The sequence below is a fragment of the Giraffa tippelskirchi genome, chromosome 2 (genome assembly GCF_054371585.1).
Source record: "Giraffa tippelskirchi isolate mGirTip1 chromosome 2, T2T-mGirTip1v1.2.pri, whole genome shotgun sequence".
NCBI classification, from domain to species: Eukaryota; Metazoa; Chordata; class Mammalia; order Artiodactyla; family Giraffidae; genus Giraffa; species Giraffa tippelskirchi.
In genome coordinates this window covers 111,374,019-111,446,107 of record NC_137276.1, presented here as the reverse complement: position 1 = coordinate 111,446,107, position 72,089 = coordinate 111,374,019, and the positions used below count along the sequence as shown (strand labels likewise).

Here is a 72,089-nt window from a genome sequence, read left to right as displayed (position 1 = left end):
TACTAGGGAATTACAGATTAAAATCATGAGATATCACACCACACCAATTTGGACTGCTAAACTCCATATATATGACAATATCAACTGCCAGAGGGTGAAGAACAACAGGAACTTTTCCTCACTGCTGGTAGGATGCATGTACAGCCACTTTGTAAGACAGTTGGGCAGTTTTTTCAAAGCTAAAAAGTCTCACCTTGGGGTCCAACAATCATGCTTTCTGTATTTAGTCAACTGCTTTGAAAATCTATCTCCAAATTCAAGCAGAGATGCAATTATGCACAACAACACTATCCATAACAGCTAAAAACATGAAGAAATCATTATATCCTTCAAAAGATGAATGTATAAGCAAATTGGGTTACATTCATGTCAAGACAATTAGAATATGCTACCCCAAAATATGCCTCTCTGATATAAGAATTATTTCAGTCTGAGGATTATTTCACAAAAAAAGAAAAAGAATCTCAGAATTTCTGCTCAGAAAACTGAGCAGAGGTTGTCCTTTTGTGATGGACTTTTACAATAGAGAAATCACCATATTTAAGGGCTGTCCTTCTTTGCACCAGAAATAGAAGGATGATTAAATCTCACATAGAGATTTGATGGTGGAGGAATTCTGATTCAACCTGCAAACAATCATACACTTCTTTCCTGTGTTTTGCATGATGACCTGCCCAAACTGACTTCCCCCATTCCCCAAGGTCTTTCTTTTTTTTTTCCCCAAGGTCTTTCTTTTGTTTGTATCCTAAAATGGTATTTGAGGTGATGGCTTTGGACACTTCAGGGAGTGATTCAGTTTTTCTTCTATATATAGGAGGTATACATGTTATTAAACTGTTTTTTTTCTCCTGGTAATCTATTTTTTCTTTTGTTTTTCTTTGTTTTTTTGCAGGAGAAGTCTCAATTAATAACCTACAAGAGTAGAGGAAAAATTGTTTTTCCTCCCACACACATGCAATGGGATACTGCTCAGCAATAGAAAGGAATGAGCCATGAATCAATGGAAAGACAAAGATAAATCATATCTGACATATTTATTGTTCAGTCGCTCAGTCGTGTCCAACTCTTTGTGATCCCATGGACTGCAGCACACCAGGCTTCCCTGTCCATCATCATTTTCCAGAGGTTGCTCAAACTCATATCCATCGAGTCAGTGATGCCATCTAACCATCTCATCCTCTGTTGTCCCCTTCTTCTGCCTTCTATTTTCTCCAACATCAGGATCTTTTCCAATGAGTCAGTTATTCACATTAGGTGGCCAAAGTATTGGAGCTTCAGCTTCATCATCAGGCCTTCCAGTGGATATTCAGGGTTGACTTCCTTTAGGACTGACTGGTTTGATCTCCTTGCAGTCCAAGGGACTCTCAAGAGTCTTCTCCAACACCAAAAGCATCAATTCTTCAGTGCTCAGCTTTCTTTATAGTCCAACTCTCACATCCATACATAACTTCTGGAAAAACCATGGCTTTGGCTAGATGGATATTTGTCTGCAAAGTAATATCTCTGCTTTTTAATATATTGTCTAGGTTGGTCAAGCTTTTCTTCCAAGGAGCAATCATTTTTTTAATTTCATGGTTCCACTCACCTACCACAGCGATTTTGGAGCCCAAGAAAGTGAAGTCTGTCACTGTCTCCATTGTTTCCCCATCTATTTGCCATGAAGTGATGGGACTGGATGACATGATCTTAGTTTTTTAAATGTTGAGCTTTAGGCCATCTTTTTCACTCTCCTCTTTCACCTTCATCAAGAGGCTCTTTAGTTCCTCTTCACTTTCTGCCATAAGGTTGGTGTCATCTGCATATCTGAGGTTATTGACATTTCTCCCAGCAGTCTTGATTTCACTTTGTGCTTCATCCAGCCTGGCATTTTGCATGATGTTCTCTGCATATTAAGTTACATAAGCAGGGTGATGATATACAGGCTTGAGGTACTCCTTTCTCAATTTGGAGCCAGTCTGTTGTTCCATGTCCGGTTCTAACTGTTGCTTCTTGACCTGCATACAGGTTTCTCAGGAGGCAGGTAAGGTGGTCTGGTATTCCCATCTCTTTAACAATTTTCCACAGTTTGTTGTGATCCACAGAGTTAGCAAATTTAGCGTGGTCAATGAAGCAGAAGTAGATGTTTTTCTGGAGGTCTCTTGCTTCTTCTATGATTCAGTGGAAGTTGGCAATTTGATCTCTGGTCCCTCTGCTTTTTCTAAATCCACCTTGAACATCTGGAAGTTCTCAGTTCACATACTGTTGAAACCTAGCTTGGAGAATTTAGAGCCTTACTTTGCTAGCTTGTGAAATCAGTGCAATTGTGTGATAGTTTGAACATTCTTTGGCCTTGTCTTTCTTTGGGATTGAAAAGAAAACTCACCTTTTCCAGCCCTGTGGCCACTGCCACGTGAGTAGGGATGAATTATCTCTCTATGAGCTGAACAAAGGTGCTTTTGTTTACAGTCAAGCAGAAGAGCAGTGTCCATACTATTAAGCATGATTATAAAAACAAAAACCACAAATAACAAGTGAAAGAAACAGTTTCCAACATAGAGTCAGAATTGGCTTTCTCCCTGGAACAAACAGACTCTGTAGACTAAAGGCAAAATGGATCACACATTAACTATGGGCTTTATTTTGTGGAGGTCTTCCCAAGGTGCAGTAGCTAACAGTGCTGAAACCTCTGCACATGTTATCTGGAAAGGAGCAATAAATGGATAAATGGCAAGTGGTGGGAACCTGGTTCCTCACTGTGGGAGCATGAAGTTACAGATGAACAAGGGGGAGGGCCTCTGCCCTTGTAGTCCTGGATCTCAGCTTCCTGGGAGGATGATGTGTGGAGTTGACTGGCCTGGGGAACCACACAGATCTTTACACTGGGAAGGCCCTACTGACATAGGAACGGGGCCATCTTTCCACCCACACTTGCTACAAACACTCATTCCTCCATTATCTGCCATGTGCAGCTTTTAAGACATTCTCCCCCTAGGCAGATAAAGGACTGTGAGGGTCCAACTTACCCATAACTTGTCCCAGTGAGGTAGAAATTGTTAGGCAGTCAGTGTAGAAGTCAGAGCCTCAGTTCTTTTACTAATTTCAATTTTAATTCTCTCACATAAATGTTTTTGGCTCCACTAGCCTAAAGCTGCATTTGTTCCAGTTTCCAGACATTCAGAGGAATGCCTCCCTGGTCTGGAGGGTCATAAAACATTCAGACCCAGGACAAGACAATCATTACCTGTTGTTCACTTTATCAAGGAGAAAAACTCCAGGTAGACAATTAGCTCCTAAACATACATCTAACCCCTAAATAATGGTCTGAGGTCTTAAGAAATGGTTGAGGGATGCTGTTGCAATGTCTGGAAAAACTGAGAAACCGGAGGACCTGAAAAACCCATAAAAATGACAAACTGGACATAGCAACATTTAAACTGATTGGTCAGAAAATATATACAACTGGCCCAAGTCAGGATGGCATCACTGACTCAATGTACATGAGTTTGAGCAAACTCTGGTAGACAGTGAAGACCAGGGAAACCTGGAGTGCTGCAGTCCGTGGAGTCACAAAGAGTCAGACATGACTGAGTGACTGAACAACAACAAAGCAAAAATACTAGGAATGTTCAGGCCTGCTCACTGTTCTCTTTATCTTCTTTGTTCTCAGAAAAAGGAAAGAAAAAAAAAACCTCATTCTTCTTTTTTTTCCTTTTCACTGCAACACCCACACCCAGAAGCAGCCCCACATTCCCTGGCAGCTGAGCCCAGATACCCAGGGCCTCCCACTTCCCTTGTGCTCCAGTGACTGTCAGCTCCTCCCCCAGAGCCTTTGGCCAGTAATTCCCCTCTACAGACACAGCCCTGGCCCAAGCCTGATCCCTCCATCAGGACCTTCAAAACTCCCTGCCCCCATGGTGTATCTCACACCCCATCTCAATGTGTTCTGAAGTGTAAACCAGACCGTGACTCTCTCCCACCTGTAATGCCCCATAGGTTTTCTCCCTTTAGTTGGGGTGTCTTGCCCTGTCCTCATTATGCTGCTGGATCCTGGGTTCCCGAACACTGAGCACCTCAGCAGGACACAGCACAAAACCCCAGAATGGGGCTGGGACTGCTGCTGCCTGATCAAAGAGAGCAGAGAAGGGTTCGCCAGCTGGGACACAAACACTGCAAGAGTGGCCTCTCCCTCAGCCATTACATCACCCCCATGGGACTTGACGGAAGGAGGGACCAAGGCACGTGTTAGCTTACTCCTAAGCAGGACAGTATAGGCTCATATGTGTCCCCCAACATTCACATGCTGAACCTCTAGTCCCCAGGACCCCAGGATGTGGCTATATTTGGAGATGGAGTTTTCAAAGAGCTGAGCAAGGTAAAATGCTGTCACTATGGTGGATCCCAAAATCCTAAAAGATGATGCAATAAAGTGCTGCATTTAATATATCAGCAAGTTTGGAAAATTCAGTAGTGGCCACAGGAAAGAAAAAGGTGAGTTTTCTTTCCAATTCCAAAGAAGGGCAATGCCAGAGAATGTTCGAAGTGAAAGTGTTAGTCTTTCAGTTGTGTCCTAGTCTTTGCAGCCCCATAGACTGTAGCTTGCCAGGCTCGTCTGTCCATGAAATTCTACAGGCAAGAATGCTGGAGTGGGTAGCCATGCCCTTCTCCAGCAGATCTTCCTGTTCGAGGGATTAAACTCAGGTCTCCTGCATTGCAGGTGGATTTTTTACTGTCTGAGCCACCAGGGAAGCCATGTGAATGTTCAAACTACTATATGATTGTGCTCATTTCACATGCTAGTAAGGTTATGCTCAAAATCCTTCAAGCTAGGCTTCAGCAGTACGTGAACTGAGAAATTCCAGGTGTAGAAGCTGAGTTCAGGAAAGGCAGAGGAACCAGAGATCAAATTTCCAACATCCATTGGATCATAGAAAAAGTAAGAGTATTACAGAAAAACACCTATTTCTGTTTCATTGACTATGAGAAAGTCTTTGACCATGTGGATCATGACAAACAGTGGAAAATTCTTAAAGAAATGGGAATACCAGACCACATTTCCTGTCTCCTGAGAAACTTGTATGCAGGTCAGGAAGCAACAGTTAGAACAGGACATGGAAAAATAGACTGTTTCCAAATTGAGAAAGGAGTTCGTCAAGGCTGTATTTTGTCACCTAGCTTATTTAACTTATATGCAGCGTACGTCATTTGAAATGCTGGATTGGATGAATCACAAGCTGGAATCAAGATTTCCAGAAGAAATATCAACAGCCTCAGTCCACTGGGTTGCAAAAAGTTGAACATGACTTAGTGATTGAAACAACAACACTAACCCATACCTTAATCCTAACCTGCACCCATACCTTGACCCCTGCCATAACCTGTTAACTGAACACCTAATCCCTAACATCTAACACATGATCCCTAACACATGATCCCTAAAACCTAGTCATTAATCCCAAAAACCTAACCCCTAAACTATACCATAAAACCAAACCTATAATCTTAACCCAAACACACAAACATTTATCCATTAAAACCAAAAAAATAAACCAAACCCAAAACTATAAAGCCATAACCATAATTCACACTGGCTTCTTTGTTGGTCTCAAAAACACCTGGCAACTCCCACTTAAGGGTCTTGCATTTCTTAATCCCTCCTTCTGGATTACTCCTTCCATAACCCTTCACAGTTTATTCTTCACTCTCTTAGTGTAAATGTAAATGGCTTTCCTGGTGGCTCAGTTGGTAAAGAATCTGCCTGCAATGCAGGAGACCCAGGTTCAATCCCTGGGTTGGGAAGATCCCCTGGAGAAGGGAATGGTAACCTACTCCAGTATTCTTGCCTGGAGAATTCCATGGACAGAGGAGTCTGGTGGGCTACAGTCCATGGGATCTCAAAGAGTTGGACACAACTGAGCAAATAACTAGTGTAAATGTAGCTTTTCAACATGGACTAACACTGACACTCCTGCCCCTTCCTATCCTCTGCATTCCTATCTTCCACCTTACCACCTAGTATTTATGCATATTCTAGTGTAACTATAGACATCACCTGCTGTAGCTATGGTTTGCTGTCTGTCTCCCATTGTTTGAACGTTGGCTCTGATAGATTTAGCTTAATTCGGTCACTGATTCATCCCAATCACCTAAGGCAGTGCCTTGTGCATGAACACTCATTGATTACATCCCCTCTGACCACAGCCACCTCCCCTGCAGCACTCTCACCCAACCCTTTCCCCTCCATCAAGATCCTCAGGCCCCATAGGCCTTCCTCTTTCAGGGTGTGATGTATTGCTCAGATTCTGAAGTCCATCTGAAGCCCGACTCTACCAACCAGATACAGGAGTCAATGTTTGTGAGCCTCAGTTTCCTTATCTGAGAAAGATGGCTAATAACTGCACTTGAACAACTTCAGATGGCTGTGATGATTGAATCAGTCAAGCATGTAAACCACTTAGGAGAGTGTTGAGCACATGATAAGAGATCAGTAAAGGTCAGCATTATTAGTCTTCTTTTCACATCATCTGCTTCAATATACAGCAAGGAGCTCACTGCATCATTGGCCAGGATTTGCAGCTCTTCTTAGCCATTGTCTTTCCAGCCCTCTCGCCTAGTACATGATAAAACACTCAACAGACTAGGGAGAAGGAACTTCCTCAAACTGATCAAGGGTATCTACAAAAACCCACAGCTAACATCATACCTAATGGAAAATGAATGAATGTTGTCCCCCTGAGATCAGGGACAAGACAAGAATGTCCACTCTTGCCAGTTCTCTCAGTACTGCACTGAAGACCCTAATTGGAGCAATTATTAGTTAAGAAAGTTAAATAAAAGGACCACAGGTTGGAAAGGGAAACAGAAAATGTTTATTCACAGATGACATGATCTTATATATTGAAAATCCAAAGGAATCCACTAAAAAAACAATGGGACTAAGAAATGAGTTCAGCAAGGTGGCAGGATAAAAAATTTTATTGTTTTTTCTGTGCTCTGAAATGAATTGTGTTGCCCCAAAATCATATATCAGCTCCCTAACATCTAAATATACTATCAAGCAAATAGGATGCTTTGTGAAGTGACTGAGATTAATTGGAACTCTGACCCAATGTGAATAGAATTGCAGTCATTATAAAACAGAAAGAGATGCTAGAGACCCTGTCTCTCTCACTTCAAAATGTTCAGTACACAGTGAGAGAATGGCCATCTGCAAGCCAGGAAGAGAAATCTCACCAGGAACTGAACTCTGTCAGAACCTTAATCTTGGACTTTCCAACCTCCAGAATTGTGAGAAAACAAAAATTTCTGTTGTTTGCACTATTTGTTATGAGGGCCCAAGCAGACAAAGACAACTTGCAAAGAAAAATCAGAAAAATAAAATTTAAAAAAATTCCATTCATGATAACATCAAAAAAGAATTAAGTGCTTAGAAATAAATTTCAAAAAGGAGCAAAAACTATACTCTTAGAACTAGAAAACTGTGTTGAAAGAAATTAAGTATGTAAATATATGGAAAACATGTCCAGCGTTCACATATCAGAATGCTTAATATGCTAAGATGGCAATACTTCCCAAACATACTTCCAGATTTACATAATCCTATCAAAATCCCAAAATACTTCTTTGTAGAAATTGACAACCTGATTGTATAATTCGTGTGCAGATACAAAGGACTAGAATTGCCAAACATGAAAAGAGAAATGAAGTAGGAAGATTAGTGTTTTCCAATATGAAGATGTACTACAAAGGGACAGTAGTTGAAGACAGTGTGGCATGGCAGAAAATAGAAAACTTACTGATGGAATGGACTTGAGAGTACAAAAATACACACATATATCTATCTATGCAGAACACTTTTTCACAAAGCTGCCAAAACAATTCAATGAGAAAAGCAGAGAGTATTTAAACATGGATGCTGGTACAAAGGGATAGCAAGTCACCAACCAAGAAAAGAAGGAAGGAGGGAGGAAGGAAAGAGAGAAATAGGAGGAAGGGGAAAGGAAAGGGAAGGAATGAAAAGGAAAGAAAAACAAAAGAAGAGAAAAGAAAAAAGTTAGCATTTTACTTTGAATCACTTACAAAGAGTAATATATATAAAATATCTCACCAACTAAATATAGGAGCAAAAACAAGAAAGCTATACAAGAAAACAGGGGTAAATATTCACATTAACAATTTTGCAGAGAATTCTTATATGAAACCAAAAGCACAAGCAGTAAAGCTCTAACCACTATTATAGCCCCAACTGTACCTTAACCCCAACCTCAACCCAAATATAAGCCAGAGCCCTACCACAAACCTGATGCTTAATTTTAACCCTAATCCTAACTCTAAACCTAACTTGAACCCAAAGCCAGACTGCAAACTGAATCTTAACCCTAGCCCCAAGCCCAAACCCAAAGCTGAGCCCCTAACTCAAAACCCAAACCACCTACTGACGTGAACACTTCTGCTGTGCCGTCTGCTGAACGTGCAGCCCTTTAGAGCAAAGGTAACTGTGAGAAGCTCTCCCGTTTGTCTTTACCTTCAGGAGGTACCTAAATCTTGGGAACTTAATTTTGGACCCCTTTATTTTTTAATCTGCAAATCAGAGCCCATGTTCACTTGTATGCTCAACAGTCCTCAGGACCAAAACAAATCTCTTAGGTGTTGTGAGATGCTGTTTATCTCTCTATTCCTACTGTATCTTAAATGTAGGTAAGTAATTATTGTAAAATTTGAAGACATTTCTGAATTGATATGCAAATGTGAAGAATTTTATTTATTTTTATAACTAAATATGAAATGTTTCTAACATACAAAAGTATAAAGCACACATTATATCATAGCTTTTACTATATCATAACATATATTTCATACCTTAGTGTTGGGACTAGCTTACACTCAAAAGTAACCAGTGTTTCTTTGTGAAATTATCCATTTCTGTACTTTTATGATTTAATAGTGTTTCCTATGTTACAAAACGTTCTACACTCCATGTGTTACTGTTTTATAAAGTATTAAATCTTATATGCATTACTTCATAATCTAAACCTTCTTAGCTCAATTTAGTGGGAGCTAACCTGCTTTAACTCAAGTCACTGAAAAACAAGCTACTCTGTATTCTTGCACATTACTCCAGTGGTGAGAATACTACGGAGTGGTCATATGATCATTTAATTTAGAAAAAGAAAATTCTGATCCTTGTTTTGATGTAATTTATTCTGGAAATTCTATTTTCCTTTTTAATCAGTAAGAAAGGACAGATGCTCGGGTAACATGATGCAATATAGTTACCAAAGCTCTCAAGTTGCCAATTGTTCCCGCTCACAAAAAATAAACAAACAGTGAGAAACCTGTTGATCCAGTAAAAGAAAACAAAGCAGCTCACCAACATGAGAATGAGTTTGGTAACTTTAATTTCAGGAGAACCTTGTGAAGACCGGATGGTAATGCGAACATGCTGAGCTGTTTTGTGATGTCTGAAGAGAATATTCACCATGTAGATACTACTACATATAATGAGAGAGAGAAGGAACAAATCTCGAGTTAATATTGCACTTAGAAATGTTGCTACTATGTGGTGATGAGGTGCATCAGTTTTACAATAAACAGCATAATACCCAGATCTAGCATCAGTGATATTTCTGTTGGCCATGTTTCTTACGATGATCTCAGAATAAATGACCATGTTGATGATCCAGGAAAAAAAGTAAAGAGAGTGAATAAATGTAGAAATTTTTATTTTGAGCCACTTACTATTATTACTCAGAGTAATTGTCACAGCCTGAAAGGTACTCTGGAGAGAGGTTGTGTACAGGGAAATACTTCGAGTAACTCTCTGGATGTAAACCACTGCTTTACATCCAGTATCACCCATCTCAGGACTAATTCCAAAGGACGACAATATATTTGGAACCCCTCTGAATACAAGCGTCAGGGTGTTAGCAAAAGTAAGGTAGGCAAGAATAACATCTGTGGGCTTCTTCTTATGGGGGAGAATTAAAAAGATGTACATATAGAAAATAAATAACAAGGAATTCCCCATGAGCCCAATACAAATTTGAAAAAAGAAGTAGATCCCAAAAATCTTGTCACTGGAAATCATTGTATTTCAGTCTCTCTTAGATCTTCAAACCAAGGCCAGCATATCCTAAAGGTAAATAATTTGATTATGAACATAAAGATTCAAAATAATTGTGATTGTGAATGTATCAAGCTTCCAGAAGCCTTCCTACAAGGAGTAAGTGTTTAGCTACATCAGACCTCTTAAGGGACCATCAAGATTTGTAAAGAGCAGAATTTAATGTTTATGAAGACAGAAAGTATCATATGTATTCACCATTTATTCCAGTCAATTTCTCTTAGAAATGTTCTGCTGATTGTATACATCAAGAGACAGTTTAATTTAAAATTGTAACTCTTAACCTACATAATCTAATACTCATATCGTTCTATGCATATGAAAAACCAGTAGCATTTATACAATGATATTCTTCCCAAATGTTTATTGTATTATATAGCTCATTTTACAAATAATAGTTATTGAAGAATATATAAATGTCACACAAAAATTCTGCCAAATGAAACATATCTGACACTAGTTATATTATATCGCCATGTTTGTTATAAGTTCGACTAATACAAGAAAACTTAAAGTAGATATTATGATTGAACTCAAAATCAACAGCCACGTTAGAGATTACCACCATCATATTCTAAATCTCTTACCTGATGCAATGGGATCCACTGATTTGCTGAAACAGAAAAATTTAGAATCATCCATCTCACTGCACAGTAAGTGCTGTGTCCTGCAGTGTCTCACGACTCCCTTATTCTTCTACTTGACTATTTCCTTAAATCATAAGTCGAGACTGATGGCAGACCAAGGGATAGGAGATGACTTTTTATTCACAGAATGAGGCTCTGTCTGGGAAAAGCAAGACAAGCCTCCCAAGATGATATGAAAATGGATAGAAAAATGATATAAAGGAGATTAGGCTGGGCTTTTTTTTATCATGATGGAGTGTGGTCTGGGTGAGGTTGCACACCTGCCAGCAGGAGGTTGTGTGCTTTGAGTCTCTTACTGAGGGCAAAGACAAGAGCACTTGGAATTCCTTGTCAATTTGCACAGGTGTGAGTCATGGGGGAAGGGTGAGCAGGCAGCCTAAAAGTTGATAGCAAGAATCCAAAAGATACAGTCAGACTTATTACAACTATCCACCCATTGAAATAACTGATATTTTAAAAGTGACAAGCAAATGCCGGCAAGTGTGTGGGAAAACATACCACTCATACCACTCATGTATAACTAGTTGGAATATAAAATCACAGTCACTCTGGAAAAGAGTTTGGAAGATTCTTCCAAAAAAAAAAAGCTTACCACACAATTGCCATATAACTCAGCAACAGCACTCCTGGGAATTTATTTCTGAGAAATGAAAACTTATTTTCACATAAAACCTGTACTCTAGTGTTAATAGCTGCTGCTGCTGCTGCTAAGTCGCTTCAGTCGTGTCTGACTCTGTGCGACCCCATAGATGGCAGCCCACCAGGCTCCGCAGTTCCTGGGATTCTCCAGGCAAGAACACTGGAGTGAGTTGCCATTTCCTTCTCCAATAGCAGTGTCATTCATAATAGCCACAAATTGGAAACCTAGACATCTTTATTTCAACAGATGAATGGTTTAAACAAACTGCAATACATTCATACAATGGGGCACTTTTCAGAAAGTTAAGAAGCAAACTATTTATAAGTATAGTAACTTGTATGAATCCAGGGAAAAATTTTGGGTGAACAAAACAATCTGAAAGGCTACACACTCTATGATTATATTTATATATAACACTTTTGCATGACAATATACAGAAATAGAGAACAGATTGGTGGTTGCTAGGGGTTAAGTACAGGAAAGGGTGAAAAGAGAGATGGTGTGGCTATAGAGGACATGGGGCATCCTTGTTTAGACGGGATGTTCTGTATCTTGGCCTGATGGCTCCATTGGTAAAGAATCTGCCTGCGATGCAGGAGACCCCGGTTTGAGCCCTGGGTTGGGAAGATCCCCTGGAGAAGGAAATGGCAACCCACTCCAGTATTTCTGCCTGGAAAATCCTATGGAGAGTCAGACACGACTAAATCACCACATCTGTATATCTTGACTGTATTTATGTGAGCATCCTGCTTGTGATATTGCACTGTAGTTTTGTGAGGTGTTACTGAGGAAATTGAGTACAGGGTACATAGGATATGTCTAATTTCTAATACCTACATGGGAATATATAATTATCTCAAAATGAAAAGTTTAAGTCAGTATTTTAAAAATCATGGTAGTAGGAAAACTCCTATCACTCACCATTAAATATAATGTTAACTGTACACTTTTCTAGCTAAACTTTATTGAGTTAAGGGAGTTCCCTTCCATTCCTAGTTGACTAACAGCTTTTTAAGTGAATGGGCTTTGAATTTTGTCAAATATTTTCTGCATCTGGATAGTCATTTAATTTTCCTTATTTTGTATGTTAGTAAGTGATTTACCTTGACTGAAATTCAGACCAACCTTTCAGTTCTGGAGTGATTCCAACTTCATTATGATGTTTTTTCCACTTTTTATGTACTGCTGGATTCTATTTGCTAATATTAAGCTTGGGATTTTGTATCTGTATTCATGAGAGATAGCAATCTGTTCTTTTCTGGTCTAGTTTTGACATTAGAATAAAAGAAGTCTTAAAGTGATTTGGGAAGTGTTCCTTTCCCTTACATTCTGTGGAAAAGCTTGTATAGAATTGGTATTATTCTACAAACATTTGGTAGTATTTGCTACTGAAACCATCTGGATCTGGACTGCTTTAGTAGGTATAGGGCTATTCAGGCTATCTAGTTCTGTTGTTGTTGTTCTAGCATAGTTGCTAAGCCATGTCTGACTCCCTGCAACCCTATGGACTGCAGCACGTCAGGCTTCCCTGTCCTACACTATCACCTGAAGTTTGTTCACACTCATGTCCATTGAGTCAGTGATGCCATCCAACCATCTCATCCTCTGTCGCCCCCTTCTCCTCTGGAGTGACTACCGGTGGTTTGTCTTTAAAGAAATTAGTCCATTTCACACAAATTATCAAATTTACAGGCTTAGAGTCGATTGTAGAATTCCCTTATGTGTGCATGCTAAGTCACTTCAGTAGTGTCCAACACTGGGACATTATGGACGGCAGCACACCAGGCTCCTCTATCCATAGGATTCTCCAGGAAAACAAGAATACTGGAGTAGGTTGCCATGCCCTCCTCCAGGTTCTTCCTGACCCAGGGATCTAATTCATGTCTTCTTCAGCTCCTGCATTGCAGACAGATTCTTTACTGCTGAGCCATCAGGGAAGCTCGTGAAATTCCCTTACTAGTATTTAAGTGCTTTGGAATCATTAGTTATGTTCTCTTTCTCTCAATCTTCTTATATAATTTGTGTCTTCTCTTTTTTTCTTGGTCAAACTGCTTAGAAGAATATTAATTTTCTTGATTTTGATTTTTCTCTATTGTTTTCCTGTTTTAAATTCATTGATGTCTGCTCTAATTCTTATCATTTACTTGCTTATATTTGCTTTATGTTTAATTTCCTCTGCTCTTGGATTGTATTTGGTGGATGCTTAGGCATGGACACCACCACTTTCTGTAGTTGCTGCTTCACCACAAGTGTCTGAGGGGCCTGCAGCATGCATGTGATGCTGTCGTGGTGAGTGCGTGTCCCCACAGCTGTGTTCTATAGTTTGTAATTGTGTTGCGTCCCATTCCGTCCCAGCCCAGTTCAGTTGGTGCTGGCCAGCTGCCAGACTGTTCAGCCAGTTGAATGCACTTGTTTTCAGAAAAAGCACTACTCTAACCTAAATGTCTTTCAGTTCATATTGTGAAGAGTCTGTGCCCTAAAGGACACAATCAATAGAGTGAAAAAGGCAACCTAGGGAATCAGAACATTTTCAAGTCATTCAGCTGATAAGGGCTTAAGTGTCCAGGGCTGTAGTAGTTCCTTCTACATTCAACAACAAAACCACATACAACTCAATTAAAAGGCAGGCAAGTTCTTGAACAAGCACAGGAAAAGATGCTCAACATCACTCCACGACAGAGAAATGCAAATCAAAGCCACAGTGAAATACCACCTCCCACCCGTTTGGATGACTATCACACCAAAAACTCAACCCCACAACCTAACAAGTGTTGGCGAGGACAAGGATGGAGAGAAATGGAACTATTCCACACTATCAGAGGCAGCACCATCTTACATTCCCACCATGGAAAACAGTATGGTGGTTCTTCAAAATATTAAACATGTATTTACCACATGGTCCTGCAATTCCACTTGTGGGTATATCTCCAAAGAGAGATTTGTATAGCATATTCACAGCAGCTCAAAGTAGGGGAGCACCTCCACATCATCAGGTGATGAAGAAGCAGAATGTGGAGGACAGGTAAGCCCACAAGGGAGGGAAAGCCTAAGCCATGCTACAACGTGGATGAGACAGATACTAAAAGATACCAATTATACGGTGCGTCTTCAGCAGTCAGATGCAGGGAAACAAATTAAAACCACCAAGTGCAAAGCTTGTTAAGCTAACAAGTCAACACGTGACCACCTCTGTGGATACAGAAAGGGACTCAACAACACCCAACACCCTTTCATGTGAAATGCTCCCAACAACACGGGGCTGGAAGGGAGCACCTCAGCCTGAGGTGTCCAGCTCGCAGCACACACACAAATGAAACACAGACAGCCCCCAGGGACCGCCGTCCACACCCATGGAGGTCTGGCGGGAAAGCTGGCAAGGAAGGAAAAAAGGGTATCCCGCTGAAAGAATGTGATGAACCCCCTTCACGTGCAGACCTCACAATGTACATCCTCATCCCAGGGAGTCTACAAAATACCACTAGACCCATTTAGTGATTTCAGCAAAGTTAAAAGGACTTCCCTGGTGGCTCAAACTGTAAAGCGTCTGGCTACAGTGTGGGAGACCAGGGTTCAATCCCTGGGTCGGGAAGATCTCCTGGAGAAAGAAATGGCAACCCACGCAGTACTCTTGCCTGGAAAATCCCATGGAAAGAGGAGCCAGGTAAGCTACAGTCAGACACAACTGACTGACTTCACTTTTCTTCTTAGGCATGGACTCTGAGCTGAAACTAGGAGTTCTTACTGTATCTTAAATAGATTGGGTCTGAAGTTCATTATCTTAGAGGATTTTGTCTCTGTTTAGAACATCTGTGGCCGAATGTCAACAGAGGGTGTTGGTTATTTTCACACATGACATCTAGCAAGATGAAAACTTCAAAAAGTGACATAAGAATACCTCCATGTCACTGTTATCGATGCTATTTCCATCTCTGCCTTCAGCCCAGAAACCCCAGGGCCATATCTATGGTAGCACCAAGCTACCCCTATTACTGTTGTAGCCTATCTGGAATGGCATCTGGCAGGTCTGTCCATTCCTACTTCCACTCCAGGGTGGAAAGTACAGCATGAATCAGTTTGAACAGGTTCAGAGAAACTGAATCCAGTACCATTCTAAAAGAATAACACACTACTATCAGGTGGGATTTATCCTAGGAATGCTAGAGTAATTCAATGTATGAAAATAAGTCAATATAATATATCACATTAATGGAATGAGGGGAAAATCTACATCACAATTTCAATGATGCTTCAAATGCATTTGAAAAAAATTCATCATCCTCTCATGATGAAAAAACAATACTCAATAATCCAAGAAGAGGAAAACTTTCTCAACACAAGAAAGGGAACATATGAAAAACCCAAAGGTAGTTCAACCCCTGGATCAGGAAGATCTCCTGGAGAAGGGAATGGCAACCCACTCCAGTATTCTTGCCTGGAGAATTCCATGGACAGAGGAGTCTGGCAGGCTACAGTCCAAGGGGTTGCAAGAGTCAGACAAAGCTGAGTCATTAACACATGACACACAGCACCATACTAAATGGTCAAAGACTGAAAGATTTCGTTCTCCTCAGATCAGGCACAAGACAAGGATGCCTGTTTCACCACTTCCATTCGACGCTGAGCTATAATTTTTAGCCATAGCAATTAGTCAAGAAAAAAAATGTCATCAACATTAGGAAGAAAAAGTAAAGCTAGCTCTATTCATAGATGATATGAATATGTAGAAAATCTGAAAGGATCTACAAAAAGACTTTTAACCGATACATAAATTTACCAGAGTTGTAGGATACCAGATCAGCACACAAAATTCAACTGTATTTCTATATGCTAGCAATGAACAATGGCACCCCACTCCAGTACTCTTGCCTGGAAAATCCCATGGATGGAGGAGCCTGGTAGGCTGCAGTCCATGGGGTCGCAAAAAGTGGGACACGACTGAGCGACTTCAATTTCACTTTTCACTTTCATGCATTGGAGAAGGAAATGGCAACCCACTCCAGTATTCTTGCCTGGAGAATCCCAGGGACAGGGGAGCCTGGTGGGCTGCCATCTATGGGGTCGCATAGAATCAGACACGACTGAAAAGACTTAGCAGCAGCAGCAGCAGCAATGAACAATCCAAAAAAATTAAGAAAATGAAATTTACAATAGTGTTAGAAAGAATATAATACCTAGGAAAACATTTAATGAAAGAGGTAAAAAATTTATACACTAAATCTAAAAAATATAGTAGCAAGGTATTAAAGAAGACATAAACGAATGGAAACACATCCTATGTCTGTGAATTAGAAGACTTAATATTGTTAAAATGGCATTACTCCCAAAGTGATCTACAGGTTCAATGTTGTCCTTTTCAAATTCCCAGTGGCCATTTTGCAGAAATGAAAAAGCTAATCCTAGAATTCCTATGCAATTTCAAAGGACATCAAACCACCGAAGCAACCTTAATGAACAAAGTTGGAGGACTCACATTTCCTGATTTTCAAACTTTCTACAAAGCTACAGTAATCAAAACAGTGTGATACTGGCATGAAGACAGAGATATTAGTGAATGGAATAGAACAGAAAACCCAGAAATACCCATCCATCAATGACCAGATGATTTTTGACAAGGATGCCAAGGAAATTCAGTAGGAGAGAGAAAGTGTCCAGTGTTGGACAACAGACTATATGCATGCAAATGAGTATGCTGGCCCTTTATTTCACATCATATTCAAAAATTAACCCCAAATAAATCATATAATTAAAATTCAGAACTATAAATCTTAGAAGAAAAAAGGACAAACCTTCATGTCCTTGAATTTGGCAATGATATCTTAAATATGGCACTTAAAGCACAAAACAACAAAATATAAAATGGGACTTTATAAATTAAAAATTTCTGTACATCAAAGGACACGATCAAGCAATTGAAGGGACTACCCATGAGGTGGGAAAAAGTATTAGCAAAAAATACCTCTGATAAGGGTCTAGTAGCTGCAACATGTAAAAAAAAACCAAACTGTTACAACTCAATAACAAAAAGACAAATAACCCAATTAATATATGGGCAAAGAACTTGAACAGACACTTCTCCCAAAATGATATGCATAAGACCAAGAAGAACATGAAAATATGCTCAATATTATTATTTTTAGAGAAATGCAAATCAAAGCCCCAATGAGATGCCAATTCAAATCCATTAGGTTTATAATAATCCAAAAGAAGGAAAATAATGACAGTTGTGTGGAGAAGTTGGAAGTCTCCAAACATTGCTGGTGGAAATCTAAAGTGGTTCAGCCTTCACAAGAAATAATTTACTGTTTCTTCCATAAATGAAACAAAGAAGTACTACATGATTCAGCAATAGTACTCCTATGTGTATTCTCAAATAGATGGAAACAGATATTCAAACAAAAACCTGTACACAAATATTTGCAGTATATATAGTTGCAATGGCCAAAAGGCGGAAATAGTCTAAAGGCCCATCAATGGAGGAGTGAATAGCAAAATGCGTCTTTTAGCTATTGAAAGGAGTGAAACACTGATACATTCTGTAACATAGATGAACCTGGCAAACATGCTCATAAAAGAAGTCATATACAGAAAGCTCATATTTTATTGAGATGAAATACCCAGAATAGGCAAGTTCACCCTGAGAGCAGATTAGCATTTGCCAGAGGCTGTGAGGAAGAGGGAATGGGGAATGACTGCTTTGATGGGCATGAAGTTTTCATTTGGAACAATGGAAAAGTTCTGGAACTTAGTAGTCTGGTGACGATCATCTACCATTGTGAATGTATATATGGTCACCGAAGTGTAGACTTAAAAAAGGTCCAAAAGGTGAATTGTATGTTGTGTGTATTTTGCTTGCATGCATGCGTGCTCAGTCGAATCCAACTCTTTGCGATCCCACGGACTCTCACCCATCAGGCTTCTCTGTCCATGAAATTCTCCAGGCAAGAATACTGGAATAGGTTGCCATTTCCTACTCCAGGGGATCTTCCTGACAGGGATCAAATTTGTCTCTCCTAAATCTCCTGCATTGGCAGGAAGATTCTTTACCACTAAGCCACCTGGAAAGTTATGTGTATTTTGTGTATGTGGTGTGAAAAGTAGCTCAGTTGTGTCCTACTCTTTGTGACCCCATGGACTGCAGCCTGCCAGGCTCCTCTGTCCATGGAATCCCCCAGGCCAAAACACTGGAGTGGGTAGCTGTTCCCTTCTCCAGGGGATCTTCCCAACTTAGGGATTGAACCTAGGTCTCCCACATTGCAGGCAGATTCTGTACCATCCGAGCCACATTTACCACAGTTTAAAAAGAAAGTTAAGAAATGGAAGAATTTAGCTCTAGGTAGAGACAGACTATCATTTTTAAGAATGTTTTAACCATAAGATAAGTCACAGAGAACAGAATTATAGATTTGATGTGATAAAGGAAAACAACTGGTGTCCTAGAAACTGAATATAAATGAAAATATCACTATAAAGGTATAATAAGAATATTTTAAGACACACATCACATACATGCACATACACACATACACAGCCCAAAACCACCCCAGTCACTACAAAAAAATTCTAAAGAATGCTTTCAATCTTTAGATTGAAAGCTGACGGATCATGCCCTAAATTGAATTCTTAAGAAGCAGCCCTTACAAAGAGGTTGTCAGAAAACTTTCCACAAGTAACTTCTAGAACCAGAGACTGTCATAGTGAATTCTATCAAAACATCATGGTACAAGTAATTCCACAACTCATTTATTGCAGTGGTATAACATTGAAATAAAACACAAGTCTGACGATACATAAAAATAAAGACATATCAATATTAACCATGAAGATGGAATCCTGAAAAAATCAGTTAATCCAAAAATATATAAAAGATAGTTTCCAAAAATTAATTAGCTTTGTCTCAAGAAAACAAATTTACTTTAATATTAAAAAGAAATTACTCAATGAAATACCTATGTTCACAAGTTAAACTATGACCATCCCAATACTTGCATCAAAATTTCTTAGTAAAATCCAAAATGCATTCAAAAGCAAAACAACTTGTAGAAAAGTAAGGATAAGCATTGTGCCTGCTTAAGTTAGTAAAAGTAATTATAACTCTTGGTCCATAATCATCCTGTATAATGGTTAAACTTTGTGAACTTACTCTTTCTGAGCAGGAAGAAAACAGGGTAACTTTTCATCATCTTTGTACCAAAGGAGATGATCCACAAAACAGGGCAAGAAAAGGACTAGCATAAGTTTGGGAAAGGAAGAAACATATTTTCCCCATTCAGTTCTGTTCAGTTCAGTCACTCAGTTGTGTCCGACTCTTTGCGACCCCATGAACTCCAGCATGCCAGGCCTCTCTGTCCATCACCAACTCCCGGAGTCCACCCAAACCCATGACCATCGAGTCGATGCCATCCAGCCATCTCATCCTCTGTTGTGCCCTTCTCCTCCTGCCCTCAATCCTTCCCAGCATCAGGGTCCTTTCCGATGAGTCAGCTCTTCGCATCAGGTGGCCAAGGTATTAGAGTTTCAGCTTCAACATCAGTCCTTCCAATGAACACCCAGGACTGATCTCCTTTAGGATGGACTGGTTGGATCTCCTTGCAGTCCAAGGGACTCTCAAGAGTCTTCTCCTATATCACAGTTCAAAAGCATCAACTCTTCAGTGCTCAGCTTTCTTTATAGTCCAACTCTTACATCCATACATGACCACTGGAAAAACCATAGCCTTGACTAGACGGACCTTTGTTGGGAAAGTAATGTCTCTGCCTTTTAATATGCTGTCTCGGTTGGTCATAACTTTCCTTCCAAGGAGTAAGCGCCTTTTAATTTCATGGCTGAAGTCACCATCTGCAGTGATTTTGGAGCCCAGAAAAATAAAGTCAGCCACTGTCTCCACTGTTTCCCCACCTATTTGCCATGAAGTGATGGGACCGGGTTTTCTGAATGTTGAGCTTTAAGCCAACTTTTTCACTCTCCTCTTTCACTTTCATCAAGAGGCTTTTTAGTTCTTCTTCACCTTCTGCCATAAGGGTGGTGTCATCTGCGTATCTGAGGTTATTGATATTTCTCCCAGGAATCTTGATTCCAGCTTGTGCTTCCTCCAGCCCAGTGTTTCTCGTGATGTACTCTGCATATAAGTTAAATAAGCAGGGTGACAATATACAGCCTTGATGTACTCCTTGTCCTATTTTGAACCAGTCCGTTGTTCCATGTCCAGTTCTAACTGTTGCTTCCTGACCTGCATATAGATTTCTCAAGAGGTAGATCAGGTGGTCTGGTATTCCCATCTCTTTCAGAATTTTCCACAGTTTATTTTGTTCCACACAGTCAAAGGCTTTGGCATAGTCAATAAAGCAGAAATAGATGTTTTTCTGGAATTCTCTTGCTTTTTCTATGATCCAGCGGATATTGGCAATTTGATCTCTGGTTCCTCTGCCTTTTCTAAAACCAGCTTGAATATCTGGAAGTTCACAGTTCTTGTATTGCTGAAGCCTGGCTTGGAGAATTTTGAGCATTACTTTACTAGCGTGTGAGATGAGTGCAATTGAGCAGTAGTTTGAACATTCTTTAGCATTGCCTTTCTTTGGGATTGGAATGAAAACTGAGCTTTTCAGTCCTATGGCCACTGCTGAGTTTTCCATATTTGCTGGCATATCGAGTGCAGCACTTTCACAGAGTCATCTTTCAGGATTTGAAATAGCTCAACTGGAATTCCATCACCTCCACTAGCTTTGTTCGTAGTGATGTTTCCTAAGGCCCACTTGACTTCACATTCCAGGATGTCTGGCTCCAGGTGAGTGGTCACACCATCGTAATTATCTGGGTCGTGAAGATCTTTTTTGTACAGTTCTTCTGTGTATTCTTGCCACCTCTTCTTAATATCTTCTGCTTCTGTTAGGTCCATACCATTTCTGTCCTATTGAGCCCATCTTTGCATGAAATGTTCCCTTGGTATCTCTAACTTTCTTGAAGAGATCCCTAGTCTTTCCCATTCTATTTTTTCCCTCTATTTCTTTGCATTGATCTCTGAGGAAGGCTTTCTTATCTCTCCTTGCTATTCTTTGGAACTCTGAATTCAAATGGGTATATCTTTCCTTTTCTCCTTTGCTTTTCTCTTCCCATCTTTTCACAGCTATTTGTAAGGCTTCCCCAGACAGCCATTTTGCTTTTTTACATTTCTTTTTCTTGGGAATAGTCTTGATTCCTTAGATGTCATTAAAGTCCAAAGAACCTAGGGTTTAAAAAAATAGAAGCTTAAAAAAATAGAAGTAAGAGAGCCTCACAAGTGGATAAAAATATCACTATAAAATAAGCAGTAAATTTGTTTATGTCAGAAACAAACTCTATTTCTATAGGATAAAGTTTAATGTTGAGATACTCTCTAAATAGCATAGAAATATCAAGCAACTATATATACAAAGGCAAAAGACATGAGAGCACTAAGAGAAAAAGTATATGACTCTGTTAAGAAATATTAAAGCCCTAAATAAATGTTAATATACTTTATATTCAGAGACTCAAAGCTATAATATGTTAGTGATGACAAGTTTCAGAAATAATATATGAATATTACAGAATCCAAACTATTTCTGAAAAACGATTATTCCAACTACAGAATGATACGCACAATGTCAAGAATAGTCAAAGAAATTTGTAAGAAGGAGAATGTGTAAATAGTTGTTCTAGGAGATATCAAAATAAATCATTATAAAGCTAAATCATTAAATACAATGATTTTGGTCCAGGAGGTCCCTATGAAACACAGTAGAATTCCTGGAAATCAACCTACACCTTTTCCCAGTCCTGATATATGATGGAGGAAGTAAAGTGGGAAAAGAGTCTTTCACAAAAAAGATGTTCTTTTCCACAAATTATCTTAGATATTTCTGATATAATGCAATTATTTTATCAGAAAATGCACTGAACATCTGTTTTATACAAACAAATCTATTAAATATTTTGGAATTAATATAGAGAATATCTTCAAGAGTTTAGGCCAGATACATTTTTCTCAAATGTTTAAAAAAAGAAATACAAATAAAAATATTTTAAAACAATTAACATAAAGTGAATGTAATAACCAGTCCTATGGAGGAGGAAAGCCTGGCGTGCTGCAGTCTATGGGGTCGCAAAGAGTCACACATGTCTTAGCAACTGAACAACAACAACAACAATGGAGGAGGAAGATATCTGCCACAACATAACTGCAAATTCTGGTATGTAGCTGTATTAGGATAAGCAAAATTTATTTTGGATAAAAATAGAATTAAGTATAAACGAAAAGACAAGGGAAAGAGAAACAAAAGGACAACAAATACTCTTCTGAAAATAGATGATTGTGGAGAAGATCATGGAAACAGCAGAAATATTGTAATTAGTAGTAGAAAGAAAAAAGAGTGATATACATTGCAGAAGTAGATAAAAGGAAGAATGAAGAAAATGACTTGAAATATTAATTGGTAGGAAAAATCATTGAATATATATTTAAACAAAAACTCTAAAAAACAAACGCATGCAAGTTGAAGAGAAAATGCCACCGAGAAAAGAGACAAGGAATAAAAATAGAATAGGGGTTAAGACACACTCTTAAAGTGTAAAGGACAAAGAAAAAAATAATAAAAGAAAATGGGCAAAAAGGCTACGCAGTCAATAGATGACATATTTTGATCTATAATCTAGTATACATGATTATCTTAATTACACAGAAGAGGTTTTTTTGAAAATTAACAAAAATTAAAGAAGAAAAATGGAAATGACCAAAGAAGCCAAGGAAGAAATTTTAAGAGAAAAGAATTCAGGAAAAGGGGAATTACTAATAGAATAGAAAGCAAAAATAAACTGAAGAAATTTTAAAAGTTGATGTAGTAAAACCACAATGTAATCATACCATAAAATTTTTTTTATAAAACCAATACAAAGAAGAAATTGAAATGGGGGGATGTAAGAGATAGGAGCATGAGTTTAGATTTGGAAAGGAGAATAGAATGAGTAGGAGAGATTCCAGAAAAGTCTGAGTATCTCCTTGCAGCCCTGAGACCCCAGTCACACCAGCATCCTTACCAAAGCTGGTCTCAGTGGCCCAGTGCAGGCAGGTTAACTCTCACACGCTGCGCTGAAAAGTAAAGACAGGCAGCCAGAGTTATGGGGAAGGGGCTGTGTGATTTCATCTCCCCCTGGGCACTAAGTTGTTTGTTATCCAAAGTGGAAATGGCCTCAAGTACAGGGACTCAGTCTGGCACGCCCAGGGGAGCCTAAATTGCCCTCTCTGATGCCATGTGTCTCCTGTTAGTTATTAGATTCATCATTTTCAAATGTGCCATTACCTTCTGAGGTAATAGATTGTTCCTGAGTTGGACTAAGCTTGGTAATTATCCCTCAGGGTTCTAGAACTATGCCAGGAAGATAATCATAAGTTAATTCTCTCAGCTGACAAAAATTATGTCAATATTCAGTGTTACACTGGTCACCATGTATCATCCTTGAGGCTGGAGCACTGACTGTTCAGAGCTGAAATTCAGGTTTCTGAAATTTCCATATAAAGCGAATGTATTGCTTTATCTTATTCATTGACCAAACTAATTTTTATTTGAATTTGCAGTATAAAACAGTGATATAATTTATGCAGTTTCAAACACATGAAAAATTTACATTTTAAAATGTAAACCTTTTAGTTTTAAATAAATGTATTCACAGGCAGTTGTAAAAATAGTCCAGAGAAGTCCCATTAACCTTCCCAATGTTGCACCTTTCATAATTATAAAAATTTTTATTGATGTAATATGCATGTATAGTCATATAATTTTGTCACCTGTGGAGATTTGCATAACTATCATCTCCATCAAGATGCAAAGCTGGGGGTCCAGTGGTTAAGACTTGGGCTTTCACTGCCGTGGACCTGGATTCTCTACCTGGTCAGGAAACTAATATCTCACAAGCCACAGTGTAGTCAAACAAAAATACGAAACTGTTCCATCCACACAAAGTTTTCCTTCATGCTACCTCTTATTCACTACAATTTAGTTTTTTCAAGAACATTATCTAAATATAATCATATCATTTTGCCACATATGATCTTAGGTGATTTGCTTTTATCACATAACATTATTCTTTGGATCCATCCAAGCTGTTGTACATTTCAAGAGCTCAGTCCTTCTGCTTTCCTAGGGTTAAGTTCACTCTTCTTTTTCTACATCTTTAAGGAGTAAAGTTATTTACTGGATTGGGAGCTTTCTTTTTTTAAAAAAAAACTTCATATTTACCCTTATAAATTTCTCTCTGAGACTTCACTGTTTTGCACAAGTTTTGGTGTTCTCTTTTTCATTCTTTAAGTATTTTCTACTTTTTTTTCTTTTGGTAAAACATGCCTTATACAAAATTTCCCACCTTGCTCATTTTTTCGTGTACATTTCAGTGGTATTGAATATATTCATAATGCTGTGCTGCTATCACTAGCATCCACCTTTTGATGGATGGAACTTTTTTTTATCTTATGAAAAAACTCTATACACACTACAGGCATTGTTGTTGTTTATTCGCTCAGTTATGTCCGACTCTTTGCAACCCCATGGCCTGCAGCACACCAAGCTTCCCTGTCCTTCACCATCTCTCAGAGTTTGCTCAAATTCATGTCCATTGAGTCAGTGATGCCATCCAACCATATTGTCCTCTGTCATTCCCCTTCTCCTGTCTTCAATCTCTCCCAGCATCAGGGTCTTTTCCAATGGGTCGGCTCTCCACATCACGTGGCCAAAACACTGTAGCTTAAGCTTCAGCAGCAGGCCTTCCAAAGAATATTCAGGGATGATTTCCTTTAGGATTGACTGGTTTGATCTCCTTGCTGTCCAAGGGACACTCAAGAGTCTTCTCCAACACCACAGTTTGAAAGCATCAGGTCTTTGGCACTCAGCCTTCTTTATGGTCCAACTCTCATATCCATCCATGACTATTGGAAAAACCATAGCTTTGACTACATAGACCTTTGAGGGCAAAGTAAAGTCTCTTTTTAATATGTTGTCTAGGTTTTTCATAGCTTTTCTTCCAAGGAGCAAGCATCTTTTAATTTGGTGACTGCAGTCACCAACCATGGTGATTTTGTAGCCCAAGAAAATAAAGTGTGTCACTTTATTTTATATCCAGCTTGTACATCTGGAAGTTCTCAGTTCACATTCTGTTGAAGCCTAGCTTGGAGGATTTCTAGCATTACTTTGCTAGCATGTGAATTGAGGGCAATTGTGCAGATGTTTAAGCTGGATTTAGAAAAGGCAGAGGAACCAGAGATCAATTAACCCTTTCTTTGGGATTGGAATGAAAACTGACCTTTTCCAGTCTTGTGGCCACTGCTGAGTTTTCCAAATTAGCTGGCATATTGAGTGCAGCACTTTAATGGCATCATCTTTTAGGATTTGAACTAGCTCAGCTCCATCACCTCCACTAGTTTTAATTATAGTAATGCTTCCTAAGACCAACTTGACTTCACACTCCAGGATGTCTGGTGGAGTGATCACACCATTGTGGTTATCTGGGTCATTAAGAACAATTTTTGTACAGTCCTTCTGTGTATTCTTGACACCTCTTCTTACTATCTTCTGCTTCTATAAAGTCCATATAATTTCTGTCCTTTATTGTGCCCATCTTTGCATGAAATGTTCCCTTAGTATCTCTAATTTTCTTGAAGAGATCTCTAGTCTTTCCTCTATTTTTTTGTTTTTTTCACTTAAGAAGCTTTTCTTATCTCTCCTTAGGTGACGTGCCTACTTTAGTCCAGTGGCCATTCCTGGTGGCATGCAAAGTTTGGCAGGCCCAAACCCTGTCCCTACTACTGAGAAAAGTAAGGACTGTAACAGGTCTCCAAGCACTGTCCTCAGGAAGGTTTTTGTTGGGGTTTTTTTGAGCAAAGTAGGCTTCCCAGGTTGCCCAGTGGTAAAGAATTCACCTACCAATGCAGGAGACACAGGAGATGTGGGTTTGACCCCTGGGTCAGGAAGATCCCCTGGAGAAGGAAATGGCAACCCATTCCAGCATTCTTGCCTAGAAAATCCCATGGACTGAGAAGCCTGGAGGGCTACTGTCCACGGGGTTGCAAGGACTGAGTGACTTAACATGGGGTTCAGAGAAGTTAAGTAAACTACAAAGCTCGCACAACAAGAAAGTGGTTATATGTCATTCTTTTCATGTATGAATTTGCTAATATTTTGTTGAGATTTTTATTCTGTGTTCATGAGAGATACTGCCTGCAATTTTCTTTTCTTGTTATGTCCTTGTCCAGATGGGTATCAGGGATGTGCTGGACTCCAAAATGCCTTGAGAAGTATTCACATCTTTATTTTCTAAAAATGATCAGCCACACTCAGTGCAACTTCCAGCCCTGAAATAGTGAGTACTTTGAGGGGGAGGCAGCAGGAATTGAGATTTGGGTCCCTCAATTATTTGGGTCCCACAATTACAACAAAGAACCCAAATGGGCAAAGAACGGAGTTCACACAGTTCTAATGGTTGGTGTTGGTTGGTGTAGGAGGGAAGACAGCCATACTTGGACACAGGGTCAGGAAGTTTCCCCAGGCCTCCAGACTGGACACTGTGTCCTTTTTGTGTGGAAAGGAGCCAGGTAGTAAAAGTCCTACACATTCTGACTTTGTTTCCTTCAGATGACTCTCTCTATTCCTCAGTTCTGTTACAGGTAGGTTCTGCCTCCCTCCCACCTGGGTCAGCTTCTCACAGAGATATCCAGGCTGGACTGTAGAGGTAAAATACGTTAATTCTTCCAGAGAAAGTGAAAAATGGGAACGATCCTAACTCAGCGTATAAGACTGGCATAACTTTGATGTAAAATTTTACAAAGACATTAATGGAAAGGGAAAATAAAAATTGAAGGTCAAGTCTATAATTCCTAAACAAAATATTAAAAATTTAAATTTAACAACATAAAACAGTAAAGGATAGTACATTGCAATCAAATGGATTTAGTCCCAAAAAGCAAATTGATTCAGTGTTCAAAAATCAACTTAAGCAATTAACCATATCAACAGAACAAACAAATAAATCATAGCATTTCAATGCAAAAATATCACTGTAGGGACTTCCCTGGAGGTCCAATGGTTAAGAGACCACCTTCGAGCGCAGACAGTGGAGGTTCAATGACTGGTCACGCAACTAAGATCCCACATGCATCCAAAAACCAAAACAAAACAGAAACAGCATAGTAACAAATTCAATAGAAACTTTTAAAAATGGTCCACATCAAAAAAAATCTTTAAAAATGATCCACATTAAAAAAATCTTTTAAAAAGAAAAGAAATATCACTGTAAAAACTACACATCTATTTATGATAAAAAAAAAAAGAAAAGAAAAAGATTTGGGAAACTATGAACAGAAGGAAATGTACTTAACCTGATAGTGCATCTACATCACACTTAACACCAACCATCACACTTGCTGGTGAAATCTTAAATTCTTTCTTCTTGAGATTGAAAACAAGATACAAATACCTGGCATTATTTTATTGGTTTTTTGTTTGTTTGTTTCTGTTTACGGAGTAAACAGAAAACGAGAGATATTCACTACAGTCTAACCCTTGGTTCCAGAGTAGGCATGCATGTGCGCTTTCTCTCGAGCACACACGCAAACTGCATGCTGGGATAATAGCATCTCACCCGTCACCGGTGGGTGTGGACGATCCCAAGGCATTTCCAGTATTTATACAATACCTCGCTTGGAAAAACACCCAAAGAGCCTCACACACATAGACTCATCCAGCAGAATTAAGTATAAAGGCTCCTGGGCACAGACTTACGCACCCACCAGGCCTTCGCTTCCTGGAGATGCGCGTCTGCTTCCTTGGTCTGATCTGGACTCTCCAGGCGGCTGGACTGCCGGCTGCGGAACGAGTCGGTGGGTAGGGCCGGGCGAATCCTGTCAGCTCTTCCCTCCCGCCCCCCTCCATCTTCGACACTTCACCGCGTTCCAAGGGCTCCTGTCCCGCGTTGGCGCCTTGGCGACCTGCTGCCCGGGAGAGCGCAGTTTCTGGACGCGCTGCCGGAAAAGGGAGTCAGTCTGGGGTCTGGATGCTTCTTGATCCAAGGACATGCGTGGGGAGGGGCCGCGCGCGGAGACAAGGACTTCTCCCGACTCCTTCCGGGCATGTCTTCGTCCATAGACGCGCGGTTTCCAAATTAGCTTGGTGTCTAAGTGAGTTGCTCCCTGCGTATGGAAAGCCTGGCAGAGAGTCCCGGGGAGCCGCCACTCTGCCCCTCTTCCTCATCTCTCGCCTGAGGCCAACCCTTGCAAGCCCAGCGGCACCAAGGAGGAACTCCTGGAGATCCTTCCAGTCGCCCGCGGCAACGCACCCTCCCACCCTGGGACTGGGGCGTGCAGATCCTTCCAAGGTGCACGCGGGTTCGGCGCTCGTGTCCTGTGGGGTCACAGTCTGAAGAGGCGCTCCCTGACTTCCGCGCTGACGACCGCCAGGAATGACAAGCCTGGGCAGACAGGTTCCGGGCAGCGGACTAGCTTCCAGGAGCTGGGTGGCATCTCCGCCCCGCGCCCCTTTGTGAGGCCGCCTGCGGGCCGCATGCTGTCCACCGGGGGCCAGTACGCTCTGAAGAGGGAAAAACCCGTGCCCAAGAGGTATGTGCGTGGCAGAGGTGGGGGGTGGGAGGGCAGCGAAGACCCGGAAACCTGGTTGGGGGTGCGGAGGGAGTCTTAGTCCTCCCGCGGCCCTCAACCCAGCTCTCTGCGGGTCTCCCGGGGGTTCGATCGCCGGCTTTATCGACTCGGGAAGAATAGATTTCATTTTAGAGTCCCCTCCTCACCCCTGACACCCCTGCTGGGTTCTTCACAAGTTCAAAGCCGAATTCGGCCTGGGGTCGGGCTAGCGACCCTAGTTCCGGGAATCACCGGGTTTCGGGATTTGTGACGTGTGCCTCGGGGGCCGGCGCTCGCGACTAAGGCTGGGTTTTCTGAGCGAACACACGTGCCGGTAGGGGTCCCGGATCACAGTGCGGCTGGAAGGGACAGGTCTCCAGGTATGGGAGACCCTACCCCTTTACAGACTAGATGCCGAGACCTGCTGGGAGAGGACCCCTAGGGGGTGAGGACCCCTGCAGGTGCGCGTCTGGCCCGAACTGACCCGGAAGGGGCCCCTCCAGGCCCTGTGGGGGTGGCGGGAGGACGCTTCTGAGGACAATGGATCGGAAGTCCAGTGGAGGAGACGCTCCTTGGTCAGAGACCCTGGCCAGACTCCGAGGGTCTTTGCGCGGCGCCGAGTGCTGGGGCGGCCCCCGAGGCTGCAAGAAGCCGCGCGGTCTTCCAAGCTCTTCCCAGGCCCTGGAGACCCGCGCTTCTCACTCAGGGGGCGCAGTGTTCTCAGCGCCAGAGGCGCGTCCATATCTGAGAATTTTCTAGTTACATCTATATTTTAAATACAAAAAAATGCCTTGAGAGAAGGAAGATACAAAAGAGGAGCTGTTCGGTGATTCCATTTACATCAAGTGTCGATCTACCCATAGCAGCCAGGAAGTGGGGCCGGGGGAGCGACTGATAGAAGGTAAGGGGTTTCCTTTGGGGGATGAAAAAGTCCTGGAACTAGACAGTGGTACTGGGGACCCAATATTGTGCGTATACTTAATGCCACTGAATGGCATACTTTACAATTACTAAAATGGCAGCGTTTTTTGTTATGTGGATTTTACCACATACACACACAAAAAGCTACCGCTCAGCTTCTCCGAGGGAGCGCCAGTATCCCAGAACGAAGCCTGTCAGACGTTCTCTCTCCAGGTCAGCGAGCCTCTAATCACTGGTTAATCGGAAAAGAATGTTGCAAATAACTTACACATTTTAAGTGACCGCACCAACATATATGAATTTGCCAATCTCGTGACGCTGGTCCATTTTACTGCATAAATCGTTCCCATAATGTACTGTCTACAGTTTAAAGAGCTTGGATCACAATCCAGATATGAGACAGTTTTCTCCCGTGTTTCACAGGAACACCTAATCCAAAAGCAACTATTTTTTTCAACCAGGCTTCCTTGACTCTTTCCAAAGTACCCAGGATTGTTTTCTTAGAAACTGTACTCTTGTTTCCTTAATCATGATAAACAAGAGCTGACATGAGATGATCTGAGGACTTTGAACAATGATTCTCGGTTAGCACACAGCTCGTTGGCTGCCACGTCAGAGTCATTTACTGGAGTAACACCCTTCTTGTTTGCAAAAACCTAACACTCTTGCTTTCAGAATGATTTCAAATGTATTATTGTACTTGATCCTCAGGCTGGATGGTAAGAAGGCTGCACCCTTGCCTGCCACCTCACTTGGACCCAGCCCATCTCTGAAATTTGTTGAAGAGTCTGGGATCCTACCTACAGACCAGGGCAGATCTTGTGGGACAGATCACCTGGTGAGCACACTCCGCTTTGGGAGGTAGAAGGATGAGTACTGAATCCCCTCCCCACCCCCTTGGCTGACTGGTCTTCCCCAGAAACTGGGTCACAGTTGATGGTAGCATCCATGCTCCAGCCACTCTCTCCTGTGGAGCCGTGATGCAGAACCTGCACCTGCTTTGTGTGGCTTGCTGATAACCTTAGTCTGTGTGTTCTGTCATTGTATTGTATGGAAATACGCATAGTTTAAGTTCACACGTGAAAGAATTAGGACCTTGGACTTTGAGTCAATTTACTTGTTAAATGTGCATAAACTTTGAATAAGGGCCCTGGGGAGGTGTGTAGAGAAGAACACAGCTGCCAGCACCTGGTCCAGTACTGTGTTCAGGATGCTGATTCAGTGAGTAAAGAATCTGCCTGCAATTTGAGAAGCTTCAGGAGACAAGGGTTTGATCCTGGCTGGGGAAAATCCCCTGGAGGAGGAAGTGGCAACCCACTCCAATATTCTTGCCGGGATAATTCCAGCGACAGAGGAGCCTGGAGGGCTGCAGTCCATGGGGTCTGAAAGAGTCGGACATGACTGAGCACACGTGACACGCAGGATGCTCCAGAGACTTCTGTGGCACCGTTTTGTCAATCTGGAAGTGTTGCTGACAGCGTCAAGAACTCCTCCTCCATCTGCCCTTTAAATCTGGGAAATGACCCTGGATCTGAGCATGGAGAGCCCCTCCCCCAGAGACACGTACCCTCCCGTGAGAAGTGTTGGCAGCCTCAGCTCAGGAGCTACTGATTTTAATGCAAGTCATCCCTTCATCTTGGGGGCAGGCTTCTCCAGTGATGCAGGGTGTGTGTGTGTATGTGGTTGAACATAAACCTCAGTTTAGAGCCTTACATCTTCGCACAGTCGAATCCAGGTGCTCTGCACACCCGAACTTCCATACAAGGATTCACTGCTACAAGAGAACCAGGCTCTCCTGACTCTGGTTTCCAATTTTGGCCTGAGCCGGGGCTTGTGAGCCGCACTGTTGCAGCCAAACATTTTCTCTGTGCAATGTGGTGCAGCCACATCACTGTCTAGCTGCAGAACATTGTCATCACCCCAAAAGGAAACCCTGCACTCAATAAGCCATCACTCACCCCTCCCTGTTAAAGGATCTGAGACTCCATGCTGGCCCTGGACTCCACCCTTCTGCAGTCATGTCCCCATCCCTTAGAGCCCTCAGCACTTCTCACTGCAAGGCTTCCCTCCCCACCAGCCAGTATCCTGGGGCTCACCATCACCTACTCTTCTCCAGAGGACCTTTCTCTGCCCCACCTTCTGTCACAGTCATCTTCACTTTTCTCTTCTAAGGACACCAATTAGATTGGATTAGGGCCCACTCTAATGACCTCATTTTAGGTAAATTACCCCCCAATTCATCCCCCAGTACAGTCACATTCTGAGGTGTTGAGGGTTAGGGTTGAGGGTTAGGGCTTCAGTGTATGAATTTGAGGGAGAGAACACCATTGAGCCCATAACAACCTGCAGATCTTCCGTGGAGAGCAGTGGTTCCCAAAGTGCGGTTTTCCAGAACAGCAGCCCTTGATCCCCTGGGAACTCTCCAGCACCTTCCAGTGTAGAGGCGGGGCCACTCGCCCAAAGGTGGCATTTGGCTCTGCCCGTGGGCACAAGAGATAATCTGCTCTAGTGGCTGCTTTTCTTTTTCCACCTCAGTCATCATCGTCTGTGTTTCTTCTCCACTGAACCAGCTAGGTCCTTCAGTGCAGTGTAAGACAGTGAGGGTGGCAGGCATTCTTGTGCGCTGGTGTCACAGGAAATGTTCTTAGTGTTTAACCACTAACTGTTCTATTTGTTGTAAGTTTTTTGAAAGTGCCCTCTGTAGGCTGTGGGGGGTTTCCCTCAATTCCAACTGTTAAAACTTTTGTATTGTGAAAGGATATCGCACTTTATCAAATACTTTCCTTCATCTCTTGAGATAATTATGCTTTAACTTTTTAATGTAATGAACTACCTTTAATGTAATGAAATAGTTAATGTAATGAACTACCTTAATGATGTTGCACAAAATTGTATCCTGAGATAAGCTGAACCTGATCACAAGGCATTGTTTTTTCATATATTGGTGCATTTGGTTTGTTGTTTTTTATTTATTTATTTTTGGCTGTGCTGGGCCTTCATTGCTGCACAAGGGCTTTCTCTAACTGTTGCAAGCAGGGGCTAATCTCCAGTTGCTGTGTGAGGAATTCTTATTGCAGTGGCTTCTCTTGTTGCAGAGCACAGGCTTCCATAGTTTTGGTGCACGGGCTTAGTTGCTCTGTGGCATGTGGAATCTCCTTGGATCAGGGATTGAACCTACATCCTCTGCATTGGCAGGCAGATTCTTAACCACTGGAATACTGTGCAAGTCCTGGTTTGTTACTTTTAAACTTAAGATTCAACATGTCTGTTTGTGAGTGAGATTTGCCTGTACCTTTTGTTTCTTGAACTGTTCTTTAAATTTAGAAATGAAGGTTATGTTAGTCTCATGAAAACCATTTGGGGATATTTGCCCTTTTCAATTCTCCGTGTTTGTGTAAATTTGGACCGTTATTCCTTAGGTAGTCATGGTAGCACAGACAGTAAAGAGTCTGCCTGCAATGCAGGAGACCTGGGTTTGAACGCTGGGTTGGGAAGATCCCCTGGAGAAGGAAATGGCAATCTACTTCAGTACTCTTGCCTGGAAAACCCCATGGACTGAGGAGCCTGGTGGGCTACAGTCCATGGGGTCAGAAAGAGTCAGACATGCCTAAGCAACTAACACACACATGCATTTCTTAGGTAGTTGATAGAAATCACCTTTGAGACATCCAAGCCCAGGAATTCTTTGTGGGAAGAATGTTTTGTAGGTAAACATTTTGAAATGTTTTCCTATTTATCATTTTTATTGATAAGATTTGCCTATAGAGAAATGATCAGATCTGAGTTAACCATTCAGTCAGTTTAATAAAAAGATATCAAAATATAGAACATTTCCTTAACCCCAGAAAGTTCTTCCAGCTCCTCAGAGCAACCTTTGATCTGGCTCTTACCACAAGGGATTAGGTTTTTCCCAATCTAGAATTTCTTAGAAGTAGAATCATACAATGTGTACTTTTTGAGTCTGACTACTTTTACAATTAAATTTCATCTGTGTTGCTGTGAGTATAGGTGATTTGTTCTTTTCCATGGTCAATTACTTTATTTCATTAATGTCTTAGAGTTTTAAAATCCATTTTTTTATAGTTGGACATCTGGACTGATTCCAGCTTGGGGCCAGTATGAATAAACTGCTATGAATAATATTCTTGTATAAGGCTTTTGTGGACATATGTTTTTGTTTCATTCCAATAAGTACCCAAGAGTATAATTGTTAGGTCATATTTAACATTTTAAGAAACTGTGAAATAGATTTCCAATGAATGAGAATTCCAGTTGATTTAGGGGTTGGCCAAGATGGCAGAGTAGGAAGACCCTAAGCTCACCTTCTCCCACAGGAACATCAAAGTTACAACTGTTTACAGAGCAGCTATTGATGAGAAAGGTCTGAAGGCTAGCAGAAAATATCTTCTACAACTAAAGATATAAAGAAGGAAACACAACAAGATGTGAGGAGGCAGAGTCAGGGTTTAGTCAAGTCCAATATCCCAGGTAGGCAACTCACATATGGGAGGATAATTACAGTTGCAAGAGGTTCTCCCTAAGGAGTGAGGAGTCCTGGGGCTTCTGCACTGGGAAGATGAGCCTCCAGAAGTTTGGCTTTGATGGCCAGCAGGATTTACTTTCAGGAGAGCCAGAGGGCTATAGAAAATAGAGACCTCACTCTCAAAGGGCACACAAAAAGTCTTATATACTCCAGGACCCTGAACAGAAGCAGTCATTTGAAAGGACACTGGGTCAGACCCACCTGCTGATATTAGAGACTCTCCTGGAGAGACAGGAAGCAACTGCAACTCACCCTGGGGACACAGACAAGGGAGCAGCCATTTTGGGGAGTTTGCTCTAGCACTGGTACTGACAAGCACCATTGTGGAATCCTCCCTCTAGCTTATTAGTGCTAAGACCATTCCCACACACCAGCCTGTTGGAACCAATACTGGGAGCCTCAGGATAAGCCTGCTGCATAGGACACAGCCCACCCACCAGCAGACTAACTTCAATGGTGGGGCACCTTGGACCCTCAACCAGCTGCCCTAGGATCTGGACTCACCCACCAGAGTACCAACACCATCTTTGGGATACTCCAGAACCCAGAGCCAGCTGTGTCAGGAACAAGCCCAGCCCACCAGCAGATGGACACTAGATCCAGAAATCTCAGAATCTAACTCCACATGCCAGTGGCCAGCAGCCTCAACACAAGGCAGGGTCTGGCAGTCAACCAGACGAGGGGCCAGTCAAGTCTACCAGATCTCCCACACAGCCCACCACAACAGAAGGACCCATGCAGCCCACAGTGGGTATCCTTGGGCTAGAGGGGAGTGCACCGCTGGGGCACATAGGACATCTCCTACAAAAGGCCACTTATTCAAGGTCAGCAAACATAACCAACTTATGAAATGCATAAAATTGAAAACATGAGATGACAGAGGAATCTATTCCAAATGAAAGAACTCAGCCTTGTAAGCTTGTTGTATGAGCTAGAAACACAGATCATCTATATTTTACTCTGAGATTTGAACAGTGAAAGTTCAGTGGAAGTGAAATGGAGATGAAAAATCTACCTGCTGAAGAGTTCAAGGTAATGATCAAAGATGGACAAAGAACTGGGGAGAAGAATAAAAGAGAAGTTAAGAGTTTTAACAAAAGATTAGAAAATATAAACAGGAAAGAGAGATGAAGAATACAATAACTGAAATAAAAATACACTAGAAGGAATCAACACTAGACAGGAGACAGATCAATGAACTGGAAGACAGAGTAGTAGAAATCACTGAAGCTGAACAGAAAAAAAGAATAAAAAGAAGTAAGGACAATTTAAGAGACTTCTGGGACAACATCAAGGGTGCTAACATTCACATTATAGGGGTACCAAAAGGAGAAAAGAGAGAATAAGGGGCAGAGAACACATGTGAAAACATAATAGCTGAAAACTTCCCTAACCTGGGAAAAGAGAGAAACATTCAAGTCCAGGAGGCTCAGAGAGTCTCAAACAAGATCAACCCAAACAAGACCATGCCAAGATACCCTGTACTTAAAATGGCAAAAGTTAAATATAGCGATTATTAAAAGCAGCAGGGAAAAGCAACAAGTAACATACAAGAAACCCCCATGAGGCTGTTAGTTGACTTTTTCAGCAGAAACCCTGCAAACCAGAAGGGAGTGGCACAATATAGTTAAAATCATGAAAGGGAAAGACCTATATTCAATACTCAACCTGGCAAGGCTCTCATTCCAGTTTGATGGAGAGATCAAAAGTTTACAGACAAGCAGAAACTAACAGATCACCACCACCAAACCAGTTTTTAAGAAATGTGAAAGGGGCTTCTCCAAGCAGAACAGTAAAGGACACAACAAGATATATAAAAGTTACAAAAGGAAAAATCTTCTTGGTAAAGGTAAATATACAGTAATGGTAGTAAATCGACCAGATACAAAGCTAGAAGAAAGTTTAAAATTCAATGTGCTAAAGTTATCTCTATTCACAGTACTTTGGTAACTGTCCTCTTTCCTTCCTTCCTCTGGATTTAATGCTGTTAGCACTTCATGTCTTTTTGTGGCTTATCAACCATACTTTATTTTTCAGTGGTTGCCATAAGGTTTAAATGTAAATCTTATTACTAAATACCTCCATGGGTGTTGTACACACCTCACTCAGTAACCTGCTGTTTCCTGTCCCAGTCTTTGTGCTGTTGTTTTGGTACATTTCCCTTCTACCCCACAGGTAACACTATTAATTTTTCTTTGAGCAGTCAAGTATCTTTTAAATTAAATTTGTCTAGTTCTTAACCTCATTTTTATCATCAGCAGCACTGTACATTCTTACACGTAGATCCACATTTTTGTCTAGTAACATTTTCCTTCAGCTTAAGATATTCTTTAGTACTTATTGTAGGTCAGATATTCTGTAGATACATTCTTTACATTTTTGTTTGTCCGAGAATGTCTTTACTTGGCTCACTTTTGAAGGATCTTCTCCAGATTGGAATTCTTGGTTGTCTCCTTCTCCCAGGGTGTTGCCTTCTGGAGCACATGCTTCCTGATGATAAGCCAGCATCCATTCTCTTTATTCATCTGTGTGTAGTCTTTTTCCACTGGCTGCTTTTAAGAATTTTCTCTCCATCACTGGTTTTCAGCAATTTGATTATGATGTATTTTGATCTGGGTTGTGTGTGGGGGGGGGGTGTGTGTAAAGAAAGTCTACATATTGATGGATATAGATACAGACTATACGCTTGTGTGTGTGGCTCAATTATTAATAAAGTATGATTTCCAAATGGAGTTTCCATCTTCTCTGTGTTGATTGCAATATAGAGATTTCCTAATTTAATATGAATGCAAATGTGTCAGGCCACGGGGTCCCTCATTAGGAGGGACAAATAATCAAAGCACCAGGCCTGGTGCTCTGAGGGCCACCGGGTCTAACCTGCGTGCACCATGTGAGGCAGCCCCGTCTGTGACCAAGACTGTGAAGGCAGTGGGCAGAGCTGCAACAGGGCTTCATAGACCAACAGAACCTGAAACAGGGCTCCTGCCTCAGAAACTCCAGGGATTTTAGAATTCCAGGAGTCTCATGGCTGATGCCGAAGTGAAATCGCAAGGGGGAAGGATCAATTGGGAGGCATACACACAACTGTACATAAAGGAGATAACTTAATACACAGGGAACTCTACTCAACACTCTGTAATGACCTAATAAAATCTAAAAAAGAGTGGATATATGTACATGTGTAACTGATTCACTTTGCTGTACATTTGAAACTAATACAACATTGTCAATCAACTACACTCCAATAAAAATTGTTTTTTTTTTTTAAATAAATTGCAGAGGAGGATGGGACAATGATCACTTTTCTCTTTCTGCAAGTCCTAGGCCACAACCTCCAGAGGGTGCTAAGTCCAACCCTTCTAAATGACACTGGGACCACCTCAATCAAGAGCTGGGCAAACTCAGCAGCTTGCTGCCCTTCCCAAAAGATGTGCGAGCCCAACTTGACAAGCTCTCTATCCTCAGGCTGATCGTGGGCTACCCGAAGGTGAAGAGCTACTTCATAAGAAGGTGGCAGCTGTGATTCCAAGACAAAATGTGAGAGGAGGCCATGGACACTAGCACTTGGGGTTAGCCTTCTGTCCAGGCAAAAGCTACATCATTGACTTTGAATCCCAGACGGAGGTGGGAGGCACCATGCCCAACACAGGTGTGATGGGTGAACTAGAACACAGATGTGTCAGTGTCCAACCTGATGTGCGAATCCCAGGCTCCACGTCACCTCTCAGGCTGCCCACAGAAGAGGCATGCAGGGTCCTCGCCTAGCTGTCTTCTGCAGAGCAGCCTGAGTGAACACCCGTCTTCTATCCTTCCTCTGCTTTGTCATTTTTTGTGAGAATCCAAGTGTTCCACCACCTTGCAGAACTTTGGCTCAGAAAGAAGAGCTCATTCTTCTGAAACCAGGATATTTTTTCTTGTCTTCTGGGCAACTTACTCTTCTAAACTTCTCTATCACGTGCCCATTCACTTCTGTGTGCTGTTGCTGAAAGACGAGGTGGTCTTAACCCCTTCCTGCAAATGAAACTTGTGTTCCAGGGATTGGGTGATGTGGGTGAGCACAGACAAAGTTGTTGTTCCCATGTCCTCTGGAGGAGAACGTGTGCCCTTCCTACTCTGGGAGCCAAGTTCTGGGAGAATGAACAGAGAACTTCTTGGACAGAATGATGTGTTATGAATTGTTACAGCTGCCCAAAAGTGAAACTCAAAAATTGATTAGATCTGGTTGACCTTGATAATACACTGAGAATTATGAAACTTTACCCAAAATGCAGGGGTAACTGTTTCTGTATAGTTGCTAAGTCATGTCTGACTCTTTGCAACCCCATGGACTGTAGCCAGCCAGGCTCCCCTGTCCATGGGATTCTTCAGGCAAGAATACTGGAGCGGGTTGCCATTTTCTCCTCCAGGGAGTAACTGTTTAATGCTGCACAATAATGATGTGGAATATGTCCACACCATGGTCACTCACCTTTGAGGTGGTGGCCACGGGCTGGGGCAGCGGCTGCAGGTGCTGCTGAGGAGGTAGCAGCTTTCATTTGGGTGCTGACAGTGTTTGAGGACTAGATAGCAGTGGTGGTTGCAGTGTTTTGAATGTGCTAAATGCCACTGAACTGCTAGTTTAAGTTGGCTCATTTCATGTCATGTGAATTCCAAGAGGGCTGGAATTCTTTGTAGGGAGAGAGGCAGAGGGCCCAGCCCTCTCATGAGGCACTTGAAGGCCCTGAATGCCTTGCCCTCTGCTCACCTCTCTCCATCTCCAGGCTGCAGTGCCAGGGCCTGTCCACCTCCAGACATCCCCAGGAGGGGCCAAGGAGCATGGGGGATGGTCCTCACCCACTCAGCCTTGTGGCAGGCTGCCAACAGCTACAGACCCAACTCTGCCCTGGGTCTGACCTCCCCACGGGTCTTCACGGTGTCACGTGTTGTGAACTGTTTTCACGTGAGACACCATGGTCGTTACCTCAGACCAAATCTGGTCTGCTCAGAGCTCTGTGTCCAGTTCCTGGCTCTCCTACTAAGTGCACATTCTTCCCTGGGTCCCTCATCCGAATGGCGAGGGGACAGCCGTTTCTCATCCAGGCAGGAGTGGGAGAGCCTGGGAGACAGGTGTGTCATCTCAGGAGCCAGCCTGGGAAAACAGTCCTCACTCCTGCTGGACCCTCAAGAGGGCGGGAGGGCTGGGCCCAGGATCCACACCTACAGGGGTTCCTTTGAGGACATGTCGCTGTCCACTGGGTCCTGGCCCACCCCAGCTATGCAGTCCGCTTGGCTGCCACTCTAAGAGCCTAGCATCCTCCTACCATGGCCTGAGACTGGGGGCTAGGGCCCTCTTTCCCATTCTGGATGACGTAAAAGCCTGCCCTTCAAGGCTTTGCCTGGCCTTTCTCCTGTCCCCCACCTCCAGACCGCTCATGGCTTTGACCTCCCGTCTTCATCCCCTGCCTTACCCCAGCACCCCCGGAGTCCCCTGCCCTCCTTCCCTCATACTTCCTCTTCTCCTCCTCCCCTGCCTCCTGGCCCTTTCTGACATCCTTGATGGCTCTGACCATCTAGCCAAAAAGATTCTGTGACTGTCCTTGTGTTCCTCCCAAGATCCCTGAAAGGGCAGGGGCTAGTTTGCTTTCATCATTTACTGTCCAGTAAACAAAGAGAGCCTCTTCATGGATCATGGCCTTGTTGTAGCGAGAGGGGAAAACGACAGAATGGGAAAGACTAGAGATCTCTTCAAGAAAATTGGAGATATCAAGGGAATATTTCATGTAAGGATGGGCACAATACAGGACAGAAAAAGTAAGGACCTAACAGAGGCAAAAGAAGTTAAGAAGAGGTGGCAGGAGTACACAGAAGAACTATACAAAAAAAGGTCTTAATGACCAGGATAACCACAATGGAGTGGTCACTCACCTAGAGCCAGACATCCTGGAGTAGGAAGCATTACTACACACAAAGCTTGTGGAGGTGATGGAATTCTAGCTAAGCTGTTTCAAATCCTAAAAGATGATGCTATGAAAGTGTTTCACTCAATATATCAGCAAATTTGGAAAACTCAGCATGGCCACAAGACTGGAAAAGTTCAGTTTTCATTTCAATTCCAAAGAAGGGCAGAGTCAAGGAATTTTCAAACAATGCAATTTTCATACAATTGCATTCATTTCCGATACTAGCAAAGTAATGCTCAAAATTCTCCAAGTCAGGCTTCAGTAGTATGTGAACCAAGAACTTCCGGATGTACAACCTGGGTTTAGAAGGTGCAGAGGAACCAGGAATCAAATTGCCAATATTCATCAGATTATAGAGAAAGCAAGGGAATTCCAGAAAAACATCTACTTCTGCTTCACTGACTATGCTAAAGCTTTTGACTGTATGGATCGCAACAAACTGGAAAATTCTTTAAATGATGGAAATACCAACCACCTTACCTGCCTCTTGAGAAACCTGTATGCAGGTCAAGAAGCAACAGAACTTGACATGGAACAATGGACTGGTTCCAAACTTGGAAAGGAATTTGTCAAGGCTGTATATTGTCACCCTGTTTATTTAACTTAGATGCAGAGTACATCATGCTCAATGCCAGGCTGGATGAAGCACAAGCTGGAATCAAGATTGCTGGGAGAAATATCAGCAACCTCAGATATGCAAATGATACCACTCTAATGGCAGAAAGCAAAGAGGAACTAAAGAGCTTCTTGATGAAGGTGAAAAAGGAGAGTGAAAAAGCTGGCTTAAAATTCAACATTCAAAAACAACTCAAAACAACCAAAACTCAAAAACAACTAAGATCATGGCATCCAGTATCATCACTGCATGGAAAAGAGGAAAAAGTGGAAACAGTGACAGATTTTGTTTTCCAAAATCACTATGGACAGTGACCGAAACCATGAATTTAAAAGACGCTTGCTCCTTAGAAGAAAAACTTTGACAAACCTAGACAGCACATTAAAAAGCAGAGACATTACTTTGCTGACAAAGGTCTGTCTGGTCAAAGCTACAGTTTTTCCAGTAGTCATGTATGGATGTGAGAGTTGGACTATAAAGAAAGCTGAGCACCAAAGAATTGATGCTTTTGAATTGTGGTGGTGAATAAGACTCTTGAGAGTCCCTTGGACTGCAAGGAGATCAAACCAGCAATCCTAAAGGAAGTCAACTCTGAATATAGATTGGAAGGCCTGATGCTAAAGCTGAAGCTCCAATACTTTGGCCACCTCATACGAAGAGCTGACTCATTTGAAAAGACCCTGAAGCTGGGGAAAAAATTGAGAGCAAGGGGAGAAGAGGGTGGCAGAACATAAAATAGTTGTGTGGCATCACCAATTCAATTGACCTGAGTTTGCACTAACTCCGGGCAATAGTGAAAGACAGGGAGACTGGTGTGCTGCAGTCCAGGCTGTTGCAAAGAGTCAGACGTGGCTTAACAGTGGAACAACAACAATCAGTAGGTGCATTTCAGTCAGGACACTCTGGGCTGCCAGTAGCAGAAGCCACAACTCCAACTGCTCTGGGCTGGATGTCAACTCAGTCCCAGACTGGGACCAGCAATGAGGAGACTTGTGCACCTGTGGCGGAGAAGAGGGGACCACAAAGGTGCTCCCTCCTGCCAAGGCTGTTCACCAGGTGGGCAGTGAGGAGCATGCAAACCCCAGGAGGTGGGAAGGTAGGCAGCAGGGTAGAGGAGTAGGCCAAGTACACACAATGTCCCAGACTGTGACATGCACTTGCCCATGGGACAGATCGTAGTCACCGTGGGGGTGTGGAGGGTTGGCTTTGCACCTGCATCTCAGACAGGCTCTTGGGGCCCAGCCCCAGACCACACCTTGAGCAGCTAGGGTCCACACCCAGCCTTTTGCTGGTCACTTGAGAAGTAGCAACAATAAAAGCTAAGATGGGCTTGGACCTCTGGTCCTGCAATTAGACAGGCACTCATCCCCCCAGAGACTGTGGAGATGCCAGGAGAGGCTCTGCAGACCAGGACTGCAGAGCAACCATCTGCTTGGACGTGGCTGGGGGATATCCCTCCTCTCACTCCCTACTCCCCTCCCACGACCCTGCCCCAAGGCCCCAGAAGCTGGCAGAGAGTGCAGAGCTTCCCGGGAGCAGGGGATGTGAGCAGAGCCTCTTCACATTCCTGTGGCACCCCTCCCAGCACAAGGAGAGCTCCCCCACTGGCACATTTCTTCTTCTGACCTCTCTAATGAAGTTGCTGACCTAAAGTCTGAAGTTGACCTAATGGGCTTTGACTCGAGATCTGTGTTACTCTGGGAATATTGTGATTTATTCTGACTATGCTGTGTCAATTGTGATCTTTCCCACCCTCAGTACCACCTCCCCTCATGCCATTTCTCTATCCAGCCACTGGATGGTCAGTAAATGGAATAGATGTGTCCACCTGCTTCAGGGGGCATTTCCCTGTGCCCCCACCTCCAGAAGTGCCATATGCCAACAATGTCACAACTAAAGGTTATCCCTCATTACCTGATACATGCTCACCAGTCCAGTTTCTCACTCTTTCTCTGTGACTCAGCATCTGTGAGAAAGAAATGCCATTTCTGAGCATCCCCTCTGAGCCAGGCCTTCTGTGCAGGTATTTCATCTGACTGTGGTACCCTGTCACTATGCTCCAGTCAAATGAGGAAAGATGACCTCAGAAGGGTCAAGGATACATAGGGCCCAGCCAGCTCCCACTACACTGGGCAAAGCCTCTTCTGCCACAAGAAGGAAGTAGTATGACACCACGAACTTGAGCTAGAGGAGACTGGATGGGCATCACCTGGGTCTTGGACTCTCTGGGGCTCACTCTCCTGTAGAGAAAGCAGGTGAGGCAGTTCTGCCAGAGAGATGGGAAAAGCACATGGCTGAACAGGAGCCCACTGCTCATAGCCCTCTGGAAACTTGGGGGATGGCCTGAATGGGCTGCCCTGCCTCTTGGACAAGCACATTACCCCTCAGCTTGGCAGGAGGCTAAGGAGCCTGAGAAGGGGTGTGTGCAGAATCAGAGGGTGTGGGCACTCTGGACCTCTGCCAGCCTGGAGCCTGCCCAGATGTCTCACTCTGAGGAGAACAAAGTCCTGTTTCTCAGGACATCTTGGTGCAAGGCTGCTCGAGGATGAAATTCCTTCTGTGGCACCACCCCCTCCCACACCTTTATCCTCCCAGACAACCAGCCATGTCTCCAGCAACATCTGACCCAGGGATGCTGGAGGGGTCCTGGCCCACAGCTTGCAGGTAGGGATATCCCTAGTCTCCACTGGACTCTGTGATGACAAAGAAGGCCGTTTGTTTGTTATTAAGTTACTAAATATTAAAATGACTCACAGACTGCTTCAAACAAATGACTTTCTTCTGATTTCAAGCCAGACGCAGCTGTTTCTTAAGGCTGCTCCATCTCTGATGTTGGTCTGGACAAGCACAGGCAGCTTCAACAGTCTTTGGATTTCTTTCCAAGAATCAGAGCCACATCATTTAATGGATATTTTTGTGGCTATAACATGCTTTTCTTGAAAAACAGCTGTGCCAACGTGGTCATTAAACATTTGTTTATTTAATTTTAATCTTTGGATCTTTTTCTTATCAAATATTTCTTTTATTTATTTATTTATTTATTTATTTATTTTAGTTGGGGGCTAATTACTTTACAATATTGTAGTGGTTTTTGCCATACATTGACATGAATCAGCCATGGGTTTACATGTGTTCCCCATCCTGAACCCCCCTCCCACCTCCCTCCCCATCCCATCCCTCTGGGTCATCCCATTGCCCCAGCCCTGAGCATTTGTCTCATGCATCGAACCTGTAATGGTGTTCTGTTTCACATATGATAATATACATGTTTCAATGCTATTCTCTCAGAACGTCCCACCCTCACCTTCTCCCTCAGGGTCCGTAAGACTGTTCTATGCATCTGTGTCTCTTATTCTGTCTCACATATAGGGTTATCGTTACCATCTTTCAAATTCCATACGTATGCATTAGTATATTGTATTGGTGTTTTTCTTTCTGTCTTACTTCATTCTGTATAATGGGCTCCTGTTGCATCCATCTCAATAGAACTGATTCAAATGTATTCTTTTTAATGGCTGAGTAATATTCCATTGTGTACATGTACCACAGCTTCCTTATCCATTCGTCTGCTGATGGACATCTAGGTTGCTTCCATGTCCTGGCTATTATAAACAGTGCTGCGATGAACATTGGGGTGCACGTGTCTCTTTCAATTCTGGTTTCCTCAGTGTGTATGCCCAACAGTGGGATTGCTGGGTCATATGGCAGTTCTATTCCCAGTTTTATAAGCAATCTCCACACTGTTCTCCATAGTGGCTGTACTAGTTTGCATTCCCACCAACAGAGTAAGAGGGTTCCCTTTTCTCCACACCCTCTCCAGCATTTATTGCTTGTAGACTTTTGGATAGCAGCCATTCTGACTGGCATGAAATGGTACCTCATTGTGGTTTTGATTTGCATTTCTCTAATAATGAGTGATGTTGAACATCTTTTCATGTGTTTGTTAGCCATCTGTATGTCTTCCTTGGAGAAATGTCTGTTTAGTTCTTTGGCCCATTTTTTGATTGGGTCGTTTATTTTTCTGGAATTGAGCTGCAGGAGTTGCTTGTATATTTTTGAGATTAACTGTTTGTCTGTTGCTTCGTTTGCTATTATTTTCTCCCATTCTGAAGGCTGTCTTTTCACCTTGCTTATAGTTTCCTTTGTTGTGCAAAAGCTTTTAATTTTAATTAGGTCCCATTTGTTTATTTTTGCTTTTATTTCCAATATTCTGGGAGGTGGGTCATAGAGGATCCTGCTGTGATTTATGTCAGAGTGTTTTGCCTATGTTTTCCCCTAGGAGTTTTATAGTTTCTGGTCTTAGATTTAGATCTTTAATCCATTTTGAGTTTATTTTTGTGTATGGTGTTAGAAAGTGTTTGAGTTTCATTCTTTTACAAGTGGTTGACCAGTTTTCCCAACACCACTTGTTAAAGAAACTGTCTTTTCTCCATTGTATATTCTTGCCTCCTTTGTCGAAGATAAGGTGTCCATAGGTACATAGATTTATCTCTGGACTTTCTATTTTGTTCCATTGATCTATATTTCTGTCTCTGTGCCAGTACCATACTGTCTTGATGACTGTGGCTTTGTAGTGGAGCCTGAAGTCAGGCGGGTTGATTCCTCCAGTTCCATTCTTCTTTCTCAAGATTGCTTTGGCTATTTGAGGGTTTTTCTATTTCCATACAAATTGTGAAATGATTTGCTCTAGTTCTGTGAAAAATACCATTGGTAGCTTGATAGGGATTGCATTGAATCTATAGATTGCTTTGGGTAGTATACTCATTTTCACTATATTAATTCTTCCAATCCATGAACACGGTATATTTCTCCACCTGTTTGTATCCTCTTTGATTTCTTTCATCAGTGTTTTATAGTTTTCTACATATAGTCTTTTGTTTCTTCTTTGTTTCTTCAAATATTTCTGAAGAGGTGTTCACTACAGATATAGAGGTGATGACCCATTCCTTGAAAGTAGAAAAAAGGCTTGGAGCATCACTGAGGGCTTCTGCTCTGCTAGGGGACTCACGCGAACAGTGTGTGTTCTGAGAGGCTGGAATCTTGTGTGTTCTTGTGACCCAAGACCCTGGCGTCTCCTCCGCGGTGCATCTACTCCGCCTCCAGCTTCCTGTGGCATCCTGTCCTCAAGTCCCTCCACCCTTCCATTGTTTCTTGACCAGGACACACTTTCCTTTTTTCTGAACATCCTGAAGCAGAGCGTGTGATATGCAGCTGCTCAGCTGACCCCTCAGGACCGAGTTTCCTGCTCTTTTCAGTCCCTGCCATCACTGCTCTCCAGCAGTTCCCACATCACCAGCAGTTCGCTCTGTGAGTGACATGAGCCACCACCCCGAATCCTCAGTAGAGCACTGGGGCTTGGGGGCTTTGGGATGGGCTGAGCCACCCCCAGTGAAGGATGATTTCTGCACCAGTGTTAACAGACCATCACCACCTCTGATTTGATACTGAAAAGAAAATGCTACCAAAACACTGAATTATAAGATCTCTCTGTGGCTTTTGGATTTTCATCTTGCTTTCCCCTCGTATTTCCTGAATTCTGAAAGGCACTAAATGCAGTTCACCAGAAAGATGTGCCTTCGAGACCCCTTCCTACAGTTTGGATTTTTATTCATCCCTCGCTTCCTGCTATGTTTGCAGGCAACAGCCTGGGTCTCCTTGGGAAGGATTGGTGAGACCTCAGGCTGGGGTGGGACTCACCTGGAGACAAAAGCATGGAAATGGGAGCAGCTTTTCACCCCCTTTAGGCTGTGTGTGGCCTCAGAGACTGGGACAGGAGCAAGGCTCTAGGCCCCGTGATGAGGAACAGGACCCTGAGTGCACAGCAGGGAGCTGCACACAAGCCATGCACTTGGGGACATCCTGGGGTGAGCTCTGACAGAAAGCACTGGCAGTCGGCATCTTGCCTGTCCTTCAAGGTCTGTTTCACATGCTGTTTCTTCCAGGAAGACATCCTGCCTCTCGGGGCCCCTCCCGCTGGATGGAGCCCCTCAGGCCACAATGCTTCAGGTGGTGTTTTCTACCCACCACCTCCAAGCCCAACAGTGCCTCTCTCGCCATTCTCGTGTTCTTCACGTAGCCTTAAGCACAGCCCGTCTTTGGTAAACATTTGAGAGGAATGGAGGGAAATCATTTGGGGGCTTGAGTGAAATATCTGGCCAACGAAAGCCAGACAACTTAATAGTAGTTTGTCTTACCAAATTTCACGTGCTTCAAGAGGTTTGAGGAAGGAAAAAATACATTTGTCAAGACATTAAGTTTGTAGACAAAGAGGAATGTGTTGACTCTTTGACTGGAAGAAGCTTAATGAGAGGAACAGAGGGAAAAGAAGGATGGGAGGGGGCTTATCTACATGGGCCACGTTTTCCCTCCTTCAGAAAGCTAGTGTCCCTGAGGAATAATACTAACATATGAACATAATACATGGACTAGTGGGCATTTTTACCCTTAAAAACCTTGATTGCAAAAACTGTCTTCAGAGTCTGGGGAACAAGACAGCCAACCATACTGCCTCTGACACTGAGGATTTTGCTCTGATGTCCAGAAGCTCTTGTGTTGGGGTTCTGTGGCCAAGTCCATGTGATAAAAGGAAAGCCCTCTTCCTGAGGATTTTTAACGAGCTTGCTAGTGTGTCTTTGCCACTTTCCTAAAGACTTGAAAAATTCACATGTGATGCTGTTTTCTGTGTAAACTAAAGGACAACTTGTTTATGAGGCAAGTGCAGACCTGTATACCTGTTTCTAATGTCAGACACTGTTCCACTGTTTATGCACGTTCTGGTCCAATAGGGTTTTTTAGATAAGGCTTTTTTGTTTTCAGTCTTTATCTTTGAGAGAGAAAACTACAGTCACCATTATCACTGATGATTCTAAGGGGAGGAGTTTCCAGAGTTTGCACTGGAGAGTCATTCATTGTCAAATAAATAGTGAAATTACTTCCTTAGCTGCATTAGTAATAAATCTTGTGTTTACCCAGCTAAATATCTCCAGGACTCATACAGTCAGTCTTACCTAAAGAGAACACCAAGAAATGTGTAATAGAAAAATCTTCTTTACTCATTTTTCTGGCTCGCACCTGGAACTCAGGGTGGCTTGTATAGAATGGAGCTGTGTACCTCGTGGGGCCGTGTTCTCTTTGTTTTTACAGATACATGGAAATGGGGTTTGGAATTTATGGTTGGATGACACCCATCTTAGATTTGTGGAATAAAGGACAAGGACAGAGAAAAGGTAACCCCCAAACCCTGAGGCCAGTCCAGGGAAGCTGCTCCTTCCCTTGCCTGTGACCCTCAAACCCAAGTCCCATTGCTTTCCTTGTGTACAGACATGACAATGATCTCAGCCCTTGGCAGTGCCAGGATAAAGGCCTAGCATGTGACATCTGCCTGCCCGCCTCACCCTGCAGAGCACGTGAAGGCACATCATACCCTGGGCTGTTCTGCAGGTGCTGGGGCTCACAGGGAGCAAAGACCTGTCAACACAGAGGCTAGGTGGAATGGAGGACACAGACTGTGAATTCAGAGACAGATGCATGATATGACATCAGATGCAGGTTCAGAGGGGCTGCTGAGGGGGCCAGGGCAGAGTGTGGCAGGTGCTGCTGATCAACACTGTGGAGGGGGAGGCCACTTGAGGAGGACAGCTGAGCCCATACAGGACGTGAAGGAGGAGCCCTCTGGCAGAGGGCAGTGCCTGCAGGGTTCCTGGCACAGGAGGAGCATGGACTGTTCTGGAAACAGTGAAAAGACTGGGGCTCAGAAGGGCAGAAGGCGAGCTCCAAGGAGCTGGTCCCAGGAAACCTCATGGAACACAGCTGCGCACAGTCCTGACTGCAACCTCTGAGACTGTACAGGAGAAGCTGTTTCCTTGGTAACTCCGATTACTCAAAATCAAATTGATACATCATGGTCCGGATTATCATCTTATCCTATGATGTGAGGCTTCTGAGCAGGGAAGTGGCGTCATGTGCTGTGCAAGTGCAAGAGATGCTACATCAGCTGCTATTCAGAGGCTTGATTGCCTGGGACAAAAGTAGAAGTAGGGAGACCAGTGAGGAGGCTGGTGTTTCAGACCAAGATGGTTGGAGGTGATGAAACAAAGGCAGCTTCTTATCTCAGGCTGTGTCAGTTGCTCCAGCCTGGTCTGATGGGTCAGGCAGAAACAGCACACGATATCTGCATACTGCTAGGAGACAGAGGAGCAAGTAACTTTCATCAGGAGAAACAGCAAGTCCTCCTCAGAGGAGAAAGCATTTGGAATTGAATGAATGCTTTGCCTGCAGAGAAGCTTCAGTAAGAACTGTTCAGACAAAGAGTGAAATGATGCCCTATTCCCAGGTGGAGGGGCAGGTTTTAATTACATGGCGACTTTTGCTGGAGCCTTTGGAGAAGAATGCAAGGTGCCAGGGTACAGAGCCACATCTGCCATTCTGACCTGAGAACCAGGATCACCTGGGTCCTCCTGTCTATCCCAAGTGGACAGAACATATTCATAATAACACCTGTTTTCTTTCTCAGCCACCTTAAAGGACAGCAGTGTGGATTGCTCTGCCAACCCATCCTTGAGCCCCAGAAAAGAGCACCCTTTTGCACAGGTCAATGGAGAATTGTTTTCTGAAGGGGACTTGCTTCTTCAGGTATTGAATGAATTGACATCTCTACTTTGTATCAGTGGTTATGCATAGTAACAGAATCAAGCTCCAGAGTTTTCCAGAAAATACCTTGTTTCAATTCTTGTTGAATTTGTCTTTAATTATTGCGTCAAAATCTTGTTTGAGTAGAGTATTCTATATCTAGTTTTTCATTTTGGACAATTCTATACTCATACTGTCAGCAAAAACAAGACTGGAAGCCAACTATGGCTCACATCATGACCTCCTTATTGCAAAATTCAGACTTAAATTGAAAAAAGTAGGGAAAACCACTAGACCATTCAGGTATGACCTAAATTAAATCCCTTGCAATTATACAGTGGAAGTAACAAATAGATTCAAAGGATTATAGCTGATAGAGTGCCTGAAGAACTATGGATGGAGGTTCATGACGTTGTACAGGAGACAGGGATCAAGACCATCCTTATGGAAAAGAAATGCAAAAAGGCAAAATGGTTGTCTGAGGAGGCCTTACAAATAGCTGAGAAAAGAAGAGACGCTAAAGGCAAATGAGAAAAGAAAAGATATTTTGAATGCAGAGTTCCAAAGAATAGCAAGGAGAGATAAGAAAGCCTTTCTTAGCGATCAATGCTAAGAAAGAGAAGAAAACAATAGAATGGGAAAGACTAGAGATCTCTTCAAGAAAATGAGAGATACCAAGGGAACATTTCATGCAAAGATGAGCACAATAAAAGGCAGAAATGGTATGGACCTAACAGAAGCAGAAGTTATTAAGAAGAGGTGCCAAGAAAACACAGAATAACTATACAAGAAACTCAATCTTAAGTTTGGTGACACCTATGAGGATGGTGAAGGGGTTTGCATAACAATGAAGCTATGAGCCATGCCATACAGGGCCAACAAAAATGGGTGGGTTATAGTGAATAGTTATGACAAAATGTAGTCCACTGGAGAAGGAAATGGCAACCCACTCCTGTATTCTTGCCTGGAGAATCCAGTGGACAGTATAAAAGGTTAAATAGATATAATGTCAGAAGAAGGCCACCTAATTCAAAAGGTGTCAAATATGTTACTGGGAAAAGACAGAGGGCAATTAATAATAGTTCCTAAAAGAATGAAGTGATTGGGCCAAACCCAACCACTGGTGGTGTCTGGTGGTGAAAGTAAAGTCTGATTCTGTAAACAACAATACTGCACAGTAACTTGAGATATTTGGTCCATGAATCGGGTAAATTATATGTAGCCAAGCAGGAGACAGCAAGATTGAACATCAACATCTTGGGAATCAGTGAACTAAAATGGATGGGAATGGGCGAATTTAATTCAGATGACCGTTACATCTATTAATACTGCCATGGGCAAGAATCCCTTAGAAGAAATGGAGTAACCCTCACAGTCAGCAAAAGAGTCTGAAATGCAGTACTTGGGTGCAATCTCAAAAACAACAGAATGATCTCATTTCATTTCCAAGGCAAACCAATCAACATCACAGTAATCCAAGTCTATGCCCCAACCATGGATGCCAAAGAAGCAGAAGTTGACTGATTCTATGAAGACCTACAATATCTTCTAGAACTAACACATGAAAAAAATATCATTTTCATCCTAAGGGATTAGAATGCAAATGTAGGAAGTCAAGAGGTACCCAAAATAATAAGCAAGATTGGCCTTGGAGTACAAAATGAAGCAGGGCAAAGGCTAACAGAGGTTTTTCAAGAGAGCATGCTGGTTATAGCAATCACTCCTTTCCAATAGCACAAGAGACAACTCTACACATGGACATCATGAAGTGGTCAATATAGAAACCAGATTGATTATGCTCTTTGCAATCAAAGATGGGAAAGCTCTGTACAGTCAGCGTAAACAAGACCTGGAGCTGAATATGACTCACATCATGAGCTCCTTATTGCAAACTCCAGGCTTAAACTGAAAAAAAGTAGGGAAAACCACTAGGCCATTCAGTTACAACCTAATTCAAATCACTTATGATTATACAGTGGAGGTGAAAAATAGATTCAAGGGATTAGATCTGGTAGACGGAGTGCCTGAAGAACTATGGATGGAAGTTCACAACACAGTATGAGAGGCATTGACCAAAACCATCCCAAAGAAAAAGAGATGCAAGAAGGCAAAGTGGCTGTCTGAGGTGGATTTTCAAATAGCTGAGGAAAGAAGAGAAGTGAAAGGCAAGGAAGAAAGGAAAAGACATATCCAACTGAATGCAGAGTTCCAAAGAATAGCAAAGAGTGATAAGAAGGCCTTCTTAAATGAACAGTGCAAAAAAGTAGGGGAAAACAGTAGAAAGGGAAAGAGTAGAGATCTCCTCAAGAAAATTGGAGATACCGAGGAAACATTTCATACAAGAATGGGCACAACAAAGGACAAAATTGTGAAGGACCTAACAGAAGCAGAATAGATTAAGAAGTGGCAAGAATGCACAAAACTATACGAAAACGTCTTAATGACCTGGATAACTATGATGGTGTATTCACTCACCTAGATCAGAAATTCTGAAGTGTGGAGTCAAGTGGACCTTTTACAAAGCATCACTATGAACAAAGCTAGTGAAGGTGACACAATTCCAGCTGAGCTATTTCAAATCTTGAAAGATGATGCTGTTTAAGTGCTATATTCAGTATGTCAGCAAATTTGGAAAACTTAGCAATGGCCACAGGCAAAAGTCAGTTTTCATCCCAATCCCAAAGAAGGACAATGCCAAAGAATGTTCCAACTTCCATAGAGTTGTGCTCATTTTACATGCCAGCATGGTTAAGCTAAAAATCCTTCAAGATAGGCTGCTGCAGTATATCAACTTTCATGTATACAAACTGGCTTTCAAAGAGGCAGAGGAACAAGAGACCAAATAGCCAACATTTGCTGGGTCATGGAAAAAGCAAGAGAAAAACATCTGTTTCACTGAATACACTAAAACCTTTGACTATGAGGATCACAACAAACTGTAGAATATTCTTAAACAGGTGGGAATACTTGACCACATTACCCGTCTCCTGAGAAGTCCGTATGCAGTTCAAGAAACAACAGTTAGAACAGGACATGAAACCACTGACTGGTTCCAAATTGGGAAAGGAGTACACCAAGGCTGTTTATTGTCACCCTGCTCATTTAAGTTACACGCAGAGTATATCATGCAAAATGCCAGGCTGGATGCATTGCTGGAAGAAATATAAACAACCTCAGATATTCAGATGATACCACTCTAATAGCAGAAAGTGAAGAGGAACTAAAGATTCTCTTGATGAGGGTGAAAGAGGAGAGTGAGAAAGCTGAATTAAAACTCAACATTAAAAAAACTAAGGTCCTTTCCCATCACTTCCTGGCAAATAGAAGGGAAAAAAACTAAAGCAGTGACAGGTGTTATTTTCTTGGGCTCCAAAATACTGCAAATGGTGACTGCAGCCATGAAATAAAAGGATGCTTGCTCCTTGGAAGGAAAGCTATGATAAACCTAATAGTATATTAAAAAGCAAAGACATCAGTTTGCCAATAAAAGTCCATATAGTCAAACCTATTGCTTTTCCCAGTAGTCACATATGGATCATAAAGAAGTCTGAGCACCGAGGAATTGATGCTTTCGAACTGTGGTGCTGGAGAAGACTCTTGAGACAGAAAGGAAATAAAACCAGTCAATTCTAAAGGAAATCAGCCCTGAATATTCATTGGGAGAGTTGATACTGAAGCTGAAGCTCCAACGCTTTGGCCTCCTGATGTGAAGAGCCGACTCTTTGGAAAAGACCTTGGTGCTGAGAAAGATTGAGGGCATCACTGACTCAATGGACATGAGTTTGAGCAAACCCAGGAAGACAGTGAAGGTCAGGGAAGCCTGGATGCCATCCATGGGGTCACAAAGAGTCAGACACAACTTAGGGACTGAACAACAACAAAAAGCATAGTCATGAGTTGTACTATTCATATGGTAATGAAAAACAAACTCTTCTTGGAAACTACAGCTATTTTTATAAAATTATTAAAGAAGAAAATCTGAGACCACTGTTTTTTAACTTTTGTGAGCATTTTACTTTGCATGTTACTACTGTAACTGCTCTGCATGATAATCCGAACTTCGTGATACTAGTTGTTTTCTAACAACTGATTATATTGTTATAATATATATTGATTATATTTTTCTAATCACTGGAATCTTATTCTGATACTCAGCCTATGTCCATTTTGTCTACTATAGTTACTGGAAAACATGAATAGTAATGTACATCTATCCCGGTGGAATCTAAGTGGAAACACAAATACTACCGAAAAAAATAGGTTGATATAATTTGACTTTAGATTAGAATTGACCTTAAGTGTGATGAAGCAAAGTATTAGACAAACATGTACTACTATACAAATATTTCTTCTTCAGGCAGTTCATATACCCATTGAAATATTCACCATCAGTGTCCATTTGTAAGGTGTGCTCTTGAGTTGATGGACTAGTGGCATTTTTTTTATTAAATTATTTTTTTGTATCTGTTTGAAAATTTCCAGTGCTTCCAGAAAATATCTTATTCCTTTCATTTCTCTAAATGAAATATACCCAACTATACATAATTTTGTCACAAACACTATAGAGGTGGACAATGAGCAATATCAATACCATCCATGATACTTCATCCTCTTAATCCAATGATGACTCACAAGGAAGCTCAGATTCCTGTTTAAATATGTGATTCAGGGTCTCTGGTATTGTGCAAACATCCATGTCCTTCCAGCCTCTCCATGTGACCTCAAAGGAAGTGTAGTATAGTCACTTTTTCATGCAGTTATATATGCATCAGTTCAGTTCAGTCGCAGAGTCAAGTCCGACTCTTTGTGGCCCCATGAACTGCAACACATCAGGCTTCCCTGTTCATCACCAATTCTTGGAGCTTGCTCAAACTCATGTCCATCGAGTTGATGATGCCATTCAACCATCTCATCCTCTGTCATCCTCTTCTCCTGCCTTCAGTATTTCCTAGCATCAGAGTCTTTTCCAATGAGTCAGTTATTCACATCACGTGGCCAAAGTATTGGAGCTTCAGCTTCAGCATCAGTCCTTCCAATGAATATTCAGGACTGATTTCCTTTAGGATGGACTGGTTGGATCTCCTTGCAGTCCAAGGGACTCTCAAGAGTCTTCTCCAGCACCACGTTTGAAAGCATTAATTCTTCTGTGCTCAGTTTTCTTTATTGTCCAACCCTCACATCCATATATGACTACTGGAAATACCATAGCATTGACTAGATGGACCTTTGTTGGCAAAGTAATGTCTCTGCTTTACAATATGCTGTCTAGCTTTGTCACAGCTTCTCTTCCAAGGAGCAAGTGTCTTTTAGTTTCATGGCTGCAGTCACCATCTGCAGTGATTTTGGAGCCCAAGAACATAAAGTCTGTCACTATTTCCATTGTTTCCCCATTTATTTGCCATGAAGTGATGGAATCGGATGTCATGATTTTTATTTTTTGAATGTTAAGTTTTAAGCCAGCTTTTTCACTCTCCTCTTTCACTCTCATCAAGAAGCTCTTTAGTTCCTCTTTGCATTCTGCCATAAGGGTCACTCTGCCATAAGTGGTGTCATCTGCATATCTGAGGTTATTGGTATTTCTCCCAGCAATCTTGATTCCATCTTGTGCTTCATCCAGCCTGGCATTTCGCATGATGTACTCTGTGTGTAAGTTAAATAAGCAAGGTGACAATATACAGCCTTGACATACTCCTTTCCCAATTTGGAACCAGTCTGTTATTCCATGTCCGGTTTTCACTGTTGCTTCTTGACCTGCATACAGATTTCTCAGGAGGCAGGTAAGATGGTCTGGAATTCCCATCTCTAAGAATTTTCCACAGTTTTCTGTAATCCGCATAGCCAAAGGCTTTTCCGTAGTCAATAAAGCAAAAGTAGATGTTTTTCTGGACTTCCCTTGCTTTTTCTATGATCCAACTTATGCATATTACCTTTCAAACATCTCAGTTCTGTCTGATCAGATTGTTGTATCAGGTGTTGCTGCATACAAACTTTCCTGAGATAAAATTGTTTAATACAATATCTTTACTATCAAATGGGATGGTTCAATAGGGAGTTGCTCTGATGTCCCCAGGGTTTCTCAAGAGTCTGTACACAGGTGTGGATCTCTATTGTGCTTCTAAGTTTTATCCAGGATGTTGTGTGCATCCTTACTGCTTTTCTGTCTTGAACCAACTAATGTCGTTTTACTCCTTTTATATATATAGACTAATCTTTCAGTTTTCAGGGGGAAATGAATTGGTTAAATGAGAATTGTTTTAATTTTGTTCGACTACTATAATATCCACATATAAAACTTTGCTTTTTCCCAGTTAGAAGAGATATTTCCTGCCCTTGTTAGGTGTGACTCAGATGTTTGTGCTCCATTTTATACCCTTGCATGTACATTAGAATTTTAAAATTCTAACAAATTTATTAAAGTGTAATTGTGAATAACAAACTGTGCTTGCTAAAGTGCACATTGAAGAATTTTAAAAGCCATAAAAATTTAAAGTACACACTGCATGATTTCATTTATGTGTAACTCAAGAAGGTTATGAAATGTTTTGTTATGTAACTGATGTAAATGCAATCCCCATAGATTCTGTTTTTTCTGCAGGCAACACAGAAAAATAGACATAATTCTGAGAGCTGTTGTGAGAAGAACTGAAAACTGTAAAATACTCGTGTAGCCCAAATAATATATTTAAGAGTAAGGTGGGTTTGTGTGTACATGCATGCATTATTTGCATATATTTTATCTTAAAAAACACACTCACACACATAAGCATACATGCCCACAGACTCATACATAATCCCATCTATTATGTTGAGAGAAACCTTTACAGAAAATTGGAGAGTAGAGGAATGAAAATAATTAAAGTTTGAATTAACATGAAATTAAGGAATGTAGCAATTTAGACAATAAGACTTAGAATGTGAGGCATTACTCTTGATATGAACTCCTTTTCCTATCTTATCTCCTCAAGATAGTACAACATTTATATTTATACAGTGAACCAAGAAATAAGGCAGTGAATCAGCAAATAAGGCAAATATTCCAAATTGCCTGTAATTTTGTTCTTTAATTAACATACACACAAAAAACTTTAATCCAGGGGAAACTAAATGATTGAATTGAGAAGCTTAAACTCAGATACATATTACTACACTAAAAGTTTTTTAAAAATTAAAGTTCTAGAGATCAGAAATTTATATTCCTCTTATTAGGCTGAATATAAGACTCTTCTAAAGCTGGGATGCTCTGGACACTCCAGGGAAGAACTCATTGCCTTCCTATATCACTTTCCTATATCACAAGGTGCATTCCTTGTCTCATGGTCCATCCTCATCTTCAAATTCGGCAGTATAGCATCTTCAAATGTCTCTCTGACTCCAATTATTCTTCTGTTTTCCTCCACATTTAGAGAACAATTGCCGTTACTCATTCCAGTGTGGATAATCCAAGTTAATCTTCTCATTTTAAGGATAAAGACAAACTAATTTGTATTATCAGCTAGCTTTTTAAAATTGTAAGCTAACATAATCAAAATTTTGAAAATTTCAGCAGAACGTTAAATACCTCTGAGCCCCATTCCTAAAACAGGAAATGGAGAACATACTATTTTACTTCACAGAATAAACTTCTCTAAATTTCAACAGATAATCCCTATAATGTGCTAAGGTGGATTATGGTGATTAAAATATTAAATACATCTCTTATAACTTACAGATATTTTATAATGAGGGGATACATGACAGCTATAACTTCAGATATAAATATGAAACTCCTAATGGTTTTATCAGAAGAATCAGGAAAGCAAGGAGCACACTGTCTAATGTTTCACATTAAAGAAATGAAGTAATACCCCTTATAAAGAGGGAAATAAAATTTTTCTAAGAATACCATGGGCTGTGTCCCTACATCAAGGCAATGTATTGACTATTCAAGAGAACCATTCAAGACAGTTGCATTAGTCTCACACGTTGGAGAAAACTTAAAGTTGGGGTGGAAATGGGTCCTGGGAGTTTAGACCCTTGACAGGCAGGAAAATTAAGGGAAAAGAGTTAATGCAAACTGAATTCAGCTGGCGATAACCTGGTTTCCTGGAAGCAGAAAATCAGAAGAAGAAGGTAAATGTCCAGATCAAGCCCCACAGGGAAATAATATGCTTATTAATAATAAGTACATTAATAATTAATAAGTATTAATAATGAGAGAAATGTTCCTAATGAGCAGACATAGAGAGCTGTAAATATCCCCACAACCCCTGCTGCATCCCTGAGCTTGTGTAATCTAGGCATGGATGAGACAAACTGTGGCTTTTGAACTCCTAAGTTTGGCTGCAAGATCAGGGTTTAACCCTATCTACTGTCTCATTTAGGGAGAGAGCTTCAGTCTCCATCATCAACCATCCAGGAAGGGATTCAGACTTCCATAGGGAGAACTCCCTCTCCGAGTTCCCATGCAGGTGAGTCCAAGAGTTCAAAAGACACTGTAGAAAATGGTCAGGCAAAGTGAAATTCAAAAATGTTGACAAGACATGACCTGAGAACCAACACAACCAGACTTAGAGTGCAGTGATCACTGTGGCTGTTTCCTTGCTTAAAATATCAATGTATTGTTGATGCTAAAAAGAGAAATGACATTGAATTCAGTAAGCTATGTTCAGTGATGCCAAGGAAATTATAGGAATGAAGGTCCAATTAGAAGAGGGATGAGAGGCATAAAATGTTTCCAGTAAAAGTAGAACATGTGTTCAAGTATCTTATTAATAAACTAGAGTAAAGAAATCAGGTATTAGCTATGGAGCAGTATAAAATGAAGTGAAAGCATTTCTGTTCAACTTTTAAGACCAGATTTTTTTCTCACCAACTGGCTATTTGCCATTCAGTTCTCTTATTATATATAGATATATTTGAGGGGAATTGTGAGTCTATATAAATTTTGTATGGTCAAACATAACAGTCAGTAATACTATGTTTCCTCTATTGCTATTATATCAACGTTACAAAAATATAAGTGAAACTCAAACTCTGATTCTAACGGTGGATGGTTTTGTTCCCCCAGGGTACATCTAGCAATGTCCAGAGCCTTAATAGCTGTGACACATTTAGGGCTCAGTAAATGTCAGGGGCTTTCCAGGTGGTGCTAGTGATGAAGAATCTGCCTGTCAATGCAGGAAATGTAAGAGAACGTGAGTTTGATCCCTGGGTCTGGAAGATCCCCTAGAGGAGGGCAGGGCAACCCCCTCCAGTATTCTTTCCTGAAGAATACTATGAACAGAGGAGACTGGCATCCTACAGTCCCTAGGGTCTCAAAGAGTCACACAAATGAGTGACTGAGCACACAGCCCACTCAAAGATTTTATACATAGATTTCAAGCTGTTCATCCATAATGTGTTCATAACTCTTACACTGAGGTCATAGTCTCTCTAATTTTCTGTGAGATGTTTGAAGGAGGAGGAACTTCGTATTTTTGTAAGATAGACATTTCAGTGAGTTCTTATAAAAAATTCCATTTTTCCAAATAAAGTGAAATGCAATCTTGCCATATGTTAAACATTTATATGTAATGAGACCTATTCTTGATTTATTCAACAAAAATAGATGAGCATGTGCTACATGACCAAACAGTCTCTGAATATAGTATATTTTATCTCTAGGTCATTGTCAATGTAATTAATCCATATTGCTATTATACTTTATTGCTTCTATAGCTCTTGTTTAATTAGTTTTCAATACTTCATTTAAAATTCCATTTATTACACTTGTTTCAGAATCATTGTGTTTAAACTTGCTTCATTCTCCTTGTCATATTTTTACTTCTTAACTTAATTTTTCTAAATTGATTTTTGTCCAAGTGCACATATATTTCTGGAGAAGGAAGTGACAACCCACTCCAGTGTTCTTGCCTGGAAAATTCCAGAAACAGAGGAGCCTGGCAGGACACAGTCCAAGGGATCACAAAGAGTTGAACATGGCTGAGCAACTGAGCATGCATGCACATGCACATTTATACTCACATACTTTGTTAAAATATAAAGTTGAGAAAAACAGGTAAAGTCCCTTCCAGTTTGGATCTAGCATTATGATTAGTAAGACAGAGTACAATGAAAAAATATGGGTACAATACAATATCCTTAGATGACTAATATGAACAAAGCTACTCTTAATAAGTGTGGAATTGTCACAATGTGTGTAGCTGTTATGCTTATGGACCACGGAGATCATAAAAGGTTGGACAAAGATCAGAACTAGGACTAGAGTGAGCTCATAGGACTTAAGAAATGTGATCAAAACCCCAAAATAACAAAGATATGATTCTATATATGAAAAGGGATAGAGGCTTTTCTTGCCCCCCATCTGACCATATAAAATCAGTCATATATGAAATAGGTGCAAGAAAAGCAAATTTTGCTGCCTGATACTAACAACTGGCAACACTCAATTCATACTCATTGTACTTTATAGATGTCGTTTTGTGAAGTGCTGGCTTAGTCCCTTTGCTCATTTTTCTCTTGGGCTGTACAGTCTGCAAGTGTTTCTAATAGTAAATATATAGATTTTTTATATTTTGAAAAAGCAAATATTTTTTTATTTTTTATTACTCTTTCTGAGCATCAGGGGCATATAACAATACATGAAATGTCATCACAACCAAAGAAGCTTGTTTTTACAACATTCTCCCAAGGAATGGGCTTCCCTTGTGGCTCAGCTGGTAAAGAATCCACCTGCAATGTGAGAGACCTGCACGATCCCTGGGTTGGAAAGATCCCCTAGAGAAGGGAAACACTATCCACTCCAGTATTCTGGCCTGGAGAATTCCATGGACTGTATAGTCCATGGGGTCACAAACAGTCAGACACTGTTACGTAGCATTTAACAGAAGGCTTCCCGTATGCTGTTTTCTGTCTTGAATAAATCCTTTGTTCCTCATTAGCACCTGAATGCAGGCAATGGAGGAACCGCACGTGGTTCCCGGAATAATAGGAATTTATGCATCTCGTTCGTATGAAAAGTAGCTTCTCCATACGGTGAAAAGCAGCCATTTACAACTCTCTTCTCTTCTGATATGGAAAGTAACTTTTACAATCCCCTGCCTTGAAAATGATTCTAGCCTCAAGCTTCCTGAATAACTTGTAAGATATTTTTTTATCCCTGTCTCTGCTAAAAAGTCTATCTTGTAAGAGAGTATATATATGCCCACAATATGTTGAATAAAGGCCTTTGTTCCATCAGAACACTGGTCCCGGTGTCTTTCCTCATTTCATCCACTCTCTCTCTCTCTCCCCCTCTCCCTTTCAGGCTGCTTCCACGGAGCACAGGTGTCCACCATGTCTACTTACTTGCCCGGGCTTTCAAGACCTCTTCGAGAGGGCACCCTGAGCCTACGTAGATGGTGCCAGCTCTTTGTCCTAGAATTATATTGGCATACTGTGTAAACCAGGGAATATCAGCCTCTTTTCTTCCTTCTTTCACTTTTTTATCAGTCGACTCTGTACCCCCAAGTTCCAGTCCATTAAAGGACCACAACAAGACACAACTGAGTGACTTTCACTCAAGGAATATTTGAGTTTATTAGATCTTTATTCCCTCTCATGTCCATAATATTTCTCTAGTTTTCTCTTTCTCTCCCCCCACCTCTCAATATGTAACTGTATCTTAAAATCCAAATTTACAGAAAGAATATACATATGCAGCTATATATACAGGCATATTGTTCACAGAAATTACTATTTATGTATCTTTAATACAAGACATAAAATGGCCATAACAAAATCAAACTCAAAGTTTGCTCATACCTCCTGGCTGCTGTGTGTGTGTTCAGTCACTCAGTCACGTCCAACTCTTTGCAACCCCATGGACTGTAGCCCACCAGGCTCCTCTGTCCATGGAATTTTCCAGGCAAGAATACTGGAGTGGGTTGCCATTTCCTTCTCCAGGGAATCTTCCCAACTCAGAGATCAAACTCGCATCTCCTGAGTCTCCTGCATTGGCAGTGGAATTCTTTAACACTGAGCCACCTGTGAAACTACTACTTGTACCTGGGAAAATTAAAAACCAAAAGTTCTGAATGCCATTTTTACATAATCTGATTGATCGACTTGACTGGTTCAGTTCAGTTCAGTCGCTCAGTCGTGGCTGACACTTTGCAACCCATAGACTGCAGCACTCCAGGCTTTCCTGTCCATCACCAACTCCTGGAGTTTACTCAAACTCATGTCCATTGAGTTGGTGATGCCATCCAACCATCTCATCCTCTGTCATCCGCTTCTCCTCCCACCTTCAATCTTTTCCAGCATCAGGGTCTTTTCAGTTCTTCACATCAGGTGGTCAAAGCATTGGAGTTTCAGCTTCAGCATCAGTCCTTCCAATAAATATTCAGGACTGATTTCCTTTAGGATGTACTGGTTGGATCTCCTTACTGTCCAAGGGATTCTCAAGAGTCTTCTCCAACACCACAGTTCAAAAGCATCAATTCTTCGATGCTCAGCTTTCCTTATAGTCCAACTCTCACATCCATACATGACTGGAAAAACCATAGCTTTGACTAGATAGACTTTTGTTGGCAAAGTAATGGTCTCTGCTTTTTAATATGCTGTCTAGGTTGGTCATAACTTTTCTTCCAAGAGTCTCTGCTTTTTAATATGCTGTCTAGGTTGGTCATAACTTTTCTTCCAAGGAGCAAACGTCTTTTAATTTCATGGCTGCAATCACCATCTGCAGTGATTTGGAAGCAACAGTTAGAACTGGACATGGAACAACAGACTGGTTCCAAATTGGGAAAGGAGTACATCAAGGTGGTCCATTGTCACCCTGCTTATTTAGCTTGTATGTAGAATACATCATGAGAAACGCTGGGCTGGATGAAGCACAAGCTGGAATCAAGATTGCCGGGAGAAATATCAATAACCTCAGATATGCAGATGACACCACCATTATGGCAGAAAGCGAAGAAGAACTAAAGAGCCTCTTGATGAAAGTGAAAGAGGAGAGTGAAAAAGTTGGCTTAAAGCTCAACATTCAGAAAACTAAGATCAGGGCATCTGGTCCCATCACTTAATGGCAAATAGATGGGAAACAATGGAAACAGTAACTTGAGTGGTATCAAATTCTAAATTAATCAGGGTAGTTGGGGGTGAAAGATACATGGAAGTAACACAACTTAGGAAGCTTGTGTTTCTGTGTGTATGTGTGTTGTGCCTTGTTGTGTGTGAGGAGTCCTCAGAGAAGGGGTACTGAACTCATATATAACAAGGTGATTTTCATATGCAGAGCCCCGAACACAATCAATGGAAGGTACTAGAGAAGAGACACGTTTAATGCAGGATACCTTTCCAACAATTTCATAAAGTGTTAGAGGAACATAATATTGATGAGGGTCTCTTTCTAACTTAAAGTCTCAGCAGCAGCAGGGAGGCCACATTTTTCCTCAATATTCTCTGACACCATTTCTCCTCACTCTCCCTCCTGCTCCCTCCCCACATGGTTTCCTTTAAAAATAAACTTGAACATCTTAAACAAGCACCTTCCTCAGTGCCTTTGCAATGGCTGGCCTCCCTGCCAGACACACACTTCTTCCAAAGTTCACTGCTTCTGATCTCTCTTCATGAGGTCTCTGTTGAAATGTCATCTTGTTTGTGTGTCTTACATGAACACCCATGAGAAACAGTTATTGTTGTTTAGTCGCTGAGTTGTGTCTGACTCTTTTGTGACCTCATGGACTAGAGCCCACTAGGCTCCTCTGTCTGTGGGACTTCCTAGGCAAGAACAATAGAGTGGTTTGCCATTTCCTTTACCAGAGGATCTTCCTGACCCAATTCATCTCTTGAATTGGCAAGCAGATTCTTTACCACTGAGCCACAAGGGGAGCCATGAGAAACAGCATCACCTCTCTATTCTTTCTCTTATTGTTGTTGTTATTCAGTCACTAACTTGTGTTTGACCATTTGCAACGTCAGAGACTGCAACATGCCAGGCTCCTCTGTCCTTCACTATCTCCTAGAGTTTGCTCAAGTTCAAACCCATTGAGTCTGTGATGCTATATAACTATCTCATCCTCTGTAACTCCTTCTCCTTTTGCCCTCAATCTTTCATAGCATTAGGATATTTTCAATGAGTTGGCTCTTTGCATTAGGTGACCAAAGTATTGGAGCTTCAGCTTCAGAAACAGTCCTTCCAAGGAATATTCAAGGTTGTTTTCCTTTAGGATTAACTGATTTGATATCCTTTTAGTCCAAGGGACTCTTGAGACTCTTCTTCCACACACCATTTGAAAGCATTAGTTCAATGGTGCTCAGTCTCTTTATGGTCCAACTCTCACATCCATACATGACTACTGAACAAAACCATAGCTTTGACTATATGATCCTTTATCAGCAAAGTGATGTCTCTGTTTTGTTAATATGCTATCCAAGCTACAGACCACGAGGTTGCAAAGAGTTGGACATGACTAAGCATTCATACACACTAGGTTTGTCCCAACTTTCCTTCCAAGGAGCAAGCATCTTCTAATAGCATGGATGCACCACCATCCACAGTGACTTTGGAGCCAAGAAAATAAAATCTGTCATTGCTTCCACTTTTTCCCTTCTATTTGCTATTAAGTGATGGGACCAGATACCAAGATCTTAGTATTTTAATGTTGAGTTTCAAGCCAGCTTTTTCACTCCCCTCAAGAGGCTCTTTGCCTTGGAAACAAGCAAAGATCATTCTATCATTTTTGAGATTGCATACAAGTACTGCACTTCAGACTCTTTTGTTGACTATGAGAGCTACTCCATTTCTTCTAAGGGATTCTTGTGCACAGTAGTAGATATAAGGGTCATCTGAGTTAAATTCACCCATTCCAGTCCATTTTAGTTCACTGATTCCTAAAATGTCGATGTTCGCTCTTGCTATCTCCTGTTTGATCACTTCCAATTTACCTTGATTCATGGACTTAACATTCCAGGTTCCTATGCAACATTGTTCTTTACAGCATCAGACTTTACTTCCATCACCAGTCGCATCCATAACTGGGTGTTGTTTTTGCTTTGGCCCTGTCTCTTCATTCTTTCTGGAGTTATTTCTCCACTCTTCTCCAATAGTATATTGGGCACCTACCAACCTGGGGAGTTCCTCTTTCAGTGTCCTATCTTTTTGCCTTTTCATACTACTCATGGGGTTCTCAAGGCAAGAATACTGAAGTGCTTTGCTGTTTCTTTCTCCAGTGGACCACATTCTGTCAGAACTCTCCACCATGACCCATCCATTTTTGGTGGCCCTACAAGGCATGGCTCATAGTTTCATTGCTTTAGACAAGGCTGTAGTCTATGTGATCAGTTTCATTAGTTTTCTGTGATTGTGGTTTTCATTCTGTCTGCACTCTGATGTATAAGGATAAAAGGCTTATGGAAGCTTCCTGATGGGAGAGACTGACTGAGGGGGAAACTGGGTCTTATTCTGATGGGCAGGGCCATATGCAGTAAACCTTTAATCCAATTTTCTGTTGATGGGGGCAGGGGGAGTGCTGTGTTCCCTCTCTGTTGTTTGACCTGAGGCCAAACTATGATGGAGGTAATGAAGATAATGGCGACCTCCTTTAAAAGGTCCCATACACGCACTGCCACTCTCAGTGCTCCGAACACTGCAGCAGGCCACCGCTGACACACACCTCCACTGGAGATTCCTGGACACTCATAGGTAAGTCTGAGTCAGCCTCTTGTGGGGTCACTGCTCATTTCTCCTGAGTCCTAGTGTGCACAAGATTTCATTTGTGCCCTCCAAGAGTCTGTTTCCCCGGTCCTGTGTAAGTTCTGCCAGCTCTATGCTGGGGTTAATGGCAACCTCTAAGAGGACTTATGCCACACCCAGGTTAGCTGCACCCAGAGCCTCTGCCCCTGTGGTAGGCCACTACTGACCCCTACCTCCACAGGAGACACTCAAACAGTCGAACACAGGTATGGCTCAGTCTCTGTGGGGTCTCCTGGTGTGATCAAGGTTTGTTTAAGCCATCTGAGCATCTCTGGTGGATATGGGGTTTGATTCTCAATGCAGTTTCGCCCCTCCTAACATCTTGCTGGGGCTTCTCCTTTGCCCTTGGATGTGGGGTATCTTTATGTGGTGGGATCCAACATTCTCCTGTTGACGGTTGTTCAGCAGCAAGTTGTAATTTTGTAGATCTCACAGGAGAAGATGAGAGCACATCATTCTACTCCACCATTTTGTCAGTGGACCCAAGGCAAACCATTCAACATCACAGTAATCAAAGTCTATACCCCTACCAGTAATGCTGAAGAAGCTGAAGTTGAATGGCTCTATGAAGACCTACAAGACCTTCTAGAAGTAACATCCCCCAAAAATGTCCTTTTCAGTATAGGGGACTGGAATGTAAAACTAGGAAGTCAAGAGGTACCTGGAGTAACAGGCAAATTTGGCCTTGGAGTACAAAATAAAGCAGAGCAAAGGCTAACAGAGTTTTCCCAAGAAAATGCACTGGTCATAGCAAACACCCTCTTGCAACAACACAAGAGAAGACTCTACACATGGACATCACAAGATGGTCAACACCAAAATCAGATTGATTATATTCTTTGCAGCCAAAAATGAGGAAGCTCTCTACAGTCAGCAAAAGCAAGACCAGGAGCTGACTGTGGCTCCAATCATGAACTCCTTATTGCAAAATTCAGACTTAAATTGAAGAAATAGGGAAAACCACTAGACCATTCAGATATGACCTAAACCAAATCCCTTACAATTATACAGTGAAAGTGATAAATGGATTCAAGGGACTAGATCAGACAGACAGAGTGTTTGAAGAACTCTGGATGGAGGTTCATGATATTGTACAGGAGGCAGTGATCAAGACCATCCCCAAGGGGAAAAAAATGCAAAAAGGCAAAATGGTTGCCTGAAGAGGACTTACAAAGAGCTGAGAAAAGAAGAGAAGTGAAAGGCAAAGGAGAAAAGGAAAGATATATCCATCTGAATGAAGAGTTCCAAAGAATAGCAAGGAGAGATAAGAAAGCCTTCCTCAGTGATCAGTGCTAAGAAATAGAGGAAAACAATAGAATGGGAAAGACTAGAGGTCTTTTCAAGAAAATTAGAGATACCAAGGGAACATTTCATGCAAAGATGGGCACAATAAAGGACAGAAATTGTATGGACCTAACAGAAGCAGAAGACATTAAGAAGAGGTGGCAAGAATACACAGAAGAACTGTACAAAAAAGATCTTCATGACCCAGATAACCAAGATGATGTGATCACTCACCTAGAGCCAGACATCCTGAAATGTGAAGTCAAGTGGGCCTTAGGAAGCATTACTACCAACGAAGCTAGTGGAGGTGATGGAATTCCAGTTGAGCTATTTCAAATCCTAAAAGATGATGCTGTGAAAGTGCTGCACTCAATATGCCAGCAAATATGGAAAACTCTGCAGTGGCCACAGGACTGGTAAAGGTCAGTTTTCATTCCAACTCCAAAGAAAGGCAATGTCAAAGAATACTCAAACTTGCACACGATTGCACTCATGTCACATGCTAGCAAAGTAATGCTTCAAATTCTCCAAGCCAGGCTTCAACAATGCATGAACCATGAACTTCCAGATGTTCAAGCTGGATTTAGAAAAGGCAGAGGAACCAGAGTTCAAATTACCAGCATCCGTTGGATCATCAAAAAGGGAGAGAGTTCCAGAAAAACATCTACTTCTGCTTTACTGACTACACCAAATCCTTTGACTGTGAGGATCACAACAAATTTTGGAAAATTCTTAAAAATGAATTGGGAATACTAGACCACCGTACCTACCTATCTCCTGAGAAATATGTGTGAAGGTCAAGAGGCAACATTTAGAACTGGACATGGAATAACAGACTGGTTCCAAATTGGGAAAGGAATACATCAAGGCTGTTTATTGCCACTCTGCTTATTTAACTTATACAGAGAGTACATCATGAGAAATGCCAGGCTGGATGAAGCACAAGCTGGAAACAAGATTCCTGGAGAAATATAACTAACATCCGACTTGCAGATGATACCACCTTCATGGCAGAAAGCAAAGAAGAACTAAAGAGCCTCTTGATGAAAGTGAAAGAGGAGAGTGAAAAAGCTGGCTTAAAACTCAACATTCAGAAAACTAAGGTTATGGTATCTGGTCCCATCACTTTGAGAAGGTAATAGGCAGGAAAATCAGGGGTCTCCAAATGGAGGAAATAGACTGCAAGTGTCAGATATTTTTATCTCTCTTAAGCGGCAGGAGGAAACAAACTAGCGATATTTTTTCCCTTCTCTATACAAAAATTTTTTTTTATTAAACAAATTTATTTATTTTAGTTGGGGGCTAATTACTTTACAGTATTGTAGTAGTTTTTGCCATACATTGACATGAATCAGCCATGGGTTTACATGTGTTCTCCTTCCTGGACCCCCCTCCCACCTCCCTCCCCATGCCATCCCTCTGAGTCATCCCATTGCCCCAGCCCTGAGCATTTGTCTCATGCACCGAACCTGGAATGGTGTTCTGTTTCACATATGATAATATACATGTTTCAATGTTATTCTCCCAGAACATCCCACCCTCACCTTCTCCCTCAGAGTCCATAAGACTGTTCTATGCATCTGTGTCTCTTATTCTGTCTCACATATAGGGTTATCGTTACTATCTTTCAAATTCCATATATATGCATTAGTACACTGTATTGGTGTTTTTCTTTCTGCCTTACTTCACTCTGTATAATGGGCTCCAGTTTCATCCATCTCAATAGAATTGATTCAAATGTATTCTTTTTAATGGCTGAGTAATATTCCATTGTGTATATGTACCACAGCTTCCTTATCCATTCGTCTGCTGATGGACATCTAGGTTGCTTCCATGTCCTGGCTATTGTAAACAGTGCTGTGATGAACATTGGGGTACATGCGTCTCTTTCAATTCTGGTTTCCTCGGTGTGTATGCCCAGCAGTGGGATTGCTGGGTCATATGTATTAAGCTATTTTAATGTACTATGCATTTACTCCAAACTCTGTCTCCAAGTCGGTTCTGCCTAATGCCTCAGAAACTACTTGACAAGCCAGTATGTTATACTCAGACATTGTTCCCCTAATCTATATTTGCATGATAGTCTGCCTTTCTACAAGATTCAAGTCAATCGTTTTATGGCCCAGGATAACTCTTCTGGTGCCAAGATTATCCCAAAATACATCTTATGGATGAGGGGCCTGGTGCCATTCTGAGTTTTAAGACATTCCTTTCTTCCATTAACAAACTGCTAGTGACTATATAACATCCAGCTAAAGACTAGCAGGGGGGTATTCTTTCTGCCCCTTTCTGATGCCTATGTCAGAAGCTTTCTCTATCTCCTTTCTACTTTAATAAAACTTTATTACACAAAAGCTCAGAGCGATCAAGCCTTGTCTCTGGCCCCAGATTGAATTCTTCTCCTCTGGAGGCCAAATATCCCGACATCTTTTATGTGGTTCAGCAACAACCTTTCAACTTCATGGCAAATAGATGGGGAAACAATGGAAACAGTGAGAGGCTTTATTTTTTGGAGCTCCAAAATCACCGCAAATGGTGAATGAAGCCATGAAATTAAAAGAAGCTTGCTCCTTGGAAGAAAAGTTATGACCAACTTAAACAGCATACTAAAAAGGAGAGACATTACTTCACCAACAAAGGTCCATCTAGTCAAAGCTATGGTTTTTCCAGTAGTCATGTATGGATTTGAGAGTTGGACTTAAAGAAAGCTAAACGCTGGAGACTTGATGATTGTGAACTGTGGTGTTGGAGGTGAGTCTTGAGAAACCCTTGGACTGCAAGGAAATCAAACCAGTCAATCCTAAAGGAAATCGGTCCTGAATATTCACTGGAAGGACTGATGCTGAAGCTGAAACTCCAATATTTTGGCCACCTGATGCGAAGAAGTGACTCATTGGGAAAGACTCCGATGTTGGGAAAGATTGAAGACAAGAGGAGAAGGGGACAAGAGAGGATGAGATAGTTGGATGTAATCACCAACTCAATGGACATGAGTTTGAGCAAGCTCTGAGAGTTAGTGATGGATAGGGAAGACTGGTGTTTTGAAGTTCATGGGGTTGCAAAGATTCAGACGTGACTGAACTGAAGTGAACAAGAGGCTCTTTAGTTCCCCTTTACTTCTGGCAGTTAGAGTGATATGATTTGCATATCTGAAGTTGTTGATATTTCTCCCAGCAATCTTGATTCTGGCTTGTGATTCATCCAGCCCAGCATTTTGAATAATATACTCTGCCTATAAGTTAAATAGCATGGTGACAATATACAACCTTGTTGTACACATTTCTCTTATTGTTGTTCAGTTGCTAAGTCATGTCTGACTCTTTACATTGGACTTTTGAGACCTCATGGACTATAGCATGCCAGGTTTCCCTGTCCTTCACTATTTCCCAGAGTTTGCTCAAATTCATGTTCATTGATCCAGTGAAGTTTCTCTTATCAGTTCAGTTCAGTTCAGTCGCTCAGTTGTGTCTGACTCTGCGACCCCATGAATTCCAGCAGGCCAGGCCTCTCTGTCCATCACCAACTCCCAGAGTCTACCCAAACCTATGTCCATCGAGTATGTGATGCCATCCAACCATGTCATCCTCTGTCGTCCCCTTCTCATCCTGCCCCCAATTCTACCCAACATTAGGGTCTTTTCCAATGAGTCAACTCTTCACATGAGGTGGCCAAAGTATTGGAGCTTCAGCTTCAACATCAGTCCTTCCAATGAACACCCAGGATTGATCTCCTTTAGGATGGATTGATTGGATCTTCTTGCAGTCCAAGGGACTCTCGAGAGTCTTCTCCAACACCACAGTTCAAAAGCATCAATTCTGTGGTGCTCAGCTTTCTTCACCGTCCAACTCTCACATCCATATATGACTGCTGGAAAAACCATAGCCTTGACTAGACGGACCTTTGTTGGCAAAGTAATGTCTCTGCTTTTAAATATGCTATCTAGGTTGGCCATAACCTTCCTTCCAAGGAGTAAGTGCCTTTTAATTTCATGGCTGCAATCACCATCAGCAGTGATTTTGGAGCCCCCAAAAAGAAAGTCTGACACTGTTTCCACTGTTTCCCCATCTATTTCCCATGAAGTGATGGGACCAGATGCCATGATCTTAGTTTTCTGAACGTTGAGTTTTAAGCCAACTTTTTCACTCTCCTCTCTCACTTTCATCAAGAGGCTCTTTAGTTCTTCTTCACTTTCTGCCATAAGGGTGGTGTCATCTGCATATCTGAGGTTATTGATATTTCTCCCTGCAATCTTGATTCCAGCTTGTGTTTCTTCCAGCCCAGTGTTTCTCATGATGTACTCTGCATATAAGTTAAATAAGCAGGGTGACAATATACAGCCTTGACGTACTCCTTTTCCTATTTGGAACCAGTCTATTGTTCCATGTCCAGTTCTAACTGTTGCTTCCTGACCAGCATACAGGTTTCTCAAGAGACAGGTCAGATGGTCTGGTATTCCCATCTCTTTCAGAATTTCCCACAGTTTATTGTGATCCACACAGTCAAAGGCTTTGGCATAGTCAATAAAGCAGAAATAGATGTTTTTCTGGAATTCTCTTGCTTTTTCGATGATCCAACGGATATTGGCAATTTGATCTCTGGTTCCTCTGCCTTTTCTAAAACCAGCTTGAACATCTGGAAGTTCACGGTTCACGTATTGCTGAAGCCTGGCTTGGAGAATTTTGAGCATTACTTTACTAGCATGTGAGAGGAGTGCAATTGTGTGGTAGTTTGAGCATTCTTTGGCATTGCCTTTCTTTGGGATTGGAACGAAAACTGACCTTTTCCAGTCCTGTGGCCACTGCTGAGTTTTCCAAATTTGCTGGCACATTGAGTGCAGCACTTTCACAGCATCATCTTTTAGGATTTGAAATAGCTCAACTGGAATTCCATCACCTCCACTAGCTTTGTTTGTAGTGATGCTTTCTAAGGCCCATTTGACTTCACATTCCAGGATATCTGGCTCTAGGTGAGTGATCACACCATCGTGGTTATCTGGGTCATGAAGATCTTTTTTGTACAGTTCTTCTGTGTATTCTTGCCACCTCTTCTTAATATCTTCTGCTTCTGTTAGATCCATACCATTTCTGTCCTTTATCGAGCCTATCTTTGCATGAAATATTCCTTTGGTATTTCTAATTTTCTTGAAGAGATCTCTAGTCTTTCCCAATCTGTTGTTTTCCTCTATTTCTTTGCATTGGTCACTGAGGAAGGCATTCTTATCTCTCCTTGCTATTCTTTGGAACTCTGCATTCAGATGGGAATATCTTTCCTTTTCTCCTCTGCTTTTCGCTTCTCTTCTCTTCCCAGCTATCTGTAAGACCTCCTCAGACAGCCATTCTGCTTTTTTGCATTTCTTTTCCATGGGGATTTTCTTGATCCCTGTCTCCTGTACAATGTCACGAACCTCTGTCCATAGTGCATCAGGCAC

The 72,089-nt window shown here is 41.7% G+C and overlaps 1 protein-coding gene and 2 long non-coding RNA genes across 13 annotated transcripts; 1 reads left to right on the top strand and 2 right to left on the bottom strand.

Moving 5' to 3' along the window:
- Nucleotides 1–9,136: 9,136 nt before the first annotated feature.
- LOC145539125 (vomeronasal type-1 receptor 1-like) lies at nucleotides 9,137–10,110 on the bottom strand. Its single transcript, XM_081572615.1, has one exon. The coding sequence runs from the start codon at nucleotides 10,061–10,063 to the stop codon at nucleotides 9,137–9,139; it is 927 nt and encodes a 308-aa protein (XP_081428741.1). The 5' UTR covers nucleotides 10,064–10,110.
- An 8,993-nt stretch (nucleotides 10,111–19,103) lies between these two features.
- On the bottom strand, nucleotides 19,104–28,734 carry LOC145539927 (uncharacterized). The gene is made up of 2 exons (XR_014078070.1): nucleotides 28,169–28,734; nucleotides 19,104–21,605 (listed from the first exon to the last, which is right to left on the bottom strand). It is a non-coding gene; the product is annotated as an uncharacterized LOC145539927 (long non-coding RNA).
- On the top strand, nucleotides 28,554–61,203 carry LOC145539926 (uncharacterized). Of its 11 annotated transcripts, XR_014078065.1 has the most exons (6): nucleotides 29,313–29,916; nucleotides 30,648–30,774; nucleotides 58,023–58,109; nucleotides 58,709–58,835; nucleotides 59,503–59,698; nucleotides 60,947–61,181. It is a non-coding gene; the product is annotated as an uncharacterized LOC145539926 (long non-coding RNA). The 11 variants fall into 11 exon arrangements; XR_014078067.1 differs by lacking the exons at nucleotides 29,313–29,916; nucleotides 30,648–30,774 and adding an exon at nucleotides 56,258–56,355 and having other exon boundaries at nucleotides 60,947–61,203; XR_014078068.1 differs by lacking the exons at nucleotides 59,503–59,698; nucleotides 60,947–61,181 and having other exon boundaries at nucleotides 29,344–29,476; nucleotides 58,709–58,825.
- The last annotated feature ends 10,886 nt before the right edge of the window (nucleotides 61,204–72,089 follow it).

Excerpts from the sequence above, each read along its gene's own strand:
- LOC145539125 (XM_081572615.1), bottom strand. The coding sequence starts at position 10,063 with ATGATTTCCAGTGACAAGATTTTTGGGATCTACTTCTTTTTTCAAATT.